The sequence below is a fragment of the Opisthocomus hoazin genome, chromosome 2 (genome assembly GCF_030867145.1).
Source record: "Opisthocomus hoazin isolate bOpiHoa1 chromosome 2, bOpiHoa1.hap1, whole genome shotgun sequence".
NCBI lineage: Eukaryota > Metazoa > Chordata > Aves > Opisthocomiformes > Opisthocomidae > Opisthocomus > Opisthocomus hoazin.
The window spans coordinates 91,836,937-91,908,192 of record NC_134415.1 but is presented as its reverse complement, the minus strand read 5'-3'; the positions used below and the strand labels follow the sequence as shown (position 1 = coordinate 91,908,192).

At 41.9% G+C, this 71,256-nt stretch overlaps 2 protein-coding genes and 1 long non-coding RNA gene across 3 annotated transcripts; 2 read left to right on the top strand and 1 right to left on the bottom strand.

Annotated features, from left to right (window-relative positions):
* Window positions 1-13,287: 13,287 nt before the first annotated feature.
* Window positions 13,288-18,865, bottom strand: LOC142360598 (uncharacterized). Its single transcript, XR_012763226.1, has 4 exons — window positions 18,616-18,865; window positions 17,061-17,302; window positions 16,835-16,901; window positions 13,288-16,453 (listed from the first exon to the last, which is right to left on the bottom strand). It is a non-coding gene; the product is annotated as an uncharacterized LOC142360598 (long non-coding RNA).
* Window positions 18,098-20,608, top strand: RIPPLY2 (ripply transcriptional repressor 2). Its single transcript, XM_075414435.1, has 3 exons — window positions 18,098-18,441; window positions 18,559-18,623; window positions 20,317-20,608. Exons 1-3 carry the CDS (start codon window positions 18,253-18,255, stop codon window positions 20,480-20,482), a joined length of 420 nt encoding a protein of 139 aa, XP_075270550.1. The 5' UTR covers window positions 18,098-18,252; the 3' UTR covers window positions 20,483-20,608.
* A 1,291-nt stretch (window positions 20,609-21,899) lies between these two features.
* CYB5R4 (cytochrome b5 reductase 4) lies at window positions 21,900-70,217 on the top strand. The gene is made up of 16 exons (XM_075414434.1): window positions 21,900-22,025; window positions 23,211-23,364; window positions 26,223-26,323; window positions 28,438-28,522; window positions 32,158-32,199; window positions 37,352-37,406; window positions 39,006-39,063; window positions 39,169-39,262; window positions 39,845-39,877; window positions 40,557-40,679; window positions 59,688-59,828; window positions 60,810-60,962; window positions 61,593-61,743; window positions 66,781-66,867; window positions 68,254-68,418; window positions 69,618-70,217. The coding sequence occupies exons 1-16, from the start codon at window positions 21,951-21,953 to the stop codon at window positions 69,670-69,672; spliced, it is 1,572 nt and encodes a 523-aa protein (XP_075270549.1). The 5' UTR covers window positions 21,900-21,950; the 3' UTR covers window positions 69,673-70,217.
* The last annotated feature ends 1,039 nt before the right edge of the window (window positions 70,218-71,256 follow it).

Below are 71,256 nucleotides of genomic sequence, written 5' to 3'. Positions count from 1 at the left end.
GAGATGCAGTTTGGAGTCAAGAAAAGGATAAGGACTAGATAATGTGTTGACTGAACTGAACATTAATTGGGTCAATTGAGCCTTCAGTGCTCATAAAACTTCTAAGATTTATTCAAATAATATTCCTATTCTGTATTCAAAATGAAAAATAATCTTGGACGCAAGCATTTCCCTGTTTTCAGATTTTGCGACACCAAATTTGCCACTTAGCAGTAGAACACAAAATGACAAGCACAAAAACTCAACAAGTGAATCTGGGGTTTTTGTGTCCAGTTTGGATGAAATAGAAATAATGAAGACTGTCAAGGCAAGTAACCAGGCCAAGGCCTGATGTCCTCCAGTACAAAGGGATTCAGGTTCTCTCGTTTCCTTTTACAGAAATACAGACAATTTAGAACCTGGTTCAGCTTTCTCTTTCTACATTGTAATCAAAGGCATAAGAAACAACAACAAAAATCCCATTTTACCATATTTTCACAGCGGAGTTTAAACATGTTTAAACATGATTCAAAAGCAAAATGAGATCCAACTTAATTGCTCACTCTCATTAACTCTAAGTTCAAAAAATTACTGCATTTCTGATGCATCACTGGGCCAGTGTGCTGTGCTCCAAAGCTGCCTTGCCCAAAACCCTTAGGGAAGCGTCAGAGACCCTGCAGCAGGCCCACAGGACCTCAGCTGTGGTTCCACTGGTAAGCCACTGCTCTACCACATCATTGCTCCCAAATCCTCTTCTTGTGAATGAGTTAAAGAGTTAATGGCTGCAATGCTGCTCCTCCCCGAGTATGCCCTGAGCCGAGTCCGCCTTCCCCAAGAGACCCAGGAGCTCCAAATATGTGTAATTGTACAGCACTTCCACATTACCAGGCTGGACAACTCCTGTACAGTTCCTCTGCATCCCCACCTGCCCACCTGAAACACCAGTCAGCAGTTAAAAAAACAAGACAAATAAAGTGAATTCTGAAGAATGGAGTGTTACACAGCCCCTGGGATGGGGAGAAAGGTCTGCTGGGGCAGCGTGAGCAAGTCATTGGTCTGGCACAGAGATGCAATCCCAGTGCTGATATGGCCACCTGCAATTTCTAGGAAATGCTGGTATGCCAGTGTTGGCCCTTAGCGATCAATATATGAACTCATGTATAACTGTGTACGTGTGCCTTTTACCTGTCTGTGTAAAATGTAGATTGGCCAGATACAAACTCGGACAAAAGTAACTCCAGCCCCTCCAGACTGTGGCAGGGGGGCTGTGAAAAATCTGACCTACTCCATGTCACTGGGGAGTATCAGCAGATTGAAGTTCTAGTTACCGGGGAGTTGGGTTTCGTTGCGGTTTTTTTTAGATGTGGGAGGACCCTTTAGAGGCTTCTCAGCACAGATCCCCCGCTCCTTATCCCAAAGAAATAATTTCACGTACTCACACGAGAGGTTCCACTCTTAAGGTACAGATTAACAGAGTAAAATTACCTCCCTAAGTGAGAAGTGGGAACAACACTTGCTAGAAAACCTCTCAGGACCATTTGCAAGCAGAGCTGAAGCTGCGTTGTTTATATTAGCACTCCGAACTATTCCCAGGCTGAGACCAGATCTTGGTGCTTGATCAGGCATAAGGGGAAGTGCTAATGTTTACTGAGTCAGAACCCTGTTGCTTAGAGGAGCTTAATTAAATATATCATTCCTGACTCATGGTGTCTCAAGACAAGTCACAGAATGCACTGAGCCACCAGAAAAAGGCAGATAAGCACAACACCATTTTCTGTGTTTTTTCAGTAACTAAATACGGTGAGGGGAAGCATCAGTCTGAAAATAACCCTATCATTGTTAACATTTTTTCTTACCAAATTCTCACTATAACAGAAAAATGGGAAAGTGGAAATAATTGAATTGTGCATTGGAAGGGATATATTTCACCTGAAATAAAGATGTTTATCTTCATTGAAATACCCAGACAGGGGGTTGCTGCGCTTCATTCCGTTAAGAAAGACTTGGTATTCATGTTTATTTTCCATTTAGAAATGAAAGCCCCTGGGATATGATAACTTAGCTGGAGCTGTTCATCTTGAAATTATCACTTGGAACGCAGCCCGGTTTGCAATAATCAAAGGTTATTATCTGATGGGTAGAAGTGGAGGAAATAAGAACTTGTTTTTTTCTTCCAACTTTTACACGACTTTGCTTAGAATGTAAGAACAGCAACCGCTGGCTAGGCAGAGCGTCTGTCCAGTTCAGTCTCCAAACTGGATGCTGAGCAGGCTGGGATGTCTCTGCCTTGTCTATGTCTGATACTTTCTAAAATTTTGCTATGCAATTGGTCTCTATGGCACCCTGCGGCAAGGAGTTTCTCAATTTAATTACACATTATATGAAAAAAGCATCTTCTGTCAATTTTAAGCCTGCTACCTGGCAATTTTAGATGATTCTTCTAGATCTTAGGTTGTGAGAAATAGCTGTTTACTATCTCTATGTCATTAACGATACAGACACCAATCAAAATTCTTTAAGTCACCTTTTTTCAAAGCTGAAGAGTCCTGTAATGTTTCCTCGCCTAGCCTGGATGCTGCTTCCAGTTTCTGCTCCTAATTGCTGCCTTTCTGTACCTTTTCTAGTTGTACTGTAATAATGGAGAAAAAGTCCATGCAATACTCAAGATACAGTTTCACCAATGGCTCACAGGGTGGTATAAGCATGGTTTTCGTTTCTTTTTGATATCTGCACTTAATGAGTCATTGATACCTTAAGCAATGTCTAGTATATCGGTGAAGTGCAACTTCAACCTTTACATTCACATATAAAATATTTACTTTGACTTTATTCCTTTATTATACTTGTCATTAACTTTCGACTAGCTTCATCATTTGTAAGCAGCTCCCTTCTTCAACTTGGGATGGTGGTGCTTTTTCCATTTTTGCAGGGATACTGGATTTGAATGCCTCGGACTCACCGCTACAGAGTTACTCCTCTGTAGTTGTGTGTAGAAATAGCTCCTGCAGACTGCTCAGGATTAAATCTAGAGTGGCTTTTCCTCTTGTGGATCATCTGACAAGTTGGGCCACGAAGTAAAACTGTCATCTCTGAATAATACCATGCTCTGAACTTTTCCTAATCCCCCTGCAGACAGCTGCAGTCTCCCACTGCACCGACCTGACCCTTGCAGCCTTTAAGATGAGGGTGTCTGGCAGCTGTTGTCAAGTCGCTAGCAGCACAGCCTTGATCACCAGGTGGATTTATCGCGCTTAACTTTACCCATTGAACAGCCAAGCATTTTGCTGGAGCTTGCCAGGCAGGCTCCTGAGCTTGTTGTCAGCAGAGGGACTAGCAGAGGGTGCTTGCAGAGTGGGGCTGTTTCCATCTATTTGGTGCCCTGCCTTGGAGTGGGGTGGGCTGTTCTCTAGACAGGCCCATCTGACCGCCGAGTACAGAACAACCGGGTTTTTACTGTTGTTCCTTCTTAGCTAAGGAATTTCAACCCAAATTGATTTTACAGCACATTTTCATTCCGTTACCGATTTGAAACTTAAGCTTTGTTTTAACAAAGACTACTGCTCCTCTAATGGTGTAATCTTTTCTGTTACTCAGATATATTTGTACTCTACTGTGTTCCACTATCCCACTGATTATCTTCTAGCAGATGCCTATTATTACAAACATTTCAACTTAAATGTTCCAGTTCACTAATCTCCATCCTTAGACTCCCAGCAGTCACACAGAGCACTTTTCTGTGGAACATCGATCTAATCCCTTTTTGTATGCCCGATTTTGTTCAGGTTGTTTGCACCAATCTTTCTTGTTTCCTATCCGGATTTTGTCATCCTCTCTCAGGCACGCGGAGTGTTTTCAGTTTTACCCTTTCGATAATGAGTCACTCCAACTGGCGTGCTCTCCTGCACCTGTCATCTTGTCCTCAGTCCTCCATTTAAAAACGCTCCTACGGTCTTTTTTTAATCCTGAGTGCTAGCAGACTCCTTCCACTCCACATGGAAAGCTGAGGTTTTCACACATTCTGCGATTGCCTTTATGCTGTTTACTGGAATGCTGATTTATGGAAACAAAGACTCTTTAAACACAATACGGGAGACGTTCAGGGAATAGAAATCTTAACTGATAAATATGAATCTGTACAATGTCCTCATGGGAAACTTAATCATAGCAGTCCAATTCAACAAGAGAGCAGAGAGACATGGTGTGTCTGTCCATCTCGCTGGCAGACTTCCTTGACCTAGCTCAGTTTGGTTAGGAGGAACTGCAAAACCACTCCATGTAAAATTTATTAAAACTAGAGATGCAAGTTTTTGAATAAACAAACAAAATTTTGTATTTCTCAGGCTGTTCAGCTATATTACAAAAATAAACATGCACACTCACACACACACAGAGGATCCTTTCGAAGTAAATGATTTGTTGAAAATTATATCCCCAATTCCAGTGTTCATTGAGGCATGCTATTAAGCTGAGCTAATTTCTCCCATCTGCCTCAGAAAGCCATTACCCCAACTGTCGCTACAGTTTGCAAGTGTAGCCCAGAGCAGGACACAAAACCCGTGTCCTCCTCCTCCAGGGAGTGCTCCCAGAAAGCTTACACTGCCACCGCTTTCTGTCCTTGAGATCCATCCAGATTTGTCCCGCTGCTTGGCCAGTGATAGGGAATCCTCTGTAAAATATCCACGTGAATCCATGCAAAGTATCTGTGTAAATCCATGTAAAGCTCATGAAAATAACAAAGCTTTATGCCACTCAAACCTCTGCTCCTTCTCCACTGCCAGCCTTGCCCTGACGGTGTGCTGGCTGAGGCTGATGCCGTTCATAAACCCGAGCCTTTGCAGAGTGTTCCCAATGCTTCCTCTCTCATTCCGCTACGCCAAGGGCATCTTGGATGCAAAGGAGGATTAAGCCTGGTCAAGCCAGTACTTCCCAGGGGTATTACCTCCCGCCCCCCCCCCCCCCTCCAAAAAATCTGAATTCTCCAGAAGATTAAAGCCATTAGCATTTATGATATGAAGACTGAGAGCAAGGAACTGAAGACTCCATGTGGAACTTCCTGTATGCATTGTGCATGCAGAAACCCTTCGGTATTTTACACAGAAATGTTGATTATAATTATAGTACTAGGACATCTTTATCTGCCAAAGCGCCTGCCTTGCACCTGCTCTCCTGCTGTGGAAAGAGAGCAATGAGAGAGAACAGAAACTGCAGCAAGAAAGCGAAGAAAAACAGGAACCTCTTCAGAAAAGCTCCATTAATTTTTCTTCAGACAAACTTTCGCTTGGCCTCAGTGGGGAAAAACAAGCACGGCTCCTCCACGGTTTCCTTGCTCATGGATATAAGCAATCCGGTGAAGGGCATCTCAGCTCTACAGCTCTTTGAAGCACTGAAGCAAAAGGATGGGTCCTCAGAAGCGGGTATTTTCTCTCTGTCTGGTTGAGCAGGCACAGGTCTTGCAGGGTCAAGACAGGCTTTCTTTCCCTCCCACCAACAGGAACGTATTTGTTGGCACTGCGGCCTCAGCTGAGAACCGACACGACTCCCTTGCAGCTCAAAGTAAAGTCGCTGCAGATCTCAGAGGGAGCCAGGGTAGGCTTTCAAATTGCCATCAAATCCCTTCCCTTGAATTACCATTTTGTGGTCACTGAATCCCTTCTAGATTGACAGCTTGTTGCCAGTCAACATGAGGTTTTTTTTCCCAATAAAAGCAGAAAATGCACCAGAAAATGCAGCCCCCACCTATTCTGCAGTTACTGCCTAGCCCTGGTTTTCAGCCATTACTAATATAGGTCTAAATTCAAAGAAAAATATTCTGTTTCAACAAGGTGCTTAAGAACATGTATGTATAAAAGTTGCTTTAACAGAGTGTTCATCAGTATTTGTACAAATTATGCCTAACACGTCCTGTCCATGTCCTCTGAATCCTAAGTAAATCAGTAAATAAATAAAAACGCTGTCAAATACACATGTTTCAAAGTATTTAAAATATTTATTTCAGACAAAAAGCTACTTGGTGCGCTTGTGAAACAATATTTTATTTTTGAGTATTTGCCAAATGCTAATGTCACGGACAATATGAGTGATCTCCTGCAGTGCTGAGATAATGAATACTCGAGGTAATAATTTCCATGATGAGCTCTGCATTTCAGCTGGAAAGCACTCTGAACATTCTTTGTGTTTTAAGCACACAGCACCACTTGTAAACAGCAGCACCACTTTTAAAAACACATATTTGTCAAAGCTTATGTACTTAGGAAGAGATATCTGACAAGGTTTAGATTTGTTATGTGTCAGTTTCCAACTAGGTCACATCTATTCAGGTCAAAGTTAATTTAATATGTATTTCATATGTACATAAACATACCATATATATATATATTCATGGCATCTCTATATTTAATATACATATTCTGAGATGCTAAGAATATATATATTCTTCTATATAATGTATATTTTATATATTATATATTTTCACAGCATAACTATAACTATAAATATAAATATAAAATATAAATATAAAGTCTGTGAAGGTAAGAAAAAACAAGCAGCAAGAATTTACAATGTCTAGTATAGCCACAAAGTATTTCAAAAACAAAAAAAAGTTGATATGATATGAACTGTTATTTTAGAGAAAGAACTAGTTTAAGAAGACAGGAGGTAAATGTAACAGAAAAATTTCAGACTTTTTTTATACTTATGCTGCAGTAATGCCTGGAGGCCAGAGAGATGTTTGGCTGACTAACAAAATGCTAATTATTCTGAGACTTCTGTTCCACAGAGAAAAGCCACATCAGTAACTTGGAAAGTGGGATCTGTGGAATTCTAAAAGCGTACTAATGAAAAAAATCTGTCAGGAGAAAATTTAGAAGATGAGAGAAGAAAATTTTCAATAATGTGATATCACACCGCTTTGCTATTCTGTATTTCATTTTGTGAATGCTACGATGTACAAGAATGCAACGTGTGACAATGAGACTGTGGCTACAGGTCAGAGAGGAAAGAAATCAATAAAATGTTAAGCAGAGGAAGCTGACAGAAATATTGAGGATGCAGCTTCAAAAATATCACGATAGCGATCTTCAAGTTCTTTAAAAATGACAAATTTATGCCTATCAATCAGAGAAAATTTGCTATCATCTACTTTGCAATTTTTCCCTGTACTAACCTAAGTATATATATTCTTAGTGAAACCAAACATTGCACCTCATAGTTTATCACTTGACATAAAATATATTGAATATTTTGATATATTTTATAGTGAATACCATCTTGAATATTAAGTTAGGACATATAAAGACATGCAAAGAAGCTTTTGAGGGAAATTAAGAAGGGAAGGATCTTGGGCAAAATCTCCAGATGGAATAAACCAGAAACACATCCGTCTCACGCTCCCAGACAATCGTGTCTCCACACAACATTATTAAGATTGTGATCGCGAGCACCAGAAAGTTAGAAAAATGCCGGAATCATGGTTGTCTACACAGCTTAAATTCAGTTGGTGTGCATATACACATTATGACAGTCAATGGCATCACCATCTTCTGTGTTTCACAAGTCCCTTTCCTCTCTCGCTGCCCAGAGTAGGTCACAACAATGCACTGAATTGCTATTCAATATATCATTTATTCTCTGTGCAGCCTGCACACCCTAATTGTTTTCTTGCATAGCAAAACCTTACAGACAGGATTTCAAAATTCTGCTCTGATGAGTTTTCTGCAGTGCCAGTAACCGTGGTGGCTGCAGGAATGAATGAACAGACTTCACAGAGTCTTTAGGGATTGGGAGTGCCTTATCACTGCTGCCATTTTATACACAGGTAACTAAGAACACACACTAATGCTAAAAAAGGTCTTTAAACCTGGCTGGCCAGTTTGAGATAATGATGATCTCATTTTTCCATAGCCTTGAATTACATAGTACTGCATTTAAGGCGTGATGCTCACTGATTTCAGCTGCAGTCACGAGCCTCAGATCCATAGTGTCCAAGCTGTTTAGGACACACAACTGCAAGAGAGAATTTGTACTTACAGACTTTGGGAGGGCTGGACTTGAAGGTGTCTACAAATCTTACTGCAGCCTCTCATATCAGACGCACAAATATAGAAAAATGTCACTGGGATCCGCATTATCTAGCCTGAGACACCGAAGAGCTATTTTCAAGCTAAACTAGACCTTTCTAAGCTAAACTAGTCATCTTTCAGAGGCAGTAGAGAGACAAAGACTGTGCCAGAGAGCTTGTCATCTTGCCCGCCCTGTACATTTTAGACATCCTAGACATCTCATCTTAGGATGAAATTGGTTATCATCTGAAGGTTCCTATCTAACGGCAGCCTAACTTCATCAGCTTAGACTTCGTTGACTAACGATTAAATTAGATGAGATATAACTCACATAATGCACATGTGAACTGCACAGATTTTTTTTTTTTTTTTAAGTTTCAGGACTTTTGAATGATTGGCTTTGCAGTATTAGAAGTGTTCCCCATTGCAGTCTGGAGGTGAATTTCTATGTTTGTACAAATGCACACAGAACAACGGGGGGAAAAATACAACATCAGGTAGTGCAATAGTAGCACCCGGACAGGAAAACTTCAGGTCTATGACGCAGGCTCTTGCTACGTAAGCTAAGAGAGTAACTGTTAGTGGTACCGACTTGGAGTGTCCCTAGAAGGTCATGGGATCTTTCCAGATCTTTGCTGGGGTAGGGTCTCCCGAGGTCCACCCCAGGCTTTGGAAAGGTGTACACTGGGCCCACAACTCCTATACCTATTTTTTCCCCAACTTGATTCCTCTCTCCCTTCCCCTCAAATATACTAATATTTTAGTCATGTGTCTTCCCAATTTTGGCTCTTCATCTCATTGGTTATTAACCAGTCCCAGATTCTACCCTTCAGACCTCTCTCCAGACCACCTCTGTGACCAAGACATCCAGACCCAATGTCCTTCACTAGGAAGAACCTGTCTCGTGCCTTTTGACTGTTTTCCCAGTATTTTCCCCATTTGTAGGCACTTGGAACTCTTTCTGTTCTCAGTCCTTCACCTCAGTCTTTTTACCCTATTAGTGTTATTTCTCTCTCCCAGCGTCTCCTCCCATCCTTCTTTCACCCTTCACATAGAACCTATTCCTGTCTGGCATCACCACGTTACTCTTTTCCCATTCAAATCGCCCTTCCCGTGACCAATGCTTACTTTTGCCAGCTCCTGTTCCAGCCACTCTTGCTTTGCTTCTGTAACCTCGCTCCTCAGTGACTTGCCCTACCCCTTTCCTCCTGTTCTCCACTGCCCACTGGGGACTTGGATCTGGTCTCCTTGCTCAAGCATGGTCTGTTCTCCCCACATCCTCAAGCTACCCTTCCCCACATCTACTGGAGCCATCTCCTCCAAGATGTCTCCCCAGGACTTAAGCTCTTTGGTCAGCCAGCTGTGACGTCTCTCATGAGCTCAAGCCCTGGTCCAGTTGTCCCCTGGACTCCGCACACACGGATCTCCTTCTCTTCCCACCTCTCTCCACACCCAGCCTGGTTCCAGTGTCAGGGCTCTGGGTGGACCGACAGGCTCTGCCTTGCAGATATGGGAGTGTTATCTTTGCGGGCAGTCTCTGCTGGAGGGGGAAGGGTGACCCACTCAGCATGGAGGAAGTTGCTGTGACCCTGGATGTTTTGCTCCAGGATCTGATTGCCTCTGTTCATGGGATGAGGAGTGATGTGAGGAGGAGAGGCGACTTCGCCTTAGAGGAGGCCCAGGACCTCCTTCCAAAATCTGTGAACGGGCTCCCCTGTTTGGTAATGATACAATGTGGGAGACCACGGCATGGGAAAACACGGTAAGAAGGGTCAGGCAGTCAGCAGGGCCACGGGCAACACCTTGAAGGTGAAGAACTGAGCTGTCTTGGCAAATGAGTCCACCATTGCCAGCACGGTTGCATTCCCCTGTGAGGGGACAGGTCTTCCACGAACCCCACAGGTGGGAGCTGCTGTAGGTGGGCGGGTGTGGAAACGGTCTCTGAGCGCTCCAGGGCCTCTGCAGAGGCCATTGCTGTGGGCACAGGTCTCTCAGCCCACCCGTCTGCCCAAGTGATCGAGTGGAGTGTCCTCCAGCAGACCTCATGCCCAGCTGCGGGTGCATTGGTTGGGGACTGGTGTCTGCCATGGTCCCCAAGCAGTGTACGGCTGCTTGCTCCAAGTATGAAAAGATGTCTTGTTCTTGTAAGTAGAGGAATGGATAAAAGAGAGGCTGCAGACCCTGCTACTGCAGTCGGGGTCCTGTGGCCCAGTCCCAGTTCCCCTTCATCTCATTTTCCAGGCTTGGTCTTCCAGTGGGCTAATTAAACCATTCCGCTGCCTCCCCTGAACATAATTTCTAGGCCTGATTTTCAATATTCCACAAACACCAGCCTCAACCCCACTTCCCAGTGTGTTTCTGCCACCAAAGCACTTGTCCACTTCTTCGCCTCCCCCTCCTCCTCCTCTTCCCACCACCCTCCTCTTGCTGCAGCCTGGTGCTCGGGCTATGCAAAGTGAGTGGAGGAGAACAGAAGAAAAGCAAGTGCCTCCCAGTTTGGATAACTCACTCCAAGACCTACCCCAGCCCCCAGCCACACAAAGCTTAGGTTGCAAGGAGGGTCTTGGTCAGTTCTGTACGAAATGAGGCCCAGGCAAATTTAATTCTTCAATGAATTTAGTAAGTAAATTCTTCAAAGTTGTTTCAGTGAGCAACTCAAACTATCATTTTTATAGACCTGGAAACTGGCTGAATTTGAATGGATTTTCGGAGAAAAATCAAAAGGCAAATACCTGGTGCAATGGCAAACTTCACAGTCCAAAACCATGCAGCACTCCTGGATTTGTTAAAACTCCTCCCCAAAAGATGCACTAGAAGTTTTTTACGTTGCAAGGAGAGCCACAAAAATGGCTGGAGGGAGGGAACACCTCTTCTACAAAGAAGGGCTGAGAGAGTTGGGGCTGTTCAGCCTGGAGAAGAGAAGGCTGCGGGGAGACCTTATTGCAGTTTTTCAGTACTTAAAGGGCGCTCATAAGCCAGATGGGGACAAACTTATTAGCAGGGCCTGTTGTGACAGGACAAGAGGTAATGGTTGTAAACTAAAAGAGGGTAGATTTAAACTGGATGTAAGGAAGAAATTTCTTACAGTGAAGGTGGTGAAACACTGGCACAGGTTGCCCAGAGAGGTGGCAGATGCCCCATCCCTGGAAACATCCAAGGGCAGGTTGGATGGGGCTCTGAGCAACCTGGTCTAGTTGAAGACGTCCCTGCTTATTGCAGGGGGGTTGGAACTAGATGACCTTCATAGGTCCCTCCCCACCCAAACTGTTGTGTGATTCCATGATTCTATGTTTCTACCCTTTCTCCCTCATTCTTGGAAATGACTCAATGATTTGAGCTGCCTTATTGCGATTGCAGTTTCCCCCCAAACTACGCCTGAATAAACCTACCGCAGGAAGATTTAGTCCAAATAAAATTAGGAAAGTTATAAGCAACGGAAATTGTGATTTTTAAGGGTGGTGACAGGCTGCCTTAAAAATAAGTGACACCAATATTCACCTTTGGTACCTCTGCCATTTATCTGCATCTTCATTAAGACAGGCAGATTACCAGCCCCCACAACGAGCTCCGTATTCCCTATCTTCAACGCCACCATCAAGGATGTGAGCACGCGATGAAGAAGTACTGAAATTCTGCCATGAAGGAATTTGCAGCCTCATAACATCAGTCACCAGGAGCCAGGGAGGAACCGCAGGGCTCGGGGGTCTCTGTCAGCACTTATCTCTGGGCGCCTGCGTAAGAGCTCTGACATCCCTGCAGCGCAGTACAAGACAGCGTGCGTACTCCTCAGGGCTGGCACTGCTATCTTAGGGAGTCACGTCGCCTTTCTCAGGTGCTTGTTTGTCAGAGGTACGGCTCGCACATCACGGCTTCTTGCAATTCATTCCCTCCTGCCAGAGGTTAAATGCTGCATTACATACATCACTGGCTTAGTGGCACGCATCCTTTCCGAGTTGATGCTGTGCTGACATCTTAGATACAGGGGAAACTGAAAAACAACCACTCTGCTTCCATGACTCTCTTTGTAGCCAGGAAAGTAATAAATCTGAAGAAACCGTTAACCGAATGGAACATTGTGAGAGGAGAGATGACACTGCTAGGGACTGTATTACCAGTCAGAGGAGTCAGACTGGGACATTCCAGTGATATCTAATTTCTTCTTCTCTTCTGTCAATAGCTGTTGGGCTAGAGTGACTACATTTCATTTGGCTGCCTCTCACTTCTTTTCAGAGGCGAGAGGGCAATCCAGCCAGTGCCACGCTGCAGCACCGCACGCTCCAGCTGCAGCAAGCTCTGTGACATTCTGCTGCATTATGCTGCGCAAGCCAGACACTTCTGCTGAGCCCCAGCACTAACGATGTATTGGTGTTTCACCGACTCCCATTCTATTAGCAAAAGTTACAAGACTGGACTTCAGCACTGATGTCTCTGTTTCTTATCTGCATAGGATTTAGAGTGCCCATAACTCAACAGCAAATGATATTCCCATTTTCTCAAAGATCCCTGTAACCAGTGGCTGATCCCATTACACATTCTCAGTCTCCCAATGTGTCGCTTTCCCATGTGGATACATTATCCCTTACCATTTGCCAGCCCGGGCCTGGGAGCGGGCTGCCACGCGGGAGGGAAATGGGGAAGCCCAGCCTGCTGTGTGGAGTCACACCTTGCCACATGGACACCTGGGGCCTCCAGCACACGCACAAAGACAAACACATTGCTTAGTCCTCACCAACCATCACCCGAGCCTGCTCACGTGACCACAAAGTTTATCACGGCATCAGGGCTGGGACAAATCTGGGAAAGTTTGAGGCTTTCAGTCCCACTGACAGAGCGGACTGCAGAGCTGCCCCCCTTCGAGTGAGGCCACTCGCTGTTGAAGCCTCTAACCCTAAGCCACCGGGCACTAGGTTCCCAGCGGCACAAGGAGGGTGAAAAGACATGTGCTGTCCTGGAAATGCATTCCTCCTTTTCACTAAGTTTCCCTTCCAGCATTCCTGCAACCCTTCACACCCAGTTGAATAGAGAAAGGGGAATAATAATTTTCTCCATAAAGTGAAAGAATGACGTTTAATACTATTACAGCCTAGTCAAAATCCAGAGAGACGGGAAGAAGTGGGATCGATGTCTGCACAAAAGAACATTCCATCTTCAGGCCTCCAAACATACCTCTCTAGGAAACACCAGGCATTTGGGCTTAGGTGGAGTTACACTGTTTTAATATACACTGTCTTTTTTTATTCAAATAGGATGGAAAAAATACACAAGAGCAATACGACAAGCATGATCTTTATTAGCCAAGCAATAGTTTTATAGCCAATGGTAATGTGAATAGACTGACTGTCTCATTATGTTCTGTTCCTTTGTTTTTTCCCCACAGGAAAACTTTACTTATATTTATTTTATTTCTTAGGACCTCGCTTGGATCTCACATTATTTACTGACTAAAAATTTCACTTTGTGGAAATGTTGAACCAAGCCCACTTTCCAGTACATTAGTGATAACAAAAACACCGTACCAAAAACAAATAATGGTGAGGATAGCAGTGGGTAAAACCACCTGTGCTGTTCTTTGTTCTTTACAAACTGATGCTTTGCTTTCAAACTATAGCAGAAAAAATGCCACAACTAAAAAATGTTCGATGCCTCATTAAGACACCACTGCAAAGTTTCCACTAAAGCAATTATAACTGCTCGTAGACGAACATCTACCAAAGTCATGCACACAAATTTCCTACGCAAACTTTGCATTTACTGGCAAAAAAAAATGACCCCTTTATGAGCTAATAGACAAAATGTAAATAAATGACATATGCATGTACAGCCAATATCTGTATGTAAACATCAGGCATATACTTAATTTCCAAAACCCGGTCCTAAAATGTTGCCAAAATTGGAAGCATCAAGATGAAGCTAGGCTACAAAATACTCAAGATCGAATTTTGTCTGTTAATCAGTTTCCTCAGTCCAGTCTCAGCAAGCAGAGGAGTAGTTCCGCATGTTTGACCTTGCCTTTCTCACTAAAACAAGGCCCTAACAAGATCAAGCCAATTCTCTCCCTATATCAACTCATGCAATAATTTTCATACAATGTCCCTGTTTAACTGACAAGTGAGAGCTACCACTGCCTTCCAAGAGGCTGATACGAGGCCAGCTGAGTGTCCTCTGTCCAGATATTCCCATGTCCAAGTGTGATTAGCACTGTCTTGTCAAATTTAGCTCTAAGCCATTTGTGAACACCTTCTTTGTTTATAGTAGCACACTCAAATCTGCACAGACCTCTGTGTTTGCTCTTCTGTGTATCCTATTAGCAGTGCATTACATTTCAAGATGTCATACTGCAGAAAGCCACAAAAGCACTTTTAATCAGTTTAAACCAAGCCAAGTGAATTACTTTCATTCTGGATAAATACTGCTTGGTATACATTCTGAGAAAACACAACTGGGTTTTTAGTTCTACAGCTGTAAATCCAGAGTGACTGTACAAGAATTTGTTGTAATACATTTGAAATTGTTCAACTGCAATCATACAAAAATCCCTACAAAGATCAAACTGCGGCTAAACAGAATCGAACCCTGTAAATTACCAACTATGACCTGCCAAGAAAGTGGTAAAAGGAAATAAAAAAATCTGATGATCTTGAGAGAAATTTTCCAGAAGCTGCTGATGGAATTCCTAGATATTTTTATTATTGCATAAGAGAGTAAATAAAACCTTGTACTTCATATTTAAGTTTTCATTCCACTATAATATTTAAAGCACAGTGCATTAGATCCCGATTCCCAGCCTTGCTTTACTAAAGGCAGTCCAGTCATATACATACAACTAAGACCAACCTTCAGCTCAGGAGCTACACTTTTTTAAAAAGTCAAAATACAAAAAAGCAGAAACTAAGGCACAGAAAGCACAATATCATTTTAATTAGATGAGTTGATAATGCATGAGAGGACTGCCTCTACCAGATTTCATGATGAATTCAGAACTATGCTTTCCACTCCTACATGCAAAAGAACATTTTTAAGCAGGTCCCATCACTCCTGCTCGACCAGCTATTTGCTCAGCCTCTCTAAGTAGCTCCTGCCTACAGAGGTTTCAGCACGATTAAACCGTGGCTCAGATCGTAACTTACCAATGCACCCTTATTCTTGTTCTGTGCACAAACTGAAGAAGACAAGACAGCCATGACAAAGAATCTTCTAGCCTTGATTTAACAATTTCTAGCCTATATTTCAAGGTCACTGGGAAGCGAGCAAAATGTCAGGAATTTTGGGGTTTTTTTTATCGTGTCAATGATAACAAGGTATTATTGCAAAGACAGACATTTCTATTTTTCTCAATAAACAGGACCGCATTACTAAACTCAAAAACCAAGAAGAGTCATACAGTGTGAAAATATGCAGGGGAACAACAGCTGTTACTCATTATTTTCTCCTTATCCTTTCAACACCTCTGTTTCAGTTTGCTCTCTAATGGGCAAATCACACTTTCTCCCTAGGACAGCTTCTCATTTAGGGCAGGTACTAAAAGGAATCCTGAGACAATTAAGAGTCATTGGCCAAAGACACCCCTTCTTTTGTTGCTTTTACTGTAGACATTAAAACTCCTTTCTATGCTTTAGCAAACAGAAAAAGCTGATGTTGTGTTCTCTTAGTCCTTTCTCACTACCAATGTGCTGGAGGATGTTTGCGTTTGTTCTTTAGGTAACAAACCCTAGCCTCTATTCTTCTTTTTTTTTTTCTTTTTGTTACTCACCCTGTGTTTCTCGAAAGAGAAATACCAACTACAAAAATTATTGCTCTCACTTCATTTAGGCAAAAGGAGAATCTACCATCAGACAGCTTTTAAACATCTGTTTTATGCTTTACCTCGCCTGACAAGGTGTCGCAGTAGCCATTTGGAAACAGAGGAAAAATAGATACAATTTTGCTTATGATCAAACTCAGCTTATTGTGCAAGCTACTCTGCTCTATTCTCCATTTCTTAACTGTGAGATGAATATTTACTGGGAATTTGAGCCCTTTGTTCACTCTGATTTTAATTAATCTGACTCTTGGCCACAGTGAAAATGAGCTGGGAAAAAAACCAAACAGCTACAAACGTCACAGTGCAGTAAAATTACTCTGGAAATCTTCTTCTAAAGATTTGGCTTAACCCCAATGTCCTACTAGGCTGGGCTTTTCACTGTGAAATACATTTTCCTTTAATAACTCCTAAAGTCATAATAATTATCAATACTTCCAAGCGGTCAAACGGCAGAAACCTCCGAAACGACAGAACACACGCACTGATGAAGTTGGACTGCATCACAGCATGCGCAAGATGAAATGCACACACTCCTCCATCATTTGCTTTTTCAGAGTAAAAGGTCACTTTTCTTCAGAAAGGCGATTCAGTCTACATCCGGTTTTGACTTAAAAATCTGAAAAAATATGAAAAAAAATGCTATTAATCTACTGCTGTTAATCAGATTACACTTCTCACACAACTTCTAATGTAACATTTTTTACAACTGGTACTGCCTAGCAAGGCGGATTGTGCTGAGGAGACTGCGGAGGAGGCACAAGCAACCTTCCATCTGCAGCTGCTCTTGGGCAGCGCTAAGGCAGCCGCACTCCTTACGGCTACGCTCGCAAAGGCAAAATATTGCTCCAAAGAGCACGGAGCCTCGGTCTTTGTGGTGCCTCAGGAACGCGAGTCTCCAGTGGGCCAATAAATTACCCGGGTTCGAAGCCCTCCTTCAGAATCCAGGCCAGCTCCATCCCACCAAGCCTCCCGGGCTCCCCAGGGCTGACACCATTACCGTTTGCCACCTCTCACGTACGACCACTCTTGTTTCTGTCCTCCGTACGTGCATCCGCGACTGCAACCTCCGAAAGGAAAAGGGGGAAAAATAAAACACAAAGGAGATGTTATAAATGACAATACGTCATTTGCATTACCTTTTTCTTTATTCATATTTAAGGCAATAAAAAGCAAGCAAACAGCGCTGGGTGCACGGGGAGTCGCTGCTCCACCAACACACACACCTTCTAATGGCACCGGCGGTCTTTATATTCTCTCCGGGCTGTTCGTTTCCGCGAAGTCTCCTCCTTCTTTTGACTCTCTGTGCTTATGTGGCATCATTTATTGATGCATGCGTCTTATGATGTTGGTGGTCTTTATAAGTTCCTCTGGTGGTCTTCAGGATGAAGAGTCTCTTCTTCCTCGGTGTCCTCTGAATGTCCTTTTTTGGTGCGCTGCCGCAGCCTCCCCGCCGCTGCCCGCTCATCTGGCATAAGCGATATAGTCAGCCCAGTCTCAAACCGCACTGGACTTCTATACTAGCCCAATCTCAAACCCACAGATATCCCGTCTATTGTTCCATGCCTTATGTAGTTTTGTTATTCCACATGAAGCTAGTTTCCACAGTTGCGCAATATGTGCACTCGACACGAATCATCTTCTAGTGTATTACAGAGATAAAAATCAGCTCCCTTGGCATCGCAGAATGCGTGAGCCTGGCATAAAACCTCGCGCACGTAGCGACAGCATCTGATGCTGGCAGCAGAATGAAGTACCGGGACCACATGAGAAAGAATAAAGGCAGGCACGTCTACTGGTAAAAATACCATAATAATAATAACAATATTAATAGCGATAAAGGCCCTATGCTAACTAGCAAAGCAATGTTATGCTAGGGGGACTGTGTCACGGAGTGCAGCGGCGGCTGACGCGTTACGGAGCGTGGACACCCCCGGCACCGCCATCTTCTCCCCCGCCCCGGGGTGAAAGGCCCGCGCGTGCCGCGGGGGTGCTCCGGGTGCCCTCCCCCCCCTCCCCGGCCGTCCCTTCCCGCACCATGCCGCCGCGGACACACAAACACGCCTTTAACAACAAACGGCCGCGGTTGCGGCGGCTTCACCCCCGCCGGCGGGGCGGGAGGGCGGCCTGGACTCGCCCCGCCCGCCGCCCCGTTCCCACCGTGCCCCCCCCCCCCGCGGCAGCAGCCATGTGTCTGCTCGAGTGCGATTAACACCGGCGTGCCAAATCCCCCCCCCCAATCTCCCCCGGGGCCATTTGGGGCACGCCCGCGCCCCGTGTTTACAGCGCGGAGCCGCGCTGTTGACGGCGCTGGCAAATGAGCCGGGGGAGGTGGGCTCCGCGCCGCCCGCCGGCGGCTATAAATCCTCCGGGCCCGGGGCGGGCAGGGCCAGGCGAGCGGCCGCGGCGCGGCGGAGGATGGAGGGCGGCGGGACGGGCTGCGGCTGCCCCCGCCCGCCCCCGGCGGCGCTGCCCCCGCGGGGGCGCTCGTCCCTCTCCTCCCCCTCCCCGCGGTGCGCGGCCCTGCCCTTCCCCCGCAGGCCCGCGCCCTTCTGGAGGCCCTGGCTGCCCGCGCCGGGCCGGCGGAGCGGCACCGGCCCCGCCGGGGTGAGTGGGGCGGCATCGCCGCGGTGACGCCCGGGGAGCGGCGGCGGGGCGGGGGCTGCCCGGGGCCCGGGTGCCGTGCCCCTGGCGGCGGGCTGATCTCTGCTCTCTCCTCCGCAGCCTCTCACCCCCCGCGGGCTGGCCGAAGCCCCCCGAAAGCCGGCGCAGTACACGCACCCCGTCAGGTAAGTGGCCGCCCCGGGCCGCCGCCGGTTCCCGCGGGGCAGCGCCTCCCGCCCGCTGCCCCCCTGGGCCGGGGGGAGAGCCCCTCGCTCGGCAGCGTCCCGCCGAGCCGGGCGGGCCCCGCGCTCCCCCGCGCCCGGGTGTTTATGTACGTGACCGCCGTGTCAGCGCTGCCGAACGGGACCGGTCCTTGGGCGAGCGGCTGGGCTGACCAGAGCGGTGGAAGATGCGGTGTTGATGCGCTCCTGCGGTGCGGCGCGTAGGCGTGTTACCCGGGGGGGTTTGTGGCGGCAGGGCTGGCTGAAGCACCTTGCTGCTCCATCCCGTGCCCGGGGTTACGAAAGGGATGCGGGGGGTGGCTGCCGCGCTGCCCGGCTGTGCCAGCCGCCAGTGTCCTGCAGGTACCGGCGTGGGAGAGAGGAGCAGGAGGAGAGGGTACGGGCTGGCTAAGCCAGCACCCCTGAGAAAAATGTCTTTACATACTCAAAAATACTCAGTACTGCTTGAATGATGAAGGTAATGAGAGTGTCTGCACTGTCGGTTCTGAAAAGGAAATAAAGAAAACAACTGCAGCCGAATCTGTATTTGGAAAACCTGGCAGGTGTCGCACGGTGCTTCAGGTAACGGCGCAGGTAGTTCTTCCAGGCAAGGCGCAGCTTTCTCCCAGAGCCAGGCTCTGATTCTTCAAACGCTGGTGCACAGGCGACCTCAGCAATGGCACGGGCTCTGACTTCACTGTGACCACTCCTGTGCGTGGGTGAATGCCGCAGGGAACGCGCGGAACAGGGAGAGATGCTACAAAGCAAGGGGCAGTTGCTCTGGGCTGCAAAGGAAGCAGTGTTCTGTTAGACAGTAGCCTAGAAAGCACTTGCTGTAATTGCTAGAGAACCATCTAGTTCTGTTTCTTGATGTATCTCTGTTATAAAACAGTCCGTAGCCAGCATTTAATTATGTTGCAGCACACTAGCCTCTTAGCTCTTGGGACTTCTATTGTCTGTTTCTTCCAGCTACTTCCAAGCTAAGCAAAAGAAGACGCTAGCTGAAAAGGAACTGTGGAGTATGTTAATTGGGATGTGTTACCTCACTAGCTGATAGCCCTTGCGACACCATGATATGATCAGCAATTTTTATGTCAGTTTCTGGATACAGCACAGACTGCTTCAAGATCTGGACCCGCAGGGCATCTCCTGTAAGGAGTCAGGTGGATGGCTCTTCTTGGAAACATGGGGTGAAATATTCTTTTCACTCTGACCTTTGTCTCAGACCATGGTACCTAGGCTGGGGACCTTCAGTAGCAAAACTACTAATTTACTCCAAATATATTGGAGATCCTGTTTGACACCTGTTATGGTCCCTGGGAATAGTTCCAGTGAGGGCAGCGCAGACCCCTGGGTAATGCTGTTAGTGAGGGGCTGGAGTGGGAAGTTTCAGATGCAGCGGATCTTGCACTTTGGAGTGGTTTTGCTGCAAAACTAGTGCTTCAGGTGCATCTCTGGCTCTTCAGATGAAACTACAGAATGCGGACAATATTTTTTTCTTCTATTTAAATGCAGAAAGCATTTTAGCAGTTGAGCTTGTGAGGAAAAACTCTGTAGGATGCTTGTCCGAACAGACTTTAACTGATGTTTCCTGTCTCCCAGCCTCCAAGCAGAGTATGTAATACCAATAAGCAAACCTATTGTGTACTTGTTTCAGGCTATTTTGGCCCAGATCAAGGTGCTATGATTACTTGTATCAGGAAGCTGAAGCACTTCTGAAAAACTTCCCAGTTCAAGCTACAATTTCCTTTTATGAAGACTCGGATAGTGAAGATGATGAAGATGAACTGGAACAAGATTCAAGAACAGAATCAGACTGCTGATTGCAGGAAAGGCCAAGGACTTCTAAGACTTAATTTAAACTTAATATAAAAAATGTATTATATTATTTTAAAAGATAATTTATTTGTAAGTTATTCTTAATAAAACTGAAATGTTTTGTAATTTTATCTGAGCCTTTTTGCTTTGTTCTATTCCTGTCCTGTTTCACGCAGGGAAGTTATTGATTAGTGGCTTTTATCTAAGGTCCTGTGTTTTGTAGACCATAACTTGGGCATCAATTTTAGGAGCAGAGAATGGATGTCTTGCTTTAAAGGGCTCTGTGTGACTTCCTCAAAGTCTTAGGACACAAGGAAAGCTTTTTTAGTTGTGGTTTATTAGGCTCTGTGTGGAAACATACGAAGGAATTGTTGGATTAAGGATTCCAAGGCTGTGCCTGCTGTTAGAAGGGACTTTCAAAGGTGGGAAAGAGAACAATATAGCTGTTTTCCAGATGGAGGGGAGGGTCCAAATCCTACTCTAGGCTTTGCTTTTGGAGAAGGGGTTTGCCTTTAGTCTGGAGAAGGCTGAGAGGAGACCTTCTCATGCTCTACAACTACCTGAAAGGAGGTTGCAGTGGGAGGGGGAGGTGTTGGTTTCTTCTCCCAAGTAACTAGCGATAGGACAAGGGGAAATTGCCTCAAGTTGTGTCAGGGGAGGTTTAGATTGGATATTAGGAAAAATTTCTTTAATGGAAAAGTGGTCAGGCACTGAAACAGGCTGCCCAGGGAGGTGGTGGAGTCCCCATCCCGGGAGGTGTTCAAAAAGCCTGTGGATATGGCACTTTGGAACATAGTTTAGCAGGCATGGTGGTGATGGGTTGATGGTTGGACTTGATCTTAGAGGTCTTTTCCAGCCTTAGTGATTCTGTAAGTCACTCATGCCCTCTTTCATGAGGAAATGGCCCGATGTGAGTTGTTTTGACCGTGAGGTCGTTTCTGAGAACAGAAGCAAGGTTTGGTTCCAGCTATCCTGCCGGCCAAAGCCCCTAACGGGACCCAGAGGCCCGTGCCCCTGCCGGGCACAGCCGGTGTAGGTACCGGGGCCCGTCCGTCCGTCCTTGGCCTGCGCCCGGCGGGAAGGAGCGGGCCCTGGCGCGCAGCCGCTCGGGACGTGTTGGCCCCCCGGTGCCCCGTTACCGCAGCCCTCGGGCTGGGGCGGCGCACCTGGCCGGAAACCCGCCCCGCCGCACCGGGAGACGAACTCCCCGGGGCGGACGAGCGGGCACCCTCCCCGCGGAGGGGGAAGGTGGTGGCCGTCATGGCTCCGCGGCGGGACCCGGCGGGCCCGCGGGGGCAGCTGCGATTGCCGGTGCTGGGCGGGATCCAGCGCAACCCCGCTCGGTGACGCAGCCCGTTAGGCCTCTCCCGCGGCCGGGCCCCTCCCGCTGCCGCGCCTGCGCCCTGCGCCGGAGCGCTCCGCCCCCCCGCCCGGCCGCCCGGCGGGGCGCAGGCCGCGGCCCGGGCCGGCAGGATGCTGAACGTACCACCGCAGGCCTTCCCCGCGCCCGGCTCCCAGCAGCGGGTGGCTGCGGGCGGCCGCGCTAAGGTAGGGACAGCTCGGCCTTCGCTGCCGCGGAGGGGGGAAGGGGGTCGGTCGCTGGCCGTCGCTCGGGGCGGGCCGAGGCCCCGGCCCGGTGGGGTCTGCGTTTTCCTCGCTTCTTTTCGGCGGGGCTGCGTGGCCTGGCCCCTCTCGGCCGAGGTGCTGTGGTTGGCGGTCGGCTCCCGGTTGCGGCTGGGGCAGGGTTTGCCTCTGGCCGCTTCCCTCCAGAGGCCTCGGACTCCCGCCACCGCAGAGGGGACGCGGCGGCTCTGGGGCAGGGCCCCCGGGCGGGGGCTGGCTCTGCTGCCTCGCTGAAAAGTACTTCGTACTTCTCTGTTTTGAAGGCGGTGATGATGACGCTTCCTGCTCTGCCTTCCCGGGCTGGCTCGGGGTCCCTCCGGTGCGGAGGCAGGGCCCTTTCGGCTTGGAATGACTGCGCACGCCTTAACGTGTTGGGCCTTCACCTCTGGAGTGGTTTTGGGGGCTGTTTGGTGTCTGCAGACCTGGCTTGGAAAGCAAACTCGTGCTTAGGCTGAAGTAGCACCAGGGGACGCGGGCCTGTGTGCTCTTTAGTTTGCTCGCTTCTGGTTTTGCTGCAGTTTTGTAAGAGCATGATTCTTTAACCCTGTTCCCTGCTGTTAAGAGTTTGGATGAAAAGGGTTCCCAGTCTGTGGCGCTGCTGAAAACCCTGAAGATCTTGCTCTGCCTTTCAGGGCAGGCCACGCCTAATACATCCCTGGTAAACTACAAGAATTCAGTCCCAGCTTTCTCTGGGTGAGATTTGCAGTTGCTGTAGGGCTTGTGGAAAGTCTTTGTGAACGCTGTGAAGGTGAACTTTTCTACCTTGTCCTACCTGGCCATGATTTTAAAATCTGTCTTCTTTATTGCTCGTAGGTTTCCAGGCCGTATCTCAAATGATGCTGATAAAAGTTTTTTACCACTGCAGGATGACTTGGTGTCTGCGGTTTGCTTTGGGAAGAGTCATCTAAGTGTTTGTTGATGTTGGATAGTTACATTGTCTGGGTTACTAGCACCCTTGCTGCTGGGTATGGCTGCCAAATATCAGTGAAGGATACGGGTTGTGTTGTTTCTTATTTTGTCCAACTCCTCCTAGGGACCTTAGAAAAGTGTTTTGAATGGCTCTTTCTTCTTTTAGAGTTTAATAACGTTGGTGCATTTGTCGTTTTTCAGGTACCATTAAAACCTGGAAGGAGTCTTATGGATTGGATTCGACTAACTAAGAGTGGGAAGGACTTGACTGGTTTAAAAGGGAGGCTAATTGAAGTGACTGAAGATGAGCTGGCTAAACACAACAAAAAGGAGGACTGCTGGATATGTATACGAGGTTGGTTGCTGTGATGTTGCTTCTATGCTTTTTGCGTAGCTTCTCTCTTCTGTACTTAAAAAAGAATCAACAAAAACCACAGCCCAAAACAAACTAGCCACCTTTTATGTGTAGGCCAGGTGTAATGTTGACGTAATTGGACAAAACTTTGTTCAAGTTAGAGATTTTGTGTCACAAAGGTTTTCTTTGCTTTGAAGCCTTTCTTAGCAGTGCTTCCAAGTGGGCAGTTTTTATGCTTGTTTTATACCTGCATATGAAAATAATAAAACACAAGATTGTAGGTGATGCCTCAAATAACAAGGGTTTAGCAAGAATAAGGCATTGAAAATGCTGAAGTGTACTTACGCTCCTCAGAGTTAATTATCCTTAGCATTTGTCTATTTTTAGTGATTGCTTTAGAGCATCCAGAGACATAAAAATACTGAAAATGCTACTTAAGCCTGTGGAATGGTCTTGGGGAAATAAGTGTGCAAGCCTACATATTACTTCATAAAACTTAGTAAGGCGAATGACAGTTACCACACAGAGCACTTGTAATCACTGTCTAGTATAACAACTATCTGTGGTAACTAAGCTATTCTATTTATGTGATTATTTTAATGAAAATTTAGCTCAGAACTTAAAAGTATCAGCTATTATGAGGTGACAATGCGTGAAAGGTGGTTTGGAGCAATAGCCTTGGATAGAAGAGTATTTTCAGTGCTGAAAATGAAGTTCCTAGTTGTCTTACAGAAAGGAGTAAAATGTTTGCTCTTCAGTTTAATTATTTTAGCCTCTAAATAATTAGTATCACCTTAAATATGTTACGAGACAACAGCACTTCTATGAAGGTAGATTAAGAAGATCAGAGTAGCCAATGTGACACTTCTCTAGGAAGAGTGGTTCATTTAGTGGTATCTTTCATCTGGTAAGGAACAACACTGATATTTGACATAATGTCATCTCTGAACTCCAGGAAAAGAAAGTTAAGAATAACTCTGAGGGCAACTGTGTTTTTATTGGGGTTAAAGAGCATGAGAGTGAAAGTAATGGTAAAATGTCATTCAGTACTGGCTTTTGAACACAATAATAGGATTGTTAATGCTCTGTGTGCTGCTCTTGCACGTACCAGTGAAACTGTAGTGGGAGGAGAGATAAAGAAAGCTTACTTACTGTGGAGGTCTGCTCTTTTTTCTCTTGCTTAAAGAGGGACATCTACTACTGCAGACAGAGTCACTGCTTAAGCACACTTCTGTTTTTAATTTCTTATTCCCCCTTGACTGCATCTCTGAGGCTGGTTTTCACAAGAACTCTGTCATGTTGCTTCTGTATCTGTCTTTAAATTTTTCCATCTATGCCTTTTCTTTGTTCTAGGACTACTAATGAGAAAAACAGCATAACTGAGAATCCTGGTAGATTATCTATAGACCTGATATGTGGAGAGATAGTAAAATAACACCGTTGTGGAAAAGCTAAATGAGGTCTCTGCATTGGTAGCTAGACTATGTCTCTACAAGAAAGAGCAGAAATTGATGAGATGAATGTGAAGTAAAAGAAGAAGAGCTAACTTTGTTCAAAAGCCTGGTATGATGAGCATCACAGGAAGCTGTCATATAGGCCACAAATTTTTATGTAAAGTGGCATGTCAGGGAAGTTAAAAAAAGCGTGAAGGGCGTATGAATGAGAGTTCTTTTGCTCCTGTGAGTTTGATGGTAACCTGAACATTTGAGTAATATTCAGGAGGTCGTAACTATGTAGATACTTACATTTTATTATGTGCAGTAGTCAGTGCTGCACACAAGATGGCACAGTGGATTCATTCACTGGAAGATCAGGTCAGGAAAATACACAAAGATCCTTCCTTTGTTGTCTGGGATGGTTGTTCTTGCCAAGTAGGATTGTCCCAAGTACGTCTTCCCCCGGCCCAGTGGTGAATACCTGCCTCTTCTTCTGAAGTAATTAACCTACACTTCTTAATGTGCTAAAAGCTTCTTATGAAAGCACTGGCACAGTTCTGCTGCTGGTAGCTTCCTGTTTTGATAATGTTATATATTTTTAAATATTCTGCTAGGTAGGCCTGCAATAGCCCTGTTAGCAGCAACGTGTCTGTAGTTAAATCTGTTTATAGCTGCATTCTCCGGCCTCTAATTATTCTGGTTGCATAGCGACAATAATTAGATATCATCATTTCAGACCTATGAAGAAGCATTGTTTTATCTCCCTGGAAATACTAAGAGTAATGCTCATGTAGAGAGAATGCTGAGCCCTTTTACTGGGACAAATTTGGTACCGGAGTTGTAAGCCTCTAATGAGCATAGGCTGTGTTTAGTTTTTTATATTGCTGAATCTGAAGAATGGAAGTTTTGTTGCTGATGGTAGCAGTTTTTTCTTATGGGAGGCAGTTCATTCCCATAGGCATTTATTCCATAGGTGATGGGTGGTAGGGAAACAACTATGACAGCACTTTAGGAGTACCGTAATTGGAAGGGAGAAAGTGTAAACAACTGTGTGTGCTAACTGGCTCGGTTTTAGGTCTCTTTAAACCAGCCTCTGGTTCTTTTACTTCCTAGGTAGGATACATCCTGTTCAACTTCAAGGGTTTATTTTGTTAAAGTCTTAACCCTGCAGGTTTCTCATGTTCACTGGGGCAAGTGGTATGGCATTGTAGGGTTGACCTCTCTATGTACGAAGATATGTCTTGTGCTCTTTACGATTGTGTAACAATGTTTCTGGTTTTTGGAAAGTCATACTGTTTGTTCCCATCATGTCCACTGTTTGCCATTACAGCATTTAACATACGCTACCCTTTTGGCTGGATTTGGAGTGGTTATAGCGGTTGTAGAAATGCTGTTCATGTTTTTATATTCCATATTCTGCAGGATTTGTGTATAATGTCACACCATACATGGAATATCATCCTGGCGGTGAGGATGAACTGATGAAAGCAGCAGGAACTGATGGTACAGATCTCTTTGATCAGGTGAGAACAACTGACAGCGAATGGCACTTGCTCACCAAAAGGTGTTTTGAAAAATGCATGTTTTCTGAATATTTTTAGGGCATTCCAGTGGAAATGGTGGTTTGAACTTTCTCAGGTCTAAGTAAAGGCAGTGGGATACTGCTCAGAATGGCATTTATGTGTGCTGAAAGAGCCCTGTAATTTAAACCTTGAACCAAGAGGCAATAATGAAAATGTCACTTTATGCTGTTGGAATGATACTTCAATTTGCCTATTTTGTTAATTTTTTAGCTGAAATAGCAATAAAGCTAGCAACAACTTGAGATACCACCTTCTTAATAAATGGCTACAATGACTAACTGCTGTCGTTTGAGAGGCGTTTTCTTCTGAGAACTTCCACTTTCTGAAAAATGCTTGTAGTATTTTGTTTGCCTGTTAACTTGACCACTGCATTATCAGCGAACAAAGTGCTAAGAAAAGATGCTGGGGCTGCTATTATCTGATGGTGAGCAAATCACAAGGTGACACTTGGTCTCTTTGTTGTTTACCATTTCTTCAAATGTTTTGAAAAGATTCAGAAAGTAAGGGGTCTGCAGAATGGGTGTACTTTCTGTAAGGAATTGTTTGCAAACCTGGTGCTGTAAAAGATGATTCACTGAGTTGGTGTTTTTTAGAAACAGACATTCTTTGAGTCTCCTTGGCTTACAAGATTTGTCTGAGAAACTGGGAAAGAGCAGAAAAGAAACCTCCGCTGTTTCTGAAAGGAAATATGTAACCTCTTTACAGTTCATGCATCACAGTATGTTGTGCCTGTATTTTCAAAATGTTTTTAACAGTGAATGTAAATAAAGATGTGATGATGTTTTAGCTATGTTAAGTTTATCTTTGGTTAATCCTTTCACTAATGAAGTGCTGGATTTGGGCATAATTCCCTGGTTTTAAGAAATACGGAGTTTCTCTCCTAAAAGTTCATCCAGTATCAAGGTATGGCCTGGAATTCTGTAGTTGGATCACTGTCAAGTATGGTATGATGTACTTGGAAACAGGAGTTTTGACATCAGGAATATTTGGTGAAGCCCCTCAAGTTGTTACTAAGTTCAGATACATACTTGCTACACTTTAGTTTTTTGTTTGTTTTGTCATGGGAGTGGAAAGCGGTGTTCAGATCCTTAAAATATGCTGTTCGCATTTTTGTTTCTGACTGATGCCTTTCGTGTTCTGGAGGCGTTTCTACTGTTACCCCCTGTACTTTATCATTCCATGTCTGTCAGATACTGATCTCTTAATTTAGAAGTTTGGGAGGTTGCTAGTGTTTCTCAAATTTCTGGAAAAAATAACTGTCACTCAAAATCCTTAATTTCTTTCTGTTACCTATACATAAGGAAACTACAACTTGTGGATGGGATTCTCTATCTCGTCTCCTTAGCTTGTCCAGTTTATTTTTAAATCATTACGTACCATTCAAATTTGTCATGCAGCACTTTGTTTCCTTTTCTTTTCTTGCGATGTTATCCTGGATGCCCTATCAGAATTGGGTTTTCTGCCATCCATTTCCTCTGCAAGTTCTTCAGTTCTGGTCTGTAAAGCTCCTGCTTTTGCTTCACTTTATTTGACTTTCTAAAATAGGTAATTTCCAAATGATTCAGTAATAGTAAGACAGAAACAAACAGAAATATGCGAACTTAGTAGGAGGTGTTTGTGTATCTTAACTACTATTCTCTGTCTTTGTTTCCTTCATCCTTTTTCCCCTCATTTGTATCTAAACAAGACTAATTACACTTTTGGTAAAGACAAGGTCTTTATTCTGCTAGTTGCATGACATACATCATAAAAATGCTTTTCTGAAATATTTTCTGTAACTTGAAGTTATGATGTTCAGATACTGCAAAGCATAAAAAGAATAAATTAAACGACTCACTTTTTCATGATCCTGTTTTTTTCATTTAATTACATGTAATCTGTAATAGAAGTAAAAAGAAGTACTGAATGATGGAATAATGATTGTCTGTGTTAAAAAAAAAATCTGCTAAATAAATTACTTTAGCCACTGTACAGAAGTGAACTTTTCTATTTCAGTGTATAGAGCAACAGAGTAAGAATTACAAATTTTGTGAAAACAAATTTTGTTAATGTAGGTTCATCGTTGGGTCAATTATGAATCGATGCTGAAGGAGTGTCTTGTTGGGAGAATGGCTGTCAAGCCTATTGCTGCTCCAAAAGGTGAGGGTTTTAAGAAAGAAATAATTTCTGTTGTGCTTTATTCCAGAGTTGTCTGGAAATTGAGGCATCCTAAATCATTGTATTTACAAGGAGAGTCTCTGTTCTTGCATAGAGATGAAGGCTGTTGCATATTTCAGTCTTTTTCAGCAGATACCTGAAGATAAAACTATTTTAGGCATGAAGACTTTCATAAGTAATGTACTGCTACATTTCTACTTTTGTTTTTAGTCATCAGAAAACAGATGTGTGTGTTATGTGTGTATGTATATAGAAATAAATATGTATTTATTTTTTTTTGGCCCAAGAGCCTGCTTTCTTCTTGTGATCCCAGGGGACAAACTCTCATAGGCAGCTCTCATCTTGAAATAAAAATCTGTGTTTTCAATGTGGTGATTTCAGCACCAGACGTAGGTCTGGTAAGTTGCCTATGTATTGAGATATTTGAGGCATGGACAGTTATCCTTTCCAGAACACTGTCTTGGGTCCTTTAATTTGAATTTACTTGGAGAAAATTTTGCTGATACAGCAGACTCCTCTGAGCCAGGACAGCAAGAGGTGTAGTATATTGCCGTAAAATGCCGGTAATCGTTTCCAGAGACTTTAATCTTCAGTATTTGTTTTGGTTTGTAGGCCACACAAAACTTTCCTATACCTAGGAAGCAAACAGTATTACTGCATATTGACCCTTAGCAAAACTGCAGTGAAAACGTGAAAGAATGTTTGCAGCTACTTTTCTCGAATTCTGTGGCATCCTTTAGTTCACAAATTCAGCCATCTCTTGTAGCTTTTCGACTGCTGACAAGGTGCACTGCATACTTGCTTAGCGCTTAAATCGCATCGTCTAACAGATTCAGTTTGGTCTGTACGTGAAGGGGAATAGTGTTTTATGTCTCCATATTGCTAGGTAGCTAATTCCAGTGTGGAGCTTTTAAGGTAAATGCTGCACAGTATGAAGAAACCTCGACAGCATAACTGCTTCATGGAGTTGAGGTGTTACATTTAAGTTACTGCTACTTTGTCAGTTGAGTTAGAAATTTAAAAGTAAACTTGATTTGTGCTAACTTTTCTGCAACTGGAAGGAATTCTTGTGATAGCCAGTCAGTAAAATACAAACATGTATTTACCCCTGCCAGCTAGGACAGTTGATTTTCTGCTGTTCACTTTTTATTCTGCTTTCTTCTGTAATAGGACTGCTCTGCCCATTTTGCTGTAGTAAAATTTGCAGAGTAAAGGTTGCCAGCTGTATAGAAAAAAAAAAAAAGTGCTGTTGCCTGTATGTCCTTTTGGCCATTTCAGACTTGAAAAAATGTGACTTCATTAATTAGAATGAAACTGATTAGACTGGATTTGCTGAAATTCTTCATTGTAAAATTCTTGAAGTTTACTTTGATTCCTGGTAGGCTATGTGTCCTCCTCTTCTGAATAGTGAATTACCAAAAACATGATTGCTGGCTGATTGTGAAGTTAGTCAATAACTCTTATCTTGTGTCCTTCCAGAAGACCATAGTCAGCAAAGTTTGCGTTTGAAAATGGAAGAATAAAATACAGAGTTGAAATGGACGTGTTTGAATATTGTATTAAGCAGGCCCATAATTACAGAGGAAAGGCAGGCCTTCAAATTATGGTATAAATTGCTTTCTTTGTTTGGCAGCGTTGGGATGTTTGGCAGTAGGGCAAGCATCAGTACTTGCTGTTTGGTACAGTCTCAATACAGTGCAGGTAAGGCAGGTGTAGGTTTGTTGGGGCACTGCTGGGAGATTTGTGGTTGTTTAGCTTAGTTTTGTTTCCTGTGTTCTGGTGGTTTTTTGGAAGGTTGTACAATTATTTGCTCACTGAACTGTCCAAGGAAGCCGAAGCTTGTCTCTTGCATATTCCAGAGCTTTTTTCTTAAAAATGAAGAGTCTTCTGAAGGTGCTGATGACAGTTAATGTTTTGTCAGCTTGTCTTTTGGGAATGCTGCCTGATGGTATGGTAGTGACTAATAGGAAATGCTGATGTGTCCCTTCTGTGGTGTTACAGAGCAGTGGAGCTGTGCGCTGAAACGTGTAGTGTTTGTCCTTGCTGAGAAGGCCAGTGCAGTAACTACAGCAGTGCCCAGGCATGTAAGAGATGATTTCAGTATCTCCCTCAGCAAACCTGTACGGCATTAAACTGCTTGCCCTCCTGTCGGGTACTCAGCTGTTAACAGTAGCATGAACATTAGTTTGTTGCCTGGTATCTTTTAATACTGTCAATGTTTCTCTTAGACACATGTTAGTATATGTCCCTATGTTACTTCAGTGGTAACATAACTTAGGAGTCAGAATGCGTGTTGTATAATTGTTAATTCAGTGAGATAAGGCTGAGGTGTCATCCAAGGAAGAGAAGTAGGGCTGTGTCTTGGAAATGTCTCAAACCGTCCTTAAAACTGCAGTGCCAGTTTCAGTGTAGCGTGTTAAAATGTGGTGAAATGAGAGTAGACTTTTGAACACAAAAAATTACCTCGAATCAGAAATGAGTTTTTGTGAATGACTTGCCTATGCTGGCAGAAAGCTTGAAGTGGCGTATAGCAGAATGCACAGACAAATACAGCCTCGACCAGAAATTCTGGGTGAACTTTCCCATTCATCTTGTGTTTTGTTTTCGCCTTATACTGGCACAAGATGAAAGCCTTTGATGAAGGCAATTCTTGGTCAGCTCTGGAGTCATTTTGCAATACTGTATGCTTGGTGCTTTGTTCCAGGAGCCTTTCCTTCATTTGCCTCACAGTGGCATTTTTCTTCTAACACTGGCTGCTGTGATGCAGAGCACTGGGAGGGGTTCAGAAGAACAGGGGAGAAACATTCACTTTTTAGTTTTCATAAAAGGGAGCAGGAAGAGCACATTGGTTTCTCCCCCTTCCCCAAACCTGGCTCCCAGAAAGGAGAGTATAAAATGGGCCTTTGTACTGGGACTTTCTGAGATATCCATGTAGAGAAGGCAGGAAAGGGCCTGGGTACACTGGAGGACTAGTTTCCCCACAGGTTTGCTGTGAGGAGAAGGATTTGTGGCTGAGAGGCATAATGCCTTTCCCCTAGAGTTGGGCACCATCTAGATGAATTGACACTACGTAATTCAATCTTTATCTTCTTTTTTTCCTGCTAGTATTTGTTTAGTTGTTTGTTGGGAGTGGTTGCAGCATACTTCATATTTAATGAAAACTTAGATAATAACTTGTCAAATACAACCATTTGACAGAAGGAGTTTATAGGAAGATTTTATTTCTCCTGGGTTTCTGCCAAGGACTGGGTTTAGATAGTTGTAGGTCAGATTCAGTGCCTACTATGTGTTGTCTTGACGAGTGTCATCTAAAGTCTGACAGATGTGGCAAGCTTCTTAGCTATGACGTTTATAATTGCACAAGATAATCTGTGATGTTTGTTTGAAGTACCAGATTAGAGTTCTCGCATTTCCTACCCTTTAGTGCTGTGCAACTTTTGCAATTTTTAACACAGTATTTTTTTAAATTATACATAATCTTTTGGAATGGTAATCAGTGCTGCATTTAGTTGTGACTTCTCGATTCCTTACTTTGGCATATTTCTTTAGCATGATGTGTGCAAGTACTGTGCTGTAACTTCTTAATGTCATGCTCGTTTTTTTCTTAATGCTTGTAGAGATTTCTTCTGCTCTGTCTGAAGAGAAGAAACAGATTAATGGTAAGTATTCACCTGGAGCAAGGTGGGGAGTGAATCTTAAGCTTATTTAAATATTATAGAATGAGCAGTGTGTCTCCAGAATTCTGTCTGTCTTTATATTTGAACCTGAGCTTGAGGCTGTAGTGGTCTGTGGAAATTACAGAAGGCAAAATCCTAATCGGGTATTGTGATTTTGGTGTTTAAAAGTATTACAGGACAGCAGTAGGGTAGTATAGAAAAGGGAGGTAGGAGATGGAGGAGGTTTCTGCTTGAGCCAGACAAGGTACAGCACAAGTCATTGAGTGCTATGAAATCTGCTACTGTGAAATTGCCAAGCTTTTTGATCCTGCTCTGTAGCTGAAAAGCGACATGGCCATGGGGCTGGAGTAGCAGATATGGGACAAAATCTTGGGGAATGCTTAGAATTATTAAGTTTCTACTAAAAGCTGGAACGTCATCACTGGAAAATGAGTTGAAGTGGAGGTGAATTAGCTGATGACAGCATGACTGAACTACTTGAGATATAATTGTGAGAATGAGTGGGCTGACTATTGGTATAGCTCTAAGAGAAGCAAGTATAGGCCTTTGTATCAGAAGGTTGATGGTAGTGCTTGTAGAGATGGGGAAGCATTCAAGCTTTGCACAAGCCTTCACTGAGTGCTTCCTTGAGTACTGGAGGTGGCTTTGATTGCTAGTGATCAAGATCTATGCATTTGATTTTGATGTTTTTAGGGAAGTGTTGTGGAGTGATTAATCGTCTTAGTCTAATAGGCTTCTTAAAAGAATATGGCTTATGAAATCCCATCGAATGAAGTTTCGTGGGGGTGTGTTGGTGGAGCAAATAAGATGAACATCTGTGAAGGGAAATAATACAGTTTGAACTGAAGGCTTACCTTTTTGCGTGAGAGGAAACAGGTGCAAATTGGTCATGGAAAATTCTAGGCTGAAACTTTGGAAAATGAGTCTGCAGCAGTCAAACTTTTGAGTGGCAGGAGGAGCAGAAACCTGGATGTGTCTTAAGATGAAACCAGAGAAGTTCTCAGGGTGGTGTCCCAGCAACTGCAGGCATAGCAAGGGGAAGCTTACTTGTTCATGCTTTCTCTGGTGAGTTCCCATTTATTTTCTTCTGTTCTCATACTGTCTTCCTTTCCCCCCCTTTGTGTTCTATGAATGTTGTATTTGACTTCTGAAAGGCAGTTTACCTTGTAGTACGCACAAGCATTGAGCTACACATAAAGGTAAAGATACATCATAGAAAAGTAAGCAAGACTGATTTTATTTGTTCCTCTCTTGCTCTATAGCTGTATAAGATGTTAGGCTAAACTTTGACAGGGTCTGCTGGCTGACTTGGGAACAAGTTGTTGGAACCTGTTAATCTTGCTTTGAAAGTCAGGGGGATTTAGAAAGCGAACTCTGCTTTATCAGAATTGTATCACTTGGCAGCAGCTAATCATCATTAAATACACCGTAAATATTTTGATTCAAGTAGAAGACTATTTGTACTATCTATTTCAATGTTCTTCTCTTCTTGATTATATTGGTTCATGGATTCCTTACTTTTTGTGCTTGCCTAGCTGTCCAGTGCTTTCCTATGCATCTTACATATTCACAGTGGATCCAGGTAAAGAGAAATAAGTAATATTCCCTCTTTTACATCTTGCTTCCCCTCCTGCTCCTAGCAATAACTTTCCTTGTCCAGATTATATGACTTGTCAGGAGACATAAGAAATAATTCTGATGGTAGTTTCCAATGGAATTGCCAAAATACTGATACTTGCTTATTGTATTCAGTTTACCTGTTTGGCCAGAGGTTTTTCCAAAACAGGAGAGGTCAGTTCCTGAGGTTACCTTCCGTGAGGTTTTACATATTCAGTTGTTGGCATCTCAGTTCTTGAAAATAAGTCAAAATGAGACCAGAAAAAAGCATCGCTGTGGGAAAGAGGAGCCTATGTCATTGATTTTTTGGAAGTTGTTGGCACTAGTGAAGACATTTTTGTCCTGTCAGTCTAGAAATGTATAAATAATAATTGTATCTGGAATGTGCTCAGATCAATCAATTCTTGATTTTTATGAACGTCAATTGTATGTAATGTTAGGGGCAATTAAAGCTGAAGTTTTCAGAATATATTGCTAGTGATAACAGTCAGTGGGGGTGTAGCCTAATGTGCTCTGCAGCATCTGTTCATACTTCAGTTTCAAACAAAAGACATCAAAATTTCAAAACACTTCCATTACCACAGCACGCCTCAAAAACCTAATATTTGTGTGAGAACAAACATATCAAAGATGTGTTCTTAAAATGATGTTTTAGGCCTTGCACTTTTGAGCTAAACTGAATTTCTCTTTCACCCAAACTATTGGGATGATGATTTTTGTATTATTAATAGTTAAAAAAAAAGGGGGGGGGAGGGGCAGTTCCACCATCTGAAAACAAGCTGGGGTTTGAGCATGTACGTGTCAGACCTTGAAAAAACTTACGGTGTGGGAGGATGGGATGAGGAGTGGTGGTGGTATATTGTCATAGACATAACCAGAGTTTCGCTGCTGCTTGGCTATTGCCTCTGCCCTTCTGTGCCCCTCTGAGAAGAGTCTGGCTATCTTCTCTGTACTGCCTTCTCTCCCGCCCCATTCTCTTTAGGTACTTGGAGACTGCAGCTGGATTTCCCCTTGGCCTTTTCTTCTGCAGGCTGAACGAACACAGTTCCCTCAGCCTCCTTTCTCATATCCTCTGCTTCAGCTGCTGACTATCTTGATGGCCTTTCTCTGGACTTATCTGGTATATCAATATCTGCCCTGCACTGGGGAGCCAAAACTGGGTGCAGTACTCCAGGTGTGGTCTTACAAATGCTGAACAGAGGGGAAGAATCACTTCGCTTGAAGTGACTGCTGTGCTCTTGCCCAGGATAAAGTTGGCCTTCATCACCGCAAGGATGCAGTATCTGCCCAAGTCGGGCTTGTCTCCTAAGTCCCTGGAAGTTATTCTGCAAAGCTCTTTCCTATCCAGTCAGACCTCCCACTGCTTTTGTTGCATCACATCTTTCTTTCTTCCAGGTGCAGAATTTGGCATTTGCTTTTGAGCTTCATGGAGCTTTTGTCAGCCCATTTTTTTGTCTGTTAGGGTCCCTCTGAATGATAGCCATGACCTTTCGTGTTTTGACTGCTTCTCTTGATTCATTATTGCTTACATACTTCCTGACAGTGGGAGAGCTGTGCTTTTGAGGTTGCTAATGATAATACTGAATAGTATCGGCATTCTCTGTTCCTAAGGAGTGACATCTATAACTACTCACCAGTTGGACTTTGTACTGTTCATCACACTGTTTGTGACTGGCAGTCCTACTAATTTTCTATCCAAGTTGTAATCCGCCTGTCAAACCCAAATCTCTCAAGTGTGGCTGCGAGGGTAATGTGAGAGACTCTTACCAATAGTTCTGCTGTCTCTTCTCCCATGGGATTCTGCAAAGCAGTTCCCTGAACAAGCTGAAGTTTGCTCTTGTGAAGTGCAGAGTTGTAATTCTGCTGGTCGCTTCTTTCAGGTCCTTAAACTCCTTCATTTCATGCCTGCCATCAGCCTTCAGCTTTACTACCAGTTCTTTATTTATGACCATTACCAGTAGAGAACTTTCCTTAACTGGTTTACTGATCGCCTGAATCATTGTCTTTTTATTGCAGGGTGACTTCTTGTTTTCACGTAGCATCTTACAGCATTTCAGAAGAATTCATAAATAACTTGTTTGGCTAGAACATTCTATTTTATTGTGGCTTTTCATATATTTCTGTTGACCTGCAAAAGTAAATAGGAGTCTGTATGACACTGAATTCCTCTTATCCATTGAGGCCAACCGAAACCTGTGATACAGTCCTCAAGATAGGCTTAGCCTTTGCGAAGGCTTTTATCATTTGGTAGTTGGTTTTCGTTTGCAATGATCTGACTGCTCTGCCATTTAGCTTCCTTGGCAGCTGTAGATGCTGTGTACTTAGGGTTAATTAAGGATCAAAGAATAAGTAGTTCCAGTGAATTTTAATTACTTTGGGTTAATTCCTCCGTCTGGGTGATCAAATAGTTTTGACAGATTGGATTAGACCAGAGTGGCTCTTTGGTTTTATCTGCTTCCCACGTGGTGGAGCCACTGAGTTACTATGTTTAAACTTGTAGTCCAGCTACAAAAGCTGCCGGTGTTTAGAAGGTGATAGTCTAGGTAGCTGAGAATTCTTATGTTAATTATTTTATGCATAGCCATTTCAGGTTTGCAAGGTTTGCCTTTGAATGGGCTTGAAACCAGAACTTACCAACATCGTAGACCTCTGCCTAACCATTGTACAGGAAAACTGCTGTTCATGTGGTGCTACAAATCATATTTTATTTCAGTTTGTGCAGCTTCCTCTGTCATGATTCTATATAACTTCCTTATATTAAAACTGATGAAGGATTGCAGTTGCTTTTATCTGTCATCTCTGCTCAAATTTTTGACAGATACGTTCAGTTTCTATTAGGCCAGAGATTAGTACAGTTGATGTTTTCAAAGACTGGCCAAGTGTTGCCTTGCTGCAAAGGCTTTTTCAGGCTGTTTCACGTTGTTTAGTAATTATAGTGAGTAGATGAATTCTGTGAAAATTCCTAGCAAAGTGCAAAGTAGAGAGATTAAGGCTGTTATCTTTGCGTAACTGACTGATGTGAAATTTTACTTGTGAATTAGATTAGACCAGACATCCCAAATTGAATTTGTTCATCTGAATTGTATAAACAAATATTTCTGTTAAAGGAAATTCATTCAGATAACCTTTTTTCAGTGCTTCACTATCACGAAGTGTGAAAGCATAAGCTAGTAACTGATGAAACTGTGACCAAGCTACATAAGGGCTGCATGCACAGGTTCTGTGGTGTATGGAACTGTTAATTTCTGAAGTAGAACTTCATGCCTGCTCTCCAAGAGAAAGTGCTGAATAAAAACAAAATAAGAAAAGCACCTGCATACTTCTGGCTGCCTGTAGAAATAAAGCCACTAAATATTGTGGAAGGGTATTTAGAACATTCAATTGGGGGGAAAAAAAAAACAAACCCAAAACCAACAAACACCCAAAAAACCCACAAAACTTAAAAACTACCTCTAATTATGATTTCTATTAAGTGAGCATTACAGCAAGTATTGTAATGGCTCTCTGCTCTCTATAGGCATGCTTCCTGAGAAGAAAGTACTGCATGCTTCTGCTGAAGATTTAACTCCAAGGTAAACCTTTGTCTTTCATTGTCTGTTGAACATTCAGTTGAATAATTCTGTGCACTTCGTAGTAAATACAGGCAACTTCTTCCATGGTTAGTTCTTGATGTTTCAGCTCAATTAGTACATATCATTACCATCCTCTTATAAGTAGGAAAGTTGAGGTTCAGGTGTAAACGACTTGCCAAAGGTCATATTGACCCTGTAGGCAGATGATGATGCAAAGTTCTTGGCTTGCTGTGTTAGTTTCCAACACTTGCACTGCCTTGAATCGTGTGAAATGTATGGCTTATGTTTGCAGGCTCCTCAGCCTTGCTTCTTGAGAATACTCCTGGAAAGTCATTCCAGCTGGGCTGATTACATTTTTGGCTTTAGTTAATTTGTCCATAAACACATGAATTGACATGCCTTGGAGAAGTATTATGTTTCAAGCTGGAATAGATTAAGATATGATAGCTGTATTCAAGTTTTTACAATATTCAAAGCAAAGCAGTCCCTAAAACCCCACTGTGATGTGCCTCCTGTTGTCACAGAGGTATCATTTTACTCCATGATGCCTTGAGTCACCAAGGTTCAGTTTTGCACTTTGCATCAAAATCTCAGTGAATGTGTAATCTCTGGGCTAGTTACATGCAGTCATATAAAATAGTGTGGCTTGTGAACAACTGGAAAGTGGCTTACCTTCTGGAGCACTCCTCAAACCTTGCCACCTCTCTTCCCATGTGTGTCTGGCATGTTCCAGTGTGTGACTGGAACGTGTGCAGCCTAGAATGTGTTGGCTGTCAGGAGTGCCTGCTGGAGGGGGCATCCTCGCTCTGCCGCCTTTTCTGTTCCAAGAGCCCAAAGAGTAGACAGAAATGGTTGGGACGTTGGGGAAGGGACAAGATGCGAGGGGTTAACCTTGTTGTGGGGACAAAGTTGGCTTTCACTTGCTAGGATTGCAGCCTTCAAGATGCTGGAGTCAGGTGAGAATCACAGATGTCGTATGGTGGAGAGGCAGGCATGGGATTGTCAGATGTATGGTCCTGATGAAAAGGGCTAAAGAAAGGAATAGCTTTTCTGGGGTTGGGTGGGTTAGTTACTTCTTGGCAAGTGTAAGGTTGTACAAACAATTAGCATTTGAAGGCTTTCTATTTCTTAGCTTACCCTGGATTTATTACAAGGTTTGGGCAGTTTGGGAACATATGAGTGTAGAATCTTGATTTCGGGAGATGAAGGGAACAGTGGCTTTGTGGTATGTGTGTGGAATCTATAACTTTTGGAAGCCACCCTGGCTGTTTAAGACTTTTGTCTGGAGTCAAGGATTTTAATCATCTTGTTAGGAAGGTTCATACGCTGCAAAGAGGATGCACGTGCTTTTTAAGTAAATCCAATGCCATATAATTTTAGCTACAATGTGCTGACTATCAGGATGCATAATTTGACTGTTCTTTTTTAATAGTCTTTTCAAAATTATTGGCTCTGGACTTTCTCTTTAAAAAATAGTAAATAATGTATTTGGCTTGTAAATTCATGAAAGAAGCAGTGCTTGAAAACTGGTAATATATATATTTTGATATGCCCAAAGAAAGTATATATTTTTTTCTTTACTGTTTTGTTGTTTTACAGTTATGACTGGTTCCAAACAGATAGTTTGATCACAATTGTCATATATACTAAGCAGAAGGTAAGTGTGTTTTATGAAAGGGAGAATTACAAGATCCATTTGTGATCCAGCTTGAATTGTGAGAGAACCTTACTAAAATGTGATTTTTTTCCTTGCCTATGAAAGGGTATGAATGCAGAGTTGGTGACAGTTGACTGTCAAGACAGACGATTAAGGGGAGAGATCATCGTGGATAACCACTCGTATCTTGTAGAAGTTGGTGAGTACTGTAATTTTGCAGTTGAAAATACTGAATTTCCATTCTACTTTATTAAAACCCTGTCATCAGACCATATGCGTTTTGCATATACCAATTAATATTTTATTCCTCTTTCATTAGAGACTTTCAAGTACCTTGATGTAAAGGAATTACATTGTTTATCAACTCACATCTTTGTTTCGTATGTACTTCATTATTTACACATGGAATAAGGTGTAGTAAGAAATTGATGTAAAAGTTGTGAAAGTTTTTCTACAACTGTCTTTTTGATGGTTATTAAAATGCTGTTATTCAGAAAAGGCAGGTGGAATGATTTAGATAAATTCAGATATGTAGCTTTACATGAGTCATTGCTAAAAGTAATGGGGAAAATTATGCTTTTCTTAATGCTATGTATTAGGCCTGCGGAAGTCACTGGGACTGATGTGATGAACGAGTGAAATTTCAGGGCCAGATAAAGACCCATAGGGTTCTAGGCTCATTACTCACTCAGTATTTCTAGCCTTAAACTGTATGTATATATGATAACTAGAATGTTATTTTGGTTTTGCTTAGATTAGAGTTTGTTTCTCTTTATTTCAGACTTGGATCATGCACTTCAAGAAGACTTGGCTGGTAAGTTCTGTCTCTTGCAGCACTTCTGTATCTCTTCCAATATCAGAATGTGGAACTTGAGTTTATTTTTCTGACTCATCAGATACTTTATTTTTGCTTACCAGCAGGCTCTGACACAATCAAACCATAACATTGAATGTTTTTTTTTTTTTTTAAATTGTGGCATTTGGGCCTGTGAAAGTAGTAAGGTGATGGTGCTCTGATCCCTCTGAGGGTGACTAAATGTTAAAATAATTAGAAATTTGTTCTGTTGTGTATTTGTAAGCTGTTTTTTGCTTAGACTGGGATTTTCTTGGATTTATTTTTTCATTTAAATACCATGGAAAAGAAAGGAAGAAGTAAATAGTGGTAGTTACCAGTTTCCAGTAAATGAGGACGCTGAATTCATGAGCATTCTTTTTGCCCAGATGGGCTGTGAAGCTTTTCACAATGTATTTAGTAAATAAGATACATTAATTATGCATATTAAGTCAGTGTTTGTTGTCTTAATTGCGTTGTAAAACATTATAAAGAGATAGCTGGAAGTACATTTAATTTGGTATTTTAATTTAACGGATTAATTCTGTGAGTCATGAGAAATGACTAATCCTTCTAGAATTTTATTATAATGGAAGAGCAATATATTTTTTTGTGCAAAATGTAACTAAAAGTAACAGTGTGAAACCTTTTTCTCATTTAGTGAATATTGCTGAAAAAGTTGGGAAAGTGGAGATTATCTTAAAGAAAAAGGACAACATTCATTGGAAAACACTGGGACAGCCCTTGGAGAATCACAATACTTTTATCAAGCGCACAGACAGAGGTAAGCAGTTTCATGGCCGTGTTACCAGTTGTTTTAAGACTTTTTGGAGCATATTAGGCATATTTGGTTTCTCCTAGGATTTTCTTTTCCTGTAGTCATGCTTAATTTCTTTCAGAAATGTTCTCTGGTCTTGTTGAAGGCTGCTCAGGAATTCTCATTGAAAGGCTTCAGCTTAGGGGTGTCTTCTTGCGTTGGTTTGTTTTGTCCTGCAGTAGAATTGGAGGTCTTCCAGTCTTGTGGAAAGACTAGAAGAACCTAGCAGGGGAAGGTGAAGACTGGTTGAGTGTTGTTGCACCTCATGGCTGCCTGTGTGTTTAATATCTCTTCTGTCCATAGACCCTGAGGAGATAGTGCATGGCCTGGTGTCCATCATCAGAGGAGTAACTAGTGAAGGAACAAAACCCTCCACTTTCAGCTGTTTACTACAGATGTAGTAAGATGTAGATCTTTCAACACTGCAGTGTTGTTCCAGCACCCTGCATCTTTGTAACTTGAGCTAGGATTAAATAAGGCCCTTCAATCCAAGTCTAGGTATTGAAGCAATCATGTGTAGGTATCGAAGCCAGCTCTGAATAAGCTGATGTGTCTGCAATAAGTAGTAGATGTTACCTGTGAGTTCATTTTGTGGTAACAGTACTATGAACTTGATGCAGCGACAAAGTGCGCTAACCTGATCAGTGTTCTGCTTTTTTTTACAGCTAAATTAAAAATTCCTGCAAAATTTTATTATATAACGTGAGCATACTCTTTATGTTATTGCACCTGTCCAGTTTCTTGAAAGCCCTCTTGGCCCTCTGTCTAACAAGACTCGAAAGTTGACTGTTTGATGTTAGTCTGCCTTATTATGTGTGAAAACAAAGCTGTACGTTTTTAAGAGCGAATTAAGTGTTGATCACTGTTGTACACCTCTTACTGGCTCTCAATTATGCTACTTAGGCCTTTAAAGTTGAGAGATTACTGTGGTACAAAAAGGAAGACCGACTGCATAAAAGCACATCTCTTTTGCTACCTTTAGCTTATGTAGAAAGTAATTTTCCTTATGAGAGTTTCAGAAACAGTAGAGTCATCCACTTTAGAGAGGATTGCATTGAAAAAACTAATACTCTTTAAGGGGATACAGCCTGGACTAATGTATTGTCCACTGTCCATTGCTCATTTTCTTCCTCCTTATAACTTTTCATGATTATGGAAAACAAAATGAGAAAATTATCTGAAAGAACAAGAGGAGTAGGAGATAGAGGCTTTATAGATCCTTTGCAAATGAGGAAGGTGAGGATGACTGCATGCAATTGGCAAAAATCCAAATCGAGCGTTAGTAACCAGTGCTTCCTAGATACTTATTTTGTATTTTTTTCTAAGAAATCACTCTCCAGCACAGCATTTTTCATGTTACTGAGAGGACAAGCGTTACAGGTATTGGATAACGTTATATGTATCACTGACTGAGTTCAGATAGGTTTAAACTGAATCTCCAAGAACTTTTAAGTTAAAGGACTTGCTGAGCCTGAGTTTCCTCAGTTGCCAGATTACAAAGGTGAGGAATCTAGCAAATATGTTGTTATCTATGGCTTTTTAATCCCTACCGAGAAACTTTTATTCTGCAGGTTTTTTTAATTTTAAAACCTCCAAATTTAAAATTGAATGTTCCAGAAGGCTTATAGAGGAAGAATGTTCAGACCAAAATCTTTTCTCTTATATTGCAGTCCTGTGCTTTCAGCTCAGCCATAAAATCTACATGTTGGAGGCTTCCGTTTTCTCATGTTAGTTTTAAGTAGAAACTCTCCATTTGTGCATACAATTGTGCCCCTTTACTCTTAGTTGGAGAGTTTTCAATTTTACTTACACTTCTGTGGGAGCAAAATAATGTTGTGTGTGAAGAAGCTCGTACCTTGTGCAGTGCGAGCACAGAAATAGTGATTAATAACTCTAGATAATTTTCTTGTCTTTACTGGGTGTGCAGTTGGTTTTGTATGCAAAACTACTTTTTCTGAAACAAAATAACTTTATTCTGGAAATAAAATAATTGAGACTTCCTGCCTGGTGAGTAATTCTGACCTCAGAAATGAAGTAATGCATTTTATAGATTATATTAAATAGATCTTTGAAGAGGAGATTAAATTGTTCTGTGATAAACTGCAGAAACACTTAGTAAGAAGTGTGGTGCAGAGATAGAGGTTCTCCTTAACACTGCTTACACTTTAGCTTATTTTGCTTGCTGGAACAGTAGTATTATCAAGGTTGTATGCATACAGTTTGCCTGTTTACTTGTGCTCACGCTAAGAGTGCTTTGAACACAGGCAGAACAGAATGTCAAGTACTACTATAGTACAAGTAAATCCTGAAGTAAGATAGCATAAATGTGTGTGCTGCTCACCAAAGTTCGATTCACCATGGATGCTTAGCCACTTAAACTATGCCAATGTGTAGCCTGTGATGAGAGAAAGATCATCAAGGACTATAAACAGGGCAGAGGAAGGACATACTAGCTTTGTAAATAGCTGTACTTACATGATACATCAGTTGCTATTATGAACCCCCAGCAATGGATGTGCGGTAGATGAAGTAACTTACCCCTGTTTCTTTGAGAAGTAGAGTTCCTCAAATTTAATCATGGCTGAAAAGATTAGGTGGAACAGCTGGCATAAGGTAGTTGGGGATTTGAGTGTGAGCAGCAGAAGCAGTACCAGCATTGAAGTAGTTCCTTGTGAGAGCTGCTTTGCTTGCAAGACCTAAACTGGCTAGTTAAAGGTACAAAATAGCTTTATATCTGGTATTTCTGTGTGACGCTGTATATAGGGTAGCACAGATGCGTTGCCTTAAATGTTCTGATTTTTTTCACTTGGATTTAGGTATATTCCACTGCATATTCTCAGCATTACTTTTCCTTTCCCATGAGTATGCGAGCCTTGTTTGAAGGCAGTGTAACTGATAATTTCCACTTCTTGAAAGTACCTGAAAGTCTGTGAACAGATTGGAAAGCGGTTATGTTATCTTGGTATACCTGTTTTTTATTTATTTCATTCAGGTTTTGTGTATTCATAGTTGTTTTCATATGTTACTGAGACTTTCTAATGAAAGTAATCATTTTACTCAGAATATATTTCCACACTTCAGTTCGGTGGCAAGGTTATTCTGAGGCTGTGAACAGTAAGTGCTTATGGGAGCACTGATGTTAAATTTCTTGGGTTTTTCTTGTCTTTTGAGTTTTTCTGTAGTATTTCCTTATGTATTTATTGTTTCAAACATTTCTGTTGCGTTCAAAGCACAGGAAGAAGAGCTGCAAAACAGACAGGATTAACACTTGGAAATTTTACTTGATTTTGTGTTATTGTTATTACTTGTTCATATGACAGCATTGATGAATCATAGTTTCTAAGGGAGGGACAGCGACCACCATGCCCCCCAAGTCTCTATACTTCTAAGTTATTTAATCTTTTTTTTTACAACAGCCGATTCTAAGTTCTATAAACAAGTGATGAAGCTTTTCTTCAGAGACAATGACATAATGCAGAGATAATACTGGAAGCTTATGATAACTTCATCCTATGAAGAGACAATTGGCATAAGCCCCTACTTTTTTCCCCTTAAGCTGGGAAAATCATACTGCCAGATAAATTGCCTGTGGACTCTCAAGTTCCTGCTGAGTTTAGACTAACATTTTGGCCAGTGTATCTGTGAGTTAATTGGGAGGAAGGAACAGCATTGTGGCTTTATATAAATTATATACATATAAATAATGTAATATATAAGATATATAAATATCTAAAGGGTGGGTGTCAGGAGGATGGGGCCAGACTCTTTTCAGTGGTGCCCAGCGACAGGACAAAGGGCAATGGGCACAAACTGAAGCATAGGAAGTTCCATCTGAACATGAGGAAGAACTTCTTCCCTCTGAGGGTGACGGAGCACTGGAATAGGTTGCCCAGGGAGGTTGTGGAGTCTCCTTCTCTGGAGATATTCAAACTCCAGGGACAAGGTCCTGTGCAGCCTGCTGTAGGTGACCCTGCTTCGGCAGGGGGGTTGGACTAGATGACCCACAGAGGTCCCTTCCAACCCCTACCATTCTGTGATTCTGTGATTTCCTCAAAGTTGAAGGGGATTTTTAAATAATTTTAATGTAATTTCAGGGAACTACACTGTGTCTTAGGATGTATCGGTGGATTCAGAAGAATATTCAATAATGCTTCTGCTTCTTAAGAAGGATTAAGTGCTTAGTTTTCTGGAGGAATAATTATTTATGCCCAGCAGTATGGCATAGAAAGCACAATTCAGTATAATTAGATTGTCAGTGTAGGGAGTTGGTGGCATTACTTTTAGCTAGCTATTGTGAAACTGGTCATTAGGAAGCATAAACCAAAGTGAATGGTCATAGTGCCAGCATCCTGTGAAATTTAAATGCAGCATTAAAGAAAGTAAGGTGGAACTTTCTCATTAAAAAAACAAACAAAAAACCAAACAGAAAAACCACATAACCCCCCCCAAAAAAGCCAAACCCAAACAAACAAAAAAAACCCCAAACTCAACACAGCACAGTAATAGAGTGCAGTTTTTCTCGTAGGTATGAAGACATGATTTTTTTAGGTGCCTTTTCTGGGATATGAGATATGGAAGCCCATTCATGAGGGGATACTGTGTGATCACCACTGCGTGTCATGCTTCTGTATCAAGGTGGAATTGCCGCCAAGTCTTGGAAGTGACAGGCAGGCACTGTAGTCCTGTTACATAGACCTGCAGTTTATTAAAGATTATTTAAAAAGACACCAACCAGAAAAATGTTTAATAATTAGTTTTTGCTGTGGAACTACTGAAAAAAAAAAATAATTTCAGGTATCTTTGTTCATCTTAGTTAGTAAAACCAGATCTTTTGACTTTGATTTTTCTGTATTACTATGCTAGTTGTTTTTGTGGAAAAACTGAATTCTGCCAAATTAAAAAAAATCAAGACTTTCACCACTGACCACTTCAATAAAACTTCATTGTTGAATATAAATCTGCTCATGATGTTCCTTCAAAAGACTTCTTGCTCTGAATGAGATAAGAAAACACTGCATGTACATAAGAAGTATTTCTATGTATCTAAGGTTTCTATTTTTGACTTGTGGATAGTTGTTCCAGCTGTAGTTGTGGTCAACAGAAAGTGAAACTGAATTATTTGAATTAATCACAATTTTTTACACATTTTCTGATTTCTTAGCGGCTTTAGCTAATAGAATAAGCAACTGATGTTGGGACTGTATGTGATAATACCAAATATCTTTGTCCTGAAATTTGTTTCTACACAGTAAAAATGAAATTTAAGGCAAAAACTAAGTACTTAGTCTGCCAGTTTAGTAAATGATTTAAAAGGACTGTGTATGTAAAAGCAGTAGCCATATGCAAGTAAAAAATGACATGTTAGTAGGGATGACTTAACAGGGGGGCTGGGCTTGGGGAGGGTCTGTTTTTTTCCCATGGAGAATAAACTCTGCTGCTTTCTGCTGAAAGTGATTCTGAACCCAAACCCCAGTTTTGGGAAGCAACCTAATTACCAACTGCTGCTCTCCTAAAGAGCGTGTAACTATGGGCAGTTGTGTGCAACTGTTGGCAGATGCTTAGCGGGTTCAGTGAAGAATCAAGGTGATGCTGCCTCTGAGGACTGTAATGGGACGTAATATCGTAGTTTTGTGCGGTGGTTTTAGTCCACGTTAAGTGGAAAGCCAGCCATGTCCTGGGCTGCATCAAGAGAAACGTGGCCAGCAGGGTGAGGGAGGGGATTCTGCCCCTCTGCTCCCCTCTGGTGGGACCCCACCTGGAGTCCTGCGTCCAGCTCTGGGGCCCCCAACATAAGAAGGACATGGATGTGTTGGAGCGGGTCCAGAGGAGGGCCATGAAGATGATCCGAGGGCTGGAGCACCTCTCCTGTGAGGAAAGGCTGAGAGAGTTGGGGCTGTTCAGCCTGGAGCAGAGAAGGCTGCAGGGAGACCTTAGAGCAGCCTTCCAGTACCTGAAGTGGCCAACAGGAAGGATGGAGAGGGGCTTTTCACAAGGGTGTGTAGTGACAGGACAAGGGGGGAATGGCTGTAACTAAAAGAGGGCAGATTTGTGTTAGATATTAGGAAGAAATTCATCACTGTGAGGGTAGTGAAACACTGGCACAGGTTGCCCAGAGAAGCTGTGGCTGCCCCCTCCATGGCAGTGTTCAAGGCCAGGTTGGATGGAGCTCTGAGCAACCTGGTCTAGTGGAAGATGTCCCTGCTGATGGCATGGGGGTTGGAACCAGATGATCTTCAAGGTCCCTTCCAACCCAAACCATTCTGTGATTCTAAGTTCTGTGATTCTAAGTGGAAGATCACAGACTTTTTTTTTTTCAGAAGTAATAGAAAGGAGCAGAATGCTGACACAGCACTTAAGGTGTATAAACCAAACTTAGGCTGTGACAGTGTGCCATTTGCTGCACAACCAGGGAAAGTTTGGAAGGTGTTGATTCAGTGGAAACTTTGTTTTGGGAAGGAAGAGAGGCAATCTGGGAAGAGCATGGCTGACCTCCTACATAATAGGAGCTAGCTTGTGAAATCTAGTAATTAACTGAAGCATTGGATAAATTGATGGTCAACAGGAAGGGCTTGTGGTTGTGTTAGTTCCAAGGCTGGGCTGCTGCCAGGAATGATAGGCAGCCACCTTCCTACATTTGTGCAGTCTAATCTCCATTGTGTTGGCAGTAACAGTACTTGAGGCTCCATAATCAAGTAACCTGATGTTGTGAATGAATGGTTTAGGCTGCTTAAAGAATCACTGTCAAAGGTATTAGCAAAAGTGGGTTTAACAGCAATTTATGAAAGTGTGACTTAACAAAGTTTGATAGCAAGGTTCACTCTGTTGCTTACTACGAGTGGAACATACATGGGGAAAATCGAGTTAGAATGATTTATACAGGGTTTATTCACAGTTTAAGGTGGATCGCGAGATTTTTGGTAGCACAGTTTAAGGTGGATCACAAGATTTTCAGTGGTGTTTGATAATCAAGTCACTGTTGTGACTGGAGTAAATAATTGACTAATCTAGAATTCATCTCAGTCACAACAGTGATCTAACCATAGATTCAAGAGGGCAATATTTATACTATACTTGCTATCAGATACTTAGATCAGTCCACAGAAGCAGAAAGATATATAAACACCTAAAGGTATACCTGTTAAAAACTCCCCTCAAGTTCAGTGAATTATTCACTTCAAATGTCTTGGCATTTCTCACTGGGCAAGGGTTGAGCCTCAAGGAGTGAAGGGTTTCAGCCCAGGTCCAGTCATCGGTTTTCAGTGACTGTCCTCTGACCTTTGCAAACTGGAGAGTTTGCAAGCTCTGAGAGGCGTCCCACTCGGAGGGAGGTGTTGGTCGCAGCCTGATGTGGTCCAGGAGAGCTCAAAGGGACTCACTTAGGACCACTGTTTATAGGGTCATGAGATGATTGACTCTAGACACCACTAGATTTCTATCCTGGCCACAATCTGGGTCGGTAATTACTGAAATTCTCAAAATTCCAGTAGCACTGGTATCAATCCACCTGAGTTATGATCCAGAAAAGGTAAGTTCCAAGGCTGTGAGGGGATGGCTGATTATTCCCTCTCTCGTTCTGCACCTTGGACAGGCAACCAGAGCTGCTGGTACAGTCAGTGCTGCTCCCCACCTTGGCCATGCCAGAGTTCCTGGTACGGTCAAGGGGGGCTTAACTGCCAAAGTCTTTGCACAAAGGCCAAGACTTGATGGGAATTCCTGAAATTGTAGAGCAGTCCAGGAGAGGAAAGGGGCGAAGGCACCATCGCAGTCCACCCCGTGACTGAAAGTCAATCCATCTCTCACAGAGTGGCGGTGGGGTTGCCCCTTGCCTCTGTGCCTCTAAACAGATTAATGCTATATTCCAGCTGTAATTTAAGGGAAATTTTTGGTTGGTTTACTTAATAATTAAGGTTTTGTTAACTGTGTCATTAAGCAATGTTATATATGCGAGGAGGTTTTTGTAACAGTGCCACTTGTCTAGCTATCTTCATATCGAACAATGTTTAACAACGAGGACAGTATGGCAAGAGTCAATGGGATCATGATGGGGTGTAGCATCCGGTTCAGTGTTCCAGTTGCTGTTGGACACTGTCTGAATAAGCTGTCCCACCAGTGGTGTTCTCGGTCCTTCTTTACTCTGTCAGGATACAGTGTATCTCTTCTGTATCATGGTGGGTGGTAATTGGGTTTCTTTGTCCCTCCATCTGAACTCTGAATTTTAGCCATTGATTCAGGTCATGATGTTGCAACAGTTTTCTCACCAATGTGAGATTCATTCCAGTAGGGGTAGGCAATAGATCTTGATACAATGTATAGTTGAACTGTAGCAATTGGTAGGTTGTGACAGGAGCTGAATAATTAAAAGACACATCTCTTAATTTCAGTGACATTACAAATACAGATATTTGAGTGATGATATGTCTATAGATGTAGAATCACAAAGGATTCGCGTGCAAATACATCAGTTTCCTGTATATACTAGTACAGTTTCAGGGGTTTCATTGGGATGTATTTCAAAATGACAAATATTTTGTTCAGTGTCAAGGCAAATGTCTTGGGCCTTAATGGTATTACTTTCACAAATAAATCCTTGTTGTTCCCGCACAACACATGCATCAACATTGACAGTTTGCCATTTATTCACCTTTTGTTGGGCCTGTACTCTGTGTTCTAACGGACAGAGTACAGTTCCATGGTGATTTAGTCCCAGCGCAATGACTGGGTACGTGGTGTATACCAAAGCACTGCATATTGTCAAAACAAAAGCTGTGACTTTACTGTTGGTGGATTGAAATTAACCAGGTGCCACCAAGGCTGAAATTCCCTTTCAAATTTGGTTGCATTATCCCAGATTACCTTCCAAATTTCAATGCGTAAGGTGCCCGCTTCACCTGCTCTTATAATTGCTGCTACAGTAGATTGTACCCACAGCTGAGCCTGAGTATAGCTGAGAGCAGGAGAGTGGTTAATTTGGGCTGCACCTAGTGCATTCACAATTGGTTGGTGGCTTTTTTCATTAATTCTCTCCCATTGGGGTGATAGATCAGATAAGAGCCATTGATTAGTTTCCAATGCAAATTGGGATTGCAGTGGCTGTTCTAACTCGTATCAATTATTTGTTGCTGAGCTTATTTTGTTTGCTAAAACCTCAGCGTCTATGCTATTTAATGCTCCTAGTCCTGCTACTGAGATACCAGTCACATCTCTTCTTGATTGTTTTGAAGAGGTGAGGGTTCATCCATGCAACCATGCTAACCATCCTGTGTAAGATGTATTCAGGAATGGTGAGCAGATAGGTTTAATTGCAGAGATATTAACCTGCATTGACAGTTCCACTAGTTTCAGAGACTGTGATGGGTCCAGTAACACTCACTGTTGTCCTGTGGTTTTAATTGCATAGGGACCAGTGTTATAAAAGTGAGGAGACAGTTTGATAGGAGACTGAGTTGGTGAATATAATTGTTCAATATCAATCTTGAATAGAAGACCTAGGCTGGAACGAGAGCTGGGATCTGTCCAAAGGCACATTATGAGTGCTGAATGGGTACTAGTAAAAGTATACCAGCATTTGTGTTTGTAAGAAGTGTGTATGTATGTATGTGGTGTTTTCCCTCGACATAGTTTACAACAATACATAAAGTTGCTGTCATACATTTAGTGTGTGATTTTTCAATTTGGCATCCTATCAAAATGGTGTCTCCTTTGGTTCGCTTTAAAGATGGAATTTGTTGATTTTCATCTTTAATGATCCGTTCTTGTCTATGGAAGGTGATACTGTTGGGTAGTGCTGCTGCAGATAAATTTAGATCAGCTGTAGGTAACATTAAAAAGTACATACGCATCAACCCATGGCCACCCCGTCATACATGAATTCCACATTTTGACCTTGATAATCATGAAATCAAACAATAATTCTACACCATGATTACCCCAGAGACAGAATGTGAGTACAGGTTGTGTAAAAGTGAAATTGTACCAACAATCTGGTTCTGGATTCTTATAGCAAGATTTCTTGTTTCTTGGTTTAGAATAATTGATATAGTATATTTTAATTTTGGTGGGGTTATCATGGGTGGATTCATTGATTGTCCAGCACCCTGTTTTTATTTCTTCCCCTGGTGTTGCATGAAATGATAATATTTGATGAATGTTGTTGTTATTGTTGTGAGAAATTCTAATTCTTTTGTTGTACAGTCTCCCATCTTCAGTCATCCTTTAGATATGCCTCGTTTCCATGTATAACCAAAGTAGCAAAGTTCAAGTTTGCTTTACCTTTTGGTAGGATCCCAGCACTTCCAGTATAATTTAGTAGTTCGTGTCCCAAACATCTTGTGTCTGAACTGTCCAAGAATTTTGTGTCTGAACTGGAAAGATTATACTGATCCCGAGTAAGAGGAAAAGTGAGGTTGGGTTGGGGGCACGCTGCCATCATCGTTGTTGCCATCAATATAGATTTATTTTCTCCTGTAAAAGAAAAGGAATAAAAGGTTTCAGTGGGGAAGACTGAACAGGTTACCCCTTTTATGATGCAGGATAGATTAATCTAGTACTTATTCTGTGTTTTGCACCACTGCTATTACTAACTTCCTAAGCAAATGGGCCATAAGGTTTAGTCAGTGTCATAGGCGCACTTCCAATTTGTGGTAAATTTACCATAATGGGTTGTCCTTGTTGCAACGTTGTTGGACATTTTCTTTTATCAGAAGGGGGAGCATCAGGCTCAGCTTCTGCTGCAAAGAATGGACTCCCAGGGCTCCCAGTGGGCCCATACCAATTATTCAATTGGTGAAGTACTTTGGAAAGCCAAGTATCCCGCTGCGCCTCTTGTGTGGCTCAAGGCTCTCTTTCAATAAGTCATTAGTTCTTTCTACCATCCCATTTCACTGGCAGTAATATGGGGTGTGGAATACCCATTGATTTTCCTCTTGTTTTGTCCATTTTTGTACCTACTTGCATGAGAAGTGTGAGCCATTATCACTTTAGATGGTATCAGGAGTAGGCAGACTTGAGAACCAAGATGATAGCCCTCTTACTGTATTTTGTCCATCGGCTGTTTGACACAGTCGCGGTAAGCAAGCCAGAGGCTACTTCCACTTCTGTGAGGATGTGTTGATACCCACAGAGGATTCGAATGGCCCGATATAATCAATTTGCCATTTAGACCACAAAAGTTTTCCTTGATTGATATGTAGGAGTGGTGCTTTAGCAGGGTGATTTGTCTGTAATTTTAATCTACATTGAGGACATTCTGTGACCATAACTTTACGAGTTTTCCTGTCTAGGAGTCAACCCTTGCTCTGTGCAGCAAAATGAAGTGCCTGTGTGGCCTAATTTTTGATGTAGCCATTCTCCCAACTATACCACCAAAATTTAAGGAGTTCGCTGTTTTTATTTTCCTGATCTTTGTCAATTCATCTACCTTTTGGTTCTAGTTTGTGGCTGGCTTATTGTCCTTGGCATGAGCTTTCACCCATCACACCTTGAATGGAGTTTTCCTGGCTATATTTAATAACAATTGCCAGTCTTGAGTGCTCCAAACTGGACATCTATTTACTTCCCAATTTAGGGCTTTGCATTGACAGAGCCATTGGGTGACACCTGCCCATATGACATACGAGCCTATATAGATAACTTTTGCTCTGTTTTGTGCTGCTAGAACAACTGCCCTTCATTCTGCTACTTGTGCACCGCCTTCCCCTTCTTCTAATACTTGTTCGCCGGTGGTAATTTCTGCTGCAGCAGCATTGTATTGCCATTTACCATTTATCCTTTTTGCTGAGGCATCGGTGAACCAAAGGTTTTCTGTAGGTGTTTCCTTGGTGAGGGGGGGATGCATCTAAAATTGGTGAGGGTTTGGAAGGTTGTTGTAATGTTAATGGGTCTGTATTTATAGGCATCTGTAATTTGGAAATTTTGGTATGTCCTTCAGTTAATTTCATTTCCTCTGCAATTCCTGTCAAGTGGGCATACCACTTTCTGACTCTAGGTTTTTGTGCAACTGCTTCTAGGGGAGCAGTCCCTTTTAGGATTGCTTCTAGTAAATTAAATGGAACTCTAGTTTGCACAGGCTGTTCCTGGTGTATTTTCTCAACTTGTTTCACTGTTCAGACTGAAGACAAAAGACCCTTTTCCAACTTGGAGTATCTCTGTTCTGTCTCTTTAAATGTAGTCAAGCTGAATAGTAAAGGTCTCTTCAGGGCCAGTTTGGAATAGATTACAGTAAGTACCATGTTCTGCAAAACCCCATTCTGTTGTAATAGGGTCGTGGGGGTGTACTGGCCCTAGTCACTGATATGTTTTTAATTCCTGTATTAGAGTTTTGACTGCCTCTTCGTGTTCTGATTTTCATTTGCAAGGTTTTCCCTTTTGCATAAGTGAGTACAGTGGGCAAGCAATGATATAAAATCCAGGTGCATGTTTTCTTCAGTATCCTAAAGTTACCTACAAGCTGTTGTAACTCTCCTAGATTGGGGCATTTGCAACTGTTTTGTTTTATTTAGGGTGTCCGGTGGAATTGCTGCGTTACCTGCAATCCACCAAGTACCGAAGAATTTTACTTCTCTGCTTGATCCCTGACATTTTTCAGATGAAATTTCAGTTTCTGCTTTGTGTAGTGCTTACCACACTGCTGTTGCCGCTTCACCCACCTTTTCAGGGGAGGTCCCTTCGATTAGGATATCATCTATATATTGGTACAGATTCACATCTTTTAGACAGTCTCACTCCCTCAAGTTCAGCAAGTGCAGCATGAGCAATCATGGGTGAATGTTTATATCCCTGTGGGAGTCTGTTAAAGGTGTATTGTACACCTCCCCACCTAAAAGCAAATTTCTCTTTATCTTTTTCCTGTAAGGTGACCAAAAAGAACGTATCTTTTACAACTAGCGCTGCCATCCATGGGTGTGTGGCTGCTTGTAGTGTGGCTGTTAAAGTTGCTATATTAGGTAGTGAAGCTGTTAGTGGGGCTGTGTTGACGTTTAAGCGTCAGTAATCAATTGTTAATTGCCATCTAAGTTTTCTGACTGGCCAAACTGGTGAATTATATGGGGAGTGGGTTCTGGAGATGATTTGTCATTTTTCCAAAACAGCTGTGCTTCAGAAATTCCATTTCATGCTGCCACAGAAATCGGGTATTGTGGTACATTAGTGATCTGTGAATCAGGGAGTGCAGGGGCTGCGTGGAGTGCATGCGCTGTAGCCTCACGATATCTGTCAGGGTCAGGATCGCTATTTGAGCCAAAAGACCACACGCTGCTGTCCAGCAGGCACAAGGTTTGGCCATTCAAAACATCGAAACCTCAAGTATTTTCACTGTGATCATTTACCACAAAGTGAGTAGACAGCATGCACTGCTCCCCAGGGAGCCATAAATTATCTTTTGCAGTTTGGCAAACAACACTTCCTCCATTCACTCCATAATTTTAACTCTTTGCTGTCTGGGTAATATGCCCGGCTTCTCGGCATCCTGTTGAAATTTGTCCTCTCGTATCTATAAGGAATTTTATTAATTGTTGACGAGGACCAACTGGGATTAAAGTATATGGGCCATTATTATTTATCCATTGATAGGATTCTGCTTGCTGGACAGGCAGACCCAACTGTCATCCAGGCACTATGCATTTTATTATCTCGAATTTTGGGGAAGGAAAGGGTTATCGCCTCCTCTGGGAGCTGGTGATGGTATCTGAGTGTTTGGAATGTCTGGAATGTTTTCTCTCGGACTGTGTTTCTGAAATGAATGAATTAGACCCTTCGTAGTGCTGGCAGGTTTTCTCTGAATTGCAGCTCTTGGAATGACTGGTGTTAGTACTTGATTATGTAGTTCTCGCCACCTCTGAGCCCTGGGTTGCCGATCAATGGGTTGTGGTTCCTGGGTACTATTTTTGGGTGATTGTTTAATTTGTCTGATGTTACGACCTGTAATTTTGGTTTCATTAGATAGATCACCCCATCCCATTTCTCACCCATGATTTATGATGTCATGTGTCAGTATTGCCCAGGTGGGGAGATTTCTGCGCACTAGGGCTGCTTCCTGGTCAACAGCAATGTCCCTTATGGCCAACAGGGCATTGAAATCTGTGTCTCTCCTAGTATCATCTTGTTTTGCAATGAGGTAAGGTTTGAGTACAGGAGGGGCTCCCTTGATTAACAGCTTTAGCATGTCATGGTCCACAGTTGCTGATATGGGAACATTAAGAGGGCTGTGGTCATGCATGGCCTGGATATAGGCAGCTTGTGTAATACCTGTGGAGAGCTCGCTCAAGGATCTAATGGGTATTGACAGAGGCTTTCCTCTCTCCGATAGATCTATTCTGCCAGCACAGTGTGCCCACCTACTTGTTATCAAGTGGGGATTGCTTCGGGGTTCGGGGCCAGGTTTTATAATGGGTCTGGCTTCATATAGAGGAGGATTTGGAAAGGACAATAATTTTCTTTTGGTTTGCTATTATCGGGGTCACCCCATATGTTTCCGTCCCATTCTTCAGGGTATACAATTAATTTCCTAATCTGTACAATCTCAGGAGGACTGGGAGCCCACATAAGCATCATTTCAACCCTTTCTACCAAGTTCTGGTTTTCCTTCCTTTTTTGTTGTACCTGTTCTTGCAGCTGTTCAATTCGTAGGGATAGTAGTAACTCAGCTGCCTTCCTGCTTTCTATCTGTGCCTTTAGGTATTGTTCCCTGTTATCTCTTTCCTTCTTATCTTGGCATGCAGCTTCTAAGCAGGTGCCTAGCATTTTGCAAGTAATTCCTTTTCCATTTCCATCTTTTTTTGAGTCCTAGCCACCCGTAGCTACTTTTCCACAGCTTCCCAGTCATGCCAGTTGTCACAAGCCCATTCATTTGAGAATTTGGGAAGTGGATTTGTTCCATTTTGTTGTAAGTAATCAGTGGTACTATCTGCCAGCTACACCAAATTGTCGCAAATGAGTGGCTAGGTCGCTTAAAGAATCACCATCAAAGGTATTTGCAAGAAAAAATTTACTAAAAATTTATAAAATGTGGTTTTAAGAAGTTCATTGGCAAGGTTCAATCTGTTACTTGTCAAACGAATGGAATACAAAATTGAGGTAGGTTTGAGGTAGAATGGTTTATACAGAGATTGAAGAAAGATGTAAGGGGTAAGGGCGACCTCCCGCTGAGTCACGAGGTTCGGAATGGACCCCCTTGCTTTCTAAAATCCTTCTCAGAGAGGAGCCCGGGTGCGGCTGGATCCAGACTTAGCCTCAGACCACAATGGTTCCTGTCTAAGTGAATTCAAGCAATTCAAGGTGTGTTCACAGTGAGAGAGGGAGAGGAAATCACAGAAATTTAGCAGCAATTAATCACTGGTTAATTTAACATTTACAGAGTGATTAAAAAGATTAATTACAGTCACAGTAATAAGATATTTTGCTTTGAATTGATTCTCACACAGATAGACAGACAATATGCATAGATAAAAATTCCCTTCGAGCTCAGTGAAATACTCACTTCAAATCAAATGACTTTCTCAGTGGGCGAAAGGTCGAGCCCAAAGGAGTGAGGGATCCCTATAGCTCAGCCCGGGTAACCTCAAACTTGAGAATTCGAAGTGCTCTGAGAGTTGTCCCACGCAGAGGGAGATGCTGAGCCCAGCCCACTGCAGTCCAGGAGAGCTCAGAGAGCCTCACTTGGGACCACTGTTCACAGGGTCTCAAGATGACTGGCTTTATGCATCAGTAAATCTCCATCCTGGCCACAATCTGTATTAGATATTTCTGGTATCTTGGCAGTAACCGTGCAATTCCCGTACTTCCCAGACTGTACAGTTCTGACATTTACCAGGCGGGTGCGATCCCGGCAGCAGGAGTTCCAGGTGTGGTCAGGGAGTGCCTGGTGGGGCCCAACTCGCTGCTGTTGTGCAAAGACAAGAAAAGTGCCAAGTTGTCACATCTCACTGCTCTCGCTCAAAGGCAAGAAAAAGGGCCAGTCACGCCAGCTACCTGCTCTTGTAGTACAAGCAAGAATACAGTGTTGGCTAGTCCTGAGATTGGTGACAGGCTAGCTTACTGAGACCCTCTCAAGCTTTTTTTTTTTTTTAAGTCCAGCAATTGGTGTCTGTTCATCAACTGTAGCCCTAGTTAAAAATACAGTTCAGCCGGCCTTGCTGACTTGGGCTTCCTTTTAGTGGTGCTGTTGGAGCTAAGAGCAAGGAAGCAATGACAGTGGTCACTTGAGCTGCAGCAATGCCTAGAATGTCTTCTACGTTTTGTGTTGCATTTGATGAAGACTTTATTTGAAACTTACATAAGCCCTTTGTCAAGCAAGAATTGCTTAAGAAGAGATGTTGCGTTGACTGGAGAAAGAATTTTGGCTGACTTCAGGATTTAGGCCATGTACAAGTGATACACGCTTATTACAGATTTTCTGGTAGCCCATTCCTGCTCAAGAGAGAGTCAGCATGTGGTTAAAGTCACAAAGAAGCATCTGCTGGTGCAGCGGCAAAATACGAAAGATCAAGGTGCTTCTACTTCTAACTGTTAAGACCTAAAGAAATATTAGAATTATAGGTTAACTTAATTGAAAGGGACCTCTGGAAGTCCTCTTGTCTAACCTCCTGCTCAAAGCTGTCCGGTCAAGGTTTGAATATCTCCAAGGACAGAGACTCTCTCTGGGCAGCCTTCCTCCGTGTCTGAGCAGACCATCCTCATGGTGATGCCTACTTGGAATTTCCTGAGTTGTGGCTTGTCCGCTTTGCATCTCATCCAGTGTTTCATCAGTAGCTCCGCTACTTATGCTAGTGACTTGAGCATTTTTCAATAACATGAGAAAAAGAGAGGAGAAGACATGTTGCTTGACTAAAATTTCTTCTATGCCGAAAGTGTTGTTAGAAGGGTGTCATGCTCAAGTATTCTTATTTATGAACTTGTCAAATTTTGAGACTTTATGTGAAAATATTCACTGGGACTTGTTACAAATTTTACATTGAAAATGGTAAATGACATGGTGGGATTATTGCAGGGAAGAGGCTTCTCCTTTCTGCCTTTTTTTTTTTCTTTTGGGGGCTTGTTTTGGAATTACGAAGTTTAGATAGTGCTGCTCATGCTGACCTGAGCTTCCAATATCTTATAGCCCATGAAACTTCCTTTGAGTTATAGACCTTTTTAGGCAGTGTGGTACTATCTTCACGCTGATATTTCAGGTTAGAGCTGAAATACTCTAGTGCTGAAACAAAGGCTTAGCTGGAAAAGGCTCTTCTAGAGGTAGAAAAGGAAAAATGGCTTCTGGTCATCTTCAATTTACACCCCTGGTTTTGTAATCTAGATTTCTACAATATGCTGTCACTTGCCTTATGTACAGCAATTGTTATTCCCATTGGTATTTTAAGAAAGCTGGGACACTTGTTCCCAAGTAGTCAAATACTAACCTGCTGTGGCAATGGCAACAGGCCTGTGTCGGTTAATAGAACATTATAGTTGAGAGTTGATGGATACCTTCCTATATTTGGCATTTGTTGCTAAATTAGCCTTTGTAGGCATGTTTCTTTCCAGAATGAAAGCTGCTAAGTGGTTGGTTTTGCATCCATGCCCTTTGTGCTTTGAAGTACTCCCTTCTTGCTGCTTCACCCCTACTTGTGTTCCGTGGTCTCTGCCTGTGATCAGCAGGGCATAGCCCTCTAATCTGTTGTGTCTTCAAGTCCTCTCATAGACTGTGACATGATGCAGTGATGCAGATCACACAGCTCAGGGTGGCTGCTTAGTTAAAACGGGTGCAGATGTGGCCAGCCTTACGCCGAGTGCTTTGTCAGAGATTATTTCCAGTATAAATGACGGGTTATTGCCTCTGTCGTAGCAAACACAGAGTAAATGGCTTATCTTGCTCTGAGCCCGTTGCAGGTATAGGGAAAATACATAAAATTTCCATAAGGTATTGGTGAAACTGTTACAGTTTTTCCCCTTTGTCCCTGAACAAAGCTAAATATTCTGGGGTGTTCCTTCGCGTTCTCCCCACTATCTTATCTTAATGCTCTTCACTAATAGGAATGTACACTGGTTTTTTTTATAGTTACTCTGATTAGCAGTGTTCTTTCCATGATTTCTTTCTCAGTGTCTTGAAAAATTTTGCTGGAAGTGCAGACCTTGCACAGTGATTTTTTTTTTTTTTAATGCTTTCTTTTTTTTCCAGTTATCTTTTGTCCAGCATTTAGTTGATGCACAAGTTGAAAAGCACTGTATTTGAAACACGTCCTCTCCTCCAGAACAGCTGTATCAACAAGAATTTGTGCTGTACATACAACCATGTAGTTGATTTAAGTAAGCATGTGAACATAGAACTGGAGTTCATAATTTCTAGTTAACCAGAAGGCACCAATTCATGCCTAAAATAATTATTGATAATGTTGAAGTGTGCATTGCCTATGTAGGCACAGATGTTCGTTTCATCTTGTTGTGTGTAAGCATTTGAATATTGGTATTGTGTACCTGAAAAATTGTGCAAAGCTGTGTCAGAAATTGTTGTTGTGCTAATGGCAGTGAAACTGCAACAGTGCAGGATGGGCAGCCCAGTAAATATCTGGGATGCTGTGTGGATTTAGATAGTCTGTTACTGAAGATGACAGTGCTGTGCCTAGCTTATATTTCATTTGCATTAATGAAGCTAGTTTTAGTCTGTGTGTATGTATGCATGCTGTAGTCATATGGTAAATTTAGTGCAGGTGCGATATAGTACAGGGGGTTCTGCTTTCTGCTAGTATTTGGTGGTTTTCTGCTTCTTCCCAGTCAAGGCTGATAACTTACAGATTCAGTCAGTTATAAGCCTAATGTAGGGCTATAAATAAGTCCTTAGCCCAAAATTAGAAAAACACTTCTAAGTAATGGTACAAGAAGCATCTGTTTATAGTCTTTTTTATAACTGTATATAGTGAAATGCATACCTTTCTCTGTTGCTTATTAAAAGATGCATAAGAACAGAAAGAGAAATTGAGATTTAAGTAACAAGTAAAACCATGGTTTTAGGACTCTTCTACAGAAAATGCAAGTTGGTTTCTAAGACGGAAGTTACCCATGACACCAAGCTCTTGTGCTTAATGTTGCCTAAGACTACACATCTCTGTGTTCCCACCGGACAACACATTTACCTCAAACAAATCATTGAAGGTAAGAAAAATGGGGAACGCAGCCATGGATATTTTAAGATAAATCCCTTTTCATAGTCTTGGGAGAATGCCAAGTCCGTGGCCACTGATTCCCTCGTTGTAGTTAGTCTCTGCTTCCAGGACCACAGTCAGTGCTTAATAATGAGCTAACTGGATTAATACTGCTGGAAAGCTAACTGTTGAGGAGGCTGGCATTTACTGCTGACCTTCTTGGCTTTTCTTTCAACTCTTCTTTTAAAACATTCTCTCTACAGAAGTACTGCTTTTCATCTTTGAAAGGGGGGTGGAAGCTTATTGTGTATGTGTTATGTATGATTAGTCAGTTCCTTTTAGTTTGCAGCTTTTTTGGCATGCAGAAGGTGATGTTGCAGTTTTGCTTTCTTTTTTTAGGGGTGCTTTTTAAAATGTGCATATTAATGGTTTTGCTGGTCACTGTACTGGCATTGTGCTATGCATGGTAGAGAGATTTCTCAGAAGAATTTTTAAATAACCTTTAGCTGCGAACTGTTTTGTCCTTTTCCTCCTCCCTACCCAAGTCTTTGCTAATGTCCAACTCTTACCATCTTTCTTTCTATCACTATACAATAGCTTTTTGAAATGATAGTGGAAGAAAATATAATTGTGCAGTACTAAAAAAATCAAGTTGTGGTACTTGAAATTAAATGCAAATGTTTAGATTTTCATGTTCTTTGGGGATGACTCTGGAGCTTTTCTTCCAGTGTTTTGAATTGCTAAATAGTATAGAAGTAACATACTGTACAGTGTCCTGGAGATTTTAATTGGAAGTGGAAGGCTACTGTAGTAAGAACTGGTGCAGTGGAAAGTAACATACTTTGTAAAAGCATGTGATGGTGTTATTTTTATGGGATATGCAGATAATAACCTGTTTACTTTTTGTTTATTTTGGTATTTATTTGCAGTAGATCTGCTAGATGAGAGTACTTCTCATACTGTTTCTGCTAACTTTTTGTCTTCTGTCTAGGGACAGAGGTAGTAAAACCGTACACACCTGTATTGCCTTTTTTGCCACTGGATTTCAAAGAACCATCTCACCGTGGTGGTGCACATATATATTTAATGATTAAAATTTATTCCTGTGGACTGTTCACACAGGCACTTGACCACCTGCAAATCGGTAAGTATGTGTTGGGTTTTTTTGTATTTGGTTGTGCAGCGATTGCTTTATCTTCTCAGATTCACTGCCTGGGTATTGTGATGTTCCTATTGTTTACCTGCTTATACTTTGGGACATATTTAAACCTTATTCTCCATGCCCCAAATGTTCCGGCTTATCCTCACTGTAACTGGGAGTTGTCCATTACATAAAGATCTCCTAACTGATCTTCTGAATGTGCTCACGTTTAATTGTTCAAGTACGTCAAGTGTGTCACACATTATAGTTGATCACTTTGATTGTATATACTCTTAAAACAACTTCTTGTGCTTTTGAATGAAGAAAGCTAGGTCTGTTTTATTAGACTTAATATGCACTACCTTTTCTGTTTCAAATATGGAGGTAGGTTTTTTAACACTGACTTTGCAATATTTGTATACTTATGTAGTGTAAAATCCATCAAGAGAAAACATTTTAATTGAACATCTGTTCTTTTTAACAAGAATGATCCTTGTGTGAAATGTATAGTACCTTTCTGAAAGGAAAATACAAAGATGAAGGCAATATGAAAGGGTCTTTAAAAAATCATAATACTAATTACCTTGTTTTTGTCTTGGTAATCTTTACCATTCTATTGTTTTTTTTATAAAGGCGACTATATTTCTGTCAGCAATCCTGAAGGTAACTTCAAGAAGTCACAGGTTCAAACTTCAGAAGATCTCTTTTTATTGGCAGCAGGCACAGGGTTCACACCAATGGTTAAACTGCTGAATTTTGCTCTGACTGAAGTTAGCTGCCTCCGGTATGTACACTTCTTATGATTTAACCCCAAGCTAAAGTAATCCATAGGAGGGTGAAATGGAATGGTCAAGCCTCAGAGTTAATAAAAAAGTTAGCAAGATAAAATACTGCAAAAGCATTTTTCTGGCGTGCTTTAGGGAAGAGTCTGTGAGAGTCTTGGGGAACTTACACATATTTGATTATTGGCTACCATCAACAAAATGGACTGATTTGCATTTTGGATTTTAGTAGTGATACATATGAGCGCACCGAGCAGAAAATCTGAGGGGGTTTTTAAACTAGCTCTGCATTTGAGCGCCTTTTTTAGTACTGAATTATTTCAGTGTAGCTACTGGTTTTTGGACTGAGGAGGTTTATGACTGTTTAGTTATGGCTTCTCTTTAATCTGTTAGAATAGCTAGCATAGTTTTATATTATTTTCAACTGCTAAGCAACAGTAACACATTTTTAACAGATGCGTTCCAGTTTTCACAAAAGTGTAGCATTAAGTATATTCAAATGCATAAAAAGGTGTGGATTGCATATGCATTCTGTACTCCACTTGTAAAATCTACAGAATGAAGCATTACTTGTTCTTGGCCAAGTGATGAGGTTGTTTTGGCCCCTCATGTCCTTCAGAACTCCAGAACTAGTACTTCTGCTCTATGTGATTGTCCATTTACAGCTATAAGAGAGTATACAATAAGTCAATTTTAAAAGGAAATGCAAAGAGTTCCTGTAGAGGCATACTTTGATAGAAGTGAGGTGTGCTTGCATTGCATTTAGCAAAAATCTTCCTGTAGAATCACACCTTGTAGAGGTTCTTAGCAGATTACGTTTTTGTCAATGTGAACGATTGTCATTTGTGAGAGTATAAAAATGAAAAAAATACCTCAACTGTATTTTCTCTAAGGCTGTTGCAAAGGTCAGTTCAACAGTCTTGGTACTGTTTTCCTGTACCTTTTGAATTTGGACTCTTGTAATGGAGATTAATTTCTAATACTGAGTTTTATTCAATATAAGCACGGGATGTTCTGGTTCATTATGTCTTCATGAAGCACATTTTGAAACAACATAGAGAGATTAATTGGACACTAGTCTTCATAGTGAAGTTAAAAAGGATGACAGGTACTGCAGAAACCTGTTTCTAGAAAAAGAATCTATATCCAGACGTTATTCTTCTATTGTTTATTGTTCAGCAATTACATATAATCCTATTTTATGGGCAGATAGACTATGTACTTGTTTGTCAAGTGGCTGGCTGGCTTTGTGAATCCCAAAGATAAACCTGTCACCTGACAAAATGCTTAGGAAGCAGTACTAAGTGAATTTGGAATAAATCCATTTTTTTTTTTCTTCTTGAGGATGAAACTGGTATGTCAGGTAAAGGTAGTTGGGATAATATGAAAGCAAAGCAGAGCATAGTAAAAGATGCAAATCTTGACATTTTGTCCATAACCAGAATAAGCAGAGTAGATAACATGGGTGAAAGAATACTACTGCACAGATAGTGTTTCTGTCTACTCTGTCCTTGAAAGATGACCAGAGTGGGTTATTTTAACCTTCTTCAGCACAATTTCTTGTGGGAGCTTAATGCTCATAGTTAGCTTAGAAAACAGATGTTGCTGCATCCTTATTAGTTGAAGTAAATGAATTTTTCCTTCTCGCTGTGGAAGCTTGTTAGGTGCTGGAATGACTTGAACTGGTACAGGTTCTGTTTATATGCAGGCACTTAAAGCTTCGTTTTTGTGACTGCTCTTGGCAACTTTGTCTCTTGGCCTTGTGTTTGTTCTTTAACCCGCACCTTCTCTTCTGGGGAAATATTACAAGAGTGTGTTTAATATATGTGTGTGTATAATACTGTTTATATACATGAGGTTATATGTGTATATAAACAATGTAAATATAATTTGCATAAAATAATCTTACTGTGAAAAGTAATGATTGCTGTAAACTTGGATTGCGCACGCTAGAGCACAAGTTGCAGAAAGTTGAGGAAGGATGTGAATAATGCCTGAGCTGTCGTGAGAGAGTGCAGGAGCAGCCTGTCTGTAGCGCTGGGCGAGTGCTGCCAAACCTCTGGGGCTGCGCTGCAAACGCTGGAGGATCCGCAGCTTTGCTAGGCAGCATTTGCTGTGATGTCACGGGCTTGGATCACTGGATTTCCATTCTTACTGTCTAGCCGAAGTCTCCCTGTTATCTTTTACATCTGTTATTTTTTGCGTACAGTAAATATGAAAAACAAATTCTTCTCTTCCTGTCTGCAGTATCCTTTTGTGCGTGGAGTCATAATGCTCTTCCTTCAGCCTTGTTTCTTCTATTGTAGGCCAAATTGTATTTGGCCAAAGTATTAATTTAAAAAGAATATCGGTCCTCTATGCTGTTTTTTACTTTTTAAGATGATATTTTTGTTCCTTTTTACTGGTGGTGTACAACTGCAATCAGGTGAATAGGTTTCTTGAAGAAGACTGGGGCACAAAAGCACTAAACACAAGGTAGAGGGCTAATGCTCTTCTCACGTAGGTATAGGATGCTTGTAGTCTATTCTTAATTCTCCTTGGTAGCTGTATCTTGTTTTGCCTCCAGCTTTGCATTCCTAAGTTACCATTCTGTTCTCATGTTCACTTTTAATATAGTGTCCCACTTTGATCATCATTCTTTTTTTGAAGGTGATTTTGTAACTTTTTCTACCTCGTCTTCTTCCTCTGTGTTAAAATCCTCTAAGGGTATCTTTAACTCTTCTCTCTGTACAGCTTTCCATGAGACCTTGCATAGCAGTTTTTTGAGTTTATTAAAATCTATATTCCTTGAAGTAGTTTCTAGTATGTTAAATTCTCCCTATTTCCTTCTAAAGGACTGATGAAGTTTCTCATTTGTTATCTAAACTTCTGTCATCATTCTCTCAACCAGCTCTTCTGTACTGGTGGGGATCAATTCTAAATCTCCACCTCCTCCTTTTAGCTGTTTTCTCCTTCATTTCTAGCAAAACTGTTCCCAGTTGATTCCAAGTTTTGGGGTTTTCTGTTCTCTTTATAGTGCTGAGTACTGAGCCCAGTGCTGCAGCAGATCTATTTATCTACACTCAGAGTATCAGTAAGGGTGTCTCAAAGCATTATTCTCCAGATAACCAATTTCTACCTTTGTGCCCAATGAACAAAATGCATGGCTTTCCTATGCACTTTTTATTGACTTTTTTCCCCACCTGAGTAACACTTGAAGCTCTGGTGCACCATGCCAGCTTTGACAGCACTATATTCTTGAAGTGAGCTTTATTTCCTATATTTTCAGAGAAGTGTGCCCTGGGAAGCATGTAAGGAACCTAGATTTCTGGCACATGCTAGCTTCTGATTTTAGTGTTTAATATTCAAAGATGCAGCATAGCTGATTTGGGGCTGTTTTGTTTTATACTAGGCAAGTTTTCCAAAGCTTGTCGTTTTAACTTGTTTTGAGTTATAATGCATCTAGAACTTCTTTCTCTCAACAACACTACTGATGATATGTATTATGTATAAAGGTCATACTTTAGCTTCATATTTTGGCAGCAGAAAATGAACGTGCTTCTCATAAGTAGAAGATGATCTCTTATCTTTGGCATGTGATGTAGCTTGTAAGAGATTTCCTGGTGTCTTGAAGTGCTACCAAACTGCAAAAGGGGAAGAGGTTAGAAGTCATAAAAATGTGGTATCTTCAGACTGGGAGAACATAGGCTTTTAAATTGCAGTTGAAGAACAGCTGGAGGTCATCCACTCTCCACAGAAGCCCTAGCATATGTGATGCACATCTGTGAAAGATGGCTCTCTGCAAGGTACAGAGGAGGAGGTGATGGGAATTACAGTTTCAGCGCAGCATCGTGTAAACATACTGTGTCCAGCACTAGTCTCTTAGAAGCAAGGTTGGCCGCATGTGAAAGGGACACTGGATTAGCAGAGTGCCATGTGATGGACCTGGAATTGCAGGGCTGTGTGGTTTGTGGGACCAGCAGGGTTAGCTCAGCCTCGGTGGTGACTCTGATGGGTACCCGTGTGGTTCTGTGTGTGTTTCTGTGCCAGGTATCCCAGTGCTCCGGCTCCCTGCAAGTGGGGCACTGGACTTGCTGCTTCTGGCGCTACAGCCACACATTCCCTCCGCTGAGAGCTGTGCATGACTAGAAAAAACAAAGGTCCCTTAAAGCCCTGTGGGGTGCAGCACAGGAACTGCTTGCATTTAACAGCACATCATCTGTCTTGTATCAGTTGTCGCCAGGGTATTAGTCTGTCATTAGCAATAAAAGAGAAGTTAGGTTTGTGTAGCTTCACCAGATCGTAAATTCTGTTTCGTAAAGTCAGGCTTTTTGTGTTTTACCTCCACTGTAGCATAAAAATCTGAAGAGATAATGGCACTGATCTTAATGACAGAACATTTATTTTTATGTGAACTATCTGGCAAATATAATGCTTGTAAATAATAGTTTTCTAGGTAAATACATTTTATAAATCAACAAATAAAGTAGGAATAATATAACCTGGTACAGAGCTGTAGTTCACTCTTCAAGTTATGAGGTAATTTGCTCTTATTCTGTGTGTTTAGATTTCATCTTTATGAAATTAATATTGACATAACCTTCTTGACATTTCAGTTTCACCTGTACGAGCTGGTGTGTGTAATATTAAAAAGGTGTACTGAGTTCATATACCGGCTATTAATTGAAGTAGTAGTGTTCAAACAATATTGAGAAACCACTAGATAAAACTTGACTAGCTATATTGTAATTTTGGTCAGGTCTTAGTAACTTCAAGAGACTTTATTTTTCTTAGGACAGCAGTTCCTGAAATAGAGGTTGCAACTGCAAACAGGGTTATGACATTTAGAAGTGAGGTCACAAGTCCAACAGATTTTCAGGTACAGCAAGAAACAAGCTATATTGGGTTAGTGGCAAAAAGATTTGAGGATTGCAGAGTTGCAAAAAACCAAACAAATGATGTAAGTAAAAGGCTTCTGTATAATGCAGCAAGTTCTGATTCTGTAACGTGTTTCAAATACAGAAACAATCTGCAAATTTTTTTTTTTTTTTTTTTTTAAGGACAGTGACGCTGATCTTCTTCAACAAAACAGAAGATGACATACTTTGGAGAAACGAGCTAGAGCAATTAGCTCTTAAAGATGAAAGGTATTTAAAAGTCTCATGGAGAACAACTTGTAGCATCCCAGCATATAGGAGAACAAGTCTTGGGACTTAAACTAACTGTACAGCTTTGGCACAAAGACAGATCCTGATTCTGGAAATGTTAGCTAAGAATTTAATGAGACCTAGAGAGTGGAAGGAGATGTGCTTATATTGGTCATAGATGCATAGCAGCAGGCTATGTCATTATGTTCTGTAGGTCCCGTAGGAAACCAGGGGTTTGATCTGACAGGGTTTAATAGATGTTTATTGGAGACCATATGTTAGACGAGATGATTAAGACTGTCTGAGAAGCTTTTTGAAGGTGAAGAAAATTTGCCTTAGCAATGGAAAACAGAGATATGCAAAGAGAAGAATATGAGTGGTCGAGAAGGATAGTGTACCCCGTGAGCAACATTCTGAATTTAGGGAAGTCTTGAAAAGTCTCTTTGCTGTCACTTAGTTGAAAAATACTTATCTAGAAATTCAAAGTCTAAATTAGACTCGGTTTTTGCATTTTTAGTTACTGTTGCAATTTTTTCCTCAGTTACAATGTAATTGAGTATTAAAATGCAATAGTACACATGTAATGTCAGCTTGGTTTAGTAGGCCATAGTTATACCAGGAGACGTAGGAATATCAGGTTGTCTTTTAATTTCAGTACCCTTGCTTTTATCACTAGATAAATTGTCACTGCCTAGATTTTACATGATAGAAGTACGTTTTCTTTATGCTTACTTAATTCTTAGTCAAAATTGTATCAACAAATTGATTTCACTTTTTCCTTCGCAACATTGAAATGATACCGATTTTTCACTTCATAACCTGGTGATGTCTGGCGCATTCAAAGCTTCATAGTCTTGACATTGTGCAAATTTACAGTAAAAACTCTTTCTCCCTTTCAGTAGGAACCTCGGATACCTGCATGTTTGTGTTTTACTCAATAACTACTCTATTAGTGAGTTTTTGAAACCAGTTATAGTATTTTCTCGTTAATGAAATTGTACTGATGTTTTCACAAGTTTAAGCATTCTCATATCACTAGTTGTGTATTGAGCTACACCATCATTTGTGTGAGTGGGTAGCGGAACAGTGAAGTCTGTCCTTTAGTATCTTCATAGGTAGCAGCTCTTTTTCTTTGTAAGGTGAAATGTACAGCTAAAATTTTTAAGATTGAAAGATTGGATTAAATAATTAAAACACAGTACTGGAGGTGATCCGATTGACTTGATTGATAGGAACAACTAAATGGCTGTGAAATCTGATACTGTGCAGTGGGAGCTGAGCAGAACAGGAGAGTAATCGTAGGAAACATCGGTGTCTCGGTCTGCATTTTGTGTAGCAGATTCCTAATCAGAGGCAGTATTTATGAAATATTCTTCTGCTTACCAGGTTTAAGGTTCGATTCATTCTTTCACAACCAACAAAGGACTGGGTGGGTAAACAGGGGAAGATTTCTTCAGCTCTTCTCTCTGAGTTTGTGAAAAGAAGCAGAAAAGACTCCAAAGTGCTTATCTGCATCTGTGGTCCAACACCTTTTACAGAGCAAGGAGTACAGTGAGTATTTTAAATGATGAACTAGAGAACAAGGGATTTCTCAAAATTTGATCACCTAACTAGCTGTAGTGTTTCTTAGTGTGTAGCTAAGTAAATATCAGCCATATGTAAATTTCATCAGCTCCAGTAAGTTGACCAAAAGTTGCTATGAGCATCTGTGGTGGTGCAGCCCACCCCCTCATACCTCGCAAACCTAGAACCAGCCAGCACTGTATTTGTGCTTGTACTGCAAGAGCAGGTAGCTGGCATGACAAGAGCAGTGAGCTGGGCCCATCAGGCACTCGCTGACCACACTTGGAACTCCTGCTGCTGGGGTCACACCCGCCTGGTAAATGTCAGAACTGTACAGTCTGGGAAGTACGGGAATTGCACGGTTACTGTCAAGATACCAGAAATATATAATACAGATTGTGGCCAGGATGGAGATTTACTGATGCCTAAAGCCAGTCATCTTGAGACCCTGTGAACAGTGGTACCAAGTGAGGCCCTCTGAGCTCTCCTGGACCGCAGTGGGCTGTGCTCAGCATCTCCCTCTGAGTGGGACACCTCTCAGAGCTCTAACAATGACTTTTTTTTCCCCCCAGAGTTTTAAATACTGCTTTTAGTTTGATGTTCATAGAAAAGTTGCTACGATAGCAAATAAGCTTTCTGTGTTGGTGTCAGCTTCACAAATTAAGTTATAAAAATAAAATTCAAAGCAGTTGTTGTATCACAAGCACGTCTCTTGGGGGTTTTTAATTAATTAATTAATTTATATATGTACCTAATACTTTCCTTATTTTATATGCAGTATATATTTAATGATAAAAGCCCCTCTAACTTTCTCTTGCCCAGCTTCAAAAACATTTACTCAATATGGATATCACTTACATTTCTGCAACCCTACTGCAGTCAGGTGCATGGATCTAATGGAGGGTGCAATTGGCCAAGAATTATGCTACCTCTTGAGAAATCTGAGATAATTCAAATGATACCTGTATTCATTTTTATAAATTTTTTTCAGTGTCTTAAAAGATCGTGTAGTGTACATATGAGCTATTTGGCATGAATTATTTTCTAAATGTATTTGCAAAGGTTAACTTCATTGTGCACGTCTGAATAGAAACAAGATGGTGGTGCTGAAGTTATGCTTCAGCTGTGTCTGTGGTGGGTATTGAGTTCCAAATACTAATATTACCAACTTGATTTCTGACTTTCAGATATCTGAAGGATCTTGGATACTCACAAGAAGAGATACACGCTTTTACTGCATAAACCCATATGAGGATATCAATGTTTGTTTGTGTAATTCAATTTTATTTATTTACCTTTGTGAATTTAAATAAGTGAGAAGCAATTTTGTAAGACTTGAAATTTCACTCTTGGTACCAAACTGTTTCTCGGAAGAAATATGTCTTTGAAAAAATTTTATACTGTGTTTTATCTTGTTTTTGTAAATATTTTTGCTAATACTTAAGTCATCCAGGGTATTAATTTATTCTATAGTATGCATTATGTAAGATATTTCATGTTGTTGGTTCATGAGAATTCTTACATTTATGACAAGCACTGATTTAGGTTTTGACTTGAAAAAGATTATTATTTCTTACTGTAAAAAGTCTTCAGAGCAATACTGTCAGAAATGAAATATTGCACTGTATCTCAGGTAACGGGGTAATTGAAAAATGTTCTTTTTCATCTGATATCTCTATTTGACTTGCAAGTGATCCGTATACATTTTTGGCTTTGTAAACAAAGAATAAAAGTACCTTTGGTAAAACAAAAAATTTACATGAAATAATAAAAAATCAATAATTTTATGTTACTGTATGCATTTTTGTATTTTTTTTTTAATCTTCAGTTTATAATGTCATACAGAAAGGTTTAATCAAGTTTAGGACACCAGCTGGGAACTCAGAACAGAGGCACAGAGTCTTGGTCTCTCATAAAATTTTCCAAGTGACCTCACTGATGTCAGGCATGCTTTGTCATGAGACATTCTGAGGGCAAAAACACGACAGCTTATGCCCTGCAGATACCAGAGTAAGGACCATAGAAGTACCTTAAAATATTTAATGGGTTGCAGCAGTATTAAATAAGGCTACTTGAATCAGTGGGGATTTTTACTCCGTTATTAAAAGTATGTTGTCATGACGCATTCATCTGCTGTCTGATAGTGGTTTGGAGAAAAAAGCGGCAAAGCAGCTACCCTCCCTCTAGATGTTGTCAGTAATATCTGTAGGCATTGTTTCGCGTGACTGCTAGCACTGTTTGCATCCTCCTGTTGTGCTGAAAGTGTATTTTTGCCTCCTAAGAAGCCAGACTTGTGGTTGTTGCATTTAATACTTCAGCATTCATGAAAAATCTTCAAAAAGGGCAAGAAGGAGGACCCAGGGAACTACAGGCCGGTCAGCCTCACCTCCATCCTGGGAAAGGTGATGGAGCAGCTTATCCTGGAGGTCATCAACACGCAAGTGGAGGAAAAGAAGGTTATCAGGAGTAGTCAGCATGGATTCACCAAGGGGAAATCATGCCTGACCAATCTGATAGCTTTCTACGATGATATGACTTGCCTGGGTAGATGAGGGGAGAGCAGTGGATGTTGTTTACCTAGACTTCAGCAAGGCTTTCAACACAGTCTCCCATAACATCCTGCTAGGGAAGCTCAGGAAGTGTGGGCTGGATGAGTGGACAGTGAGGTGGATAGAGAACTGGCTGAATGGCAGAACTCAGAGGGTTGTCATCAGCGGCACTGAGTCTAGTTGGAGGCCGGTAACTGGTGGTGTCCCCCAGGGGTCAGTACTGGGCCCAGCCTTGTTCAACTTCTTCATCAATGACCTGGATGAAGAGTTAGAGTGT

Coding starts and splice junctions, on each gene's coding strand:
- CYB5R4 (XM_075414434.1), top strand. CDS start 21,951: ATGCTGAACGTACCACCGCAGGCCTTCCCCGCGCCCGGCTCCCAGCAG. Junction 22,026..23,210: donor CTGCGGGCGGCCGCGCTAAG/GTAGGGACAGCT, acceptor GTCGTTTTTCAG/GTACCATTAAAACCTGGAAG. Junction 28,523..32,157: donor GCCTATTGCTGCTCCAAAAG/GTGAGGGTTTTA, acceptor TAATGCTTGTAG/AGATTTCTTCTGCTCTGTCT.
- RIPPLY2 (XM_075414435.1), top strand. CDS start 18,253: ATGGAGGGCGGCGGGACGGGCTGCGGCTGCCCCCGCCCGCCCCCGGCG. Junction 18,442..18,558: donor GCGGCACCGGCCCCGCCGGG/GTGAGTGGGGCG, acceptor TCTCCTCCGCAG/CCTCTCACCCCCCGCGGGCT. Junction 18,624..20,316: donor CAGTACACGCACCCCGTCAG/GTAAGTGGCCGC, acceptor TACTTGTTTCAG/GCTATTTTGGCCCAGATCAA.